The sequence below is a fragment of the Quercus lobata genome, chromosome 1, assembly GCF_001633185.2.
Source record: "Quercus lobata isolate SW786 chromosome 1, ValleyOak3.0 Primary Assembly, whole genome shotgun sequence".
NCBI lineage: Eukaryota > Viridiplantae > Streptophyta > Magnoliopsida > Fagales > Fagaceae > Quercus > Quercus lobata.
This window is the reverse complement of record NC_044904.1, coordinates 3,950,019-4,014,795: the sequence shown is the minus strand read 5'-3', so window position 1 is coordinate 4,014,795 and position 64,777 is coordinate 3,950,019. Positions and strand designations below refer to the sequence as shown.

General features: G+C 34.8%; 2 protein-coding genes and 1 pseudogene across 5 annotated transcripts; 2 read left to right on the top strand and 1 right to left on the bottom strand.

The window, feature by feature from the left end:
• The first annotated feature begins 6,475 nt into the window (after positions 1-6,475).
• On the top strand, positions 6,476-18,341 carry LOC115975024 (beta-glucosidase 12-like). Of its 3 annotated transcripts, XM_031095653.1 has the most exons (13): positions 6,476-6,631; positions 6,751-6,820; positions 10,433-10,491; positions 11,865-11,940; positions 12,103-12,180; positions 12,267-12,354; positions 14,175-14,430; positions 15,785-15,900; positions 16,061-16,278; positions 16,381-16,412; positions 17,543-17,645; positions 17,768-17,876; positions 18,028-18,341. In XM_031095653.1, the coding sequence occupies exons 1-13, from the start codon at positions 6,476-6,478 to the stop codon at positions 18,194-18,196; spliced, it is 1,530 nt and encodes a 509-aa protein (XP_030951513.1). In that variant the 3' UTR covers positions 18,197-18,341. The 3 variants fall into 3 exon arrangements, with proteins under 3 accessions (XP_030951513.1, XP_030951530.1, XP_030951520.1); XM_031095670.1 differs by lacking the exons at positions 6,476-6,631; positions 6,751-6,820 and adding an exon at positions 9,654-9,992; XM_031095660.1 differs by lacking the exons at positions 6,476-6,631; positions 6,751-6,820 and adding an exon at positions 9,654-9,992 and having other exon boundaries at positions 10,366-10,491.
• A 6,272-nt stretch (positions 18,342-24,613) lies between these two features.
• LOC115975013 lies at positions 24,614-32,661 on the bottom strand (annotated as a pseudogene).
• An 18,514-nt stretch (positions 32,662-51,175) lies between these two features.
• LOC115974997 (zinc finger CCCH domain-containing protein 22-like) lies at positions 51,176-55,506 on the top strand. 2 transcript variants are annotated; one of them, XM_031095633.1, is made up of 9 exons: positions 51,176-52,638; positions 53,061-53,240; positions 53,366-53,545; positions 53,646-53,749; positions 53,846-54,121; positions 54,234-54,378; positions 54,601-54,797; positions 54,882-54,952; positions 55,075-55,506. In XM_031095633.1, exons 1-8 carry the CDS (start codon positions 51,692-51,694, stop codon positions 54,908-54,910), a joined length of 2,058 nt encoding a protein of 685 aa, XP_030951493.1. In that variant the 5' UTR covers positions 51,176-51,691; the 3' UTR covers positions 54,911-54,952; positions 55,075-55,506. The 2 variants fall into 2 exon arrangements, with proteins under 2 accessions (XP_030951493.1, XP_030951484.1); XM_031095624.1 differs by having other exon boundaries at positions 53,837-54,121.
• Positions 55,507-64,777: the final 9,271 nt, after the last annotated feature.

The window sequence follows — 64,777 nt, the reverse complement described above, 5'->3', positions numbered from 1 at the left end:
TGGGCTAAAAGGGCTGATAAAATTTTACCAACAAAAATTTCATAGAAGTTCAAAAACTGGGCCCATATTAATGGCCCAACTCGCCTAATCGACAACTTCGACCCGCCCATCCGGTGACCCGAAGCACCGGATCCGACCCGACTATTCGGTTGAATATGGGTCTAAGATCCATCCACCCGATTCAAACGGGTTGAGTTCGGTTCAGGCCCAAACCCGAACCGACCGACCCGTGGACAAGCCTAGCCGAAGGGGTCATAACTCACAAGAGCATCCGCATTGGTGAATGTAAATATTTAGAAATTTGGCAACTCAAACACCTACTTTATTTTATTATTTCACTTTACAATACACCCAACACTTCATTTAAATATTTTTTTTTACTCTCTTTCTCTCTTCTCTCTCTTCCTCTTTGTCTCTTTTGCTTCTCTGTTCATTTCTCAACTCTGAAGTTTGAACCAAGATCATAGCATTCTCATCAAATGTGTCAAATGCCAAAAATTTGGCATTTGACACACCAAACACCCCTATTCAAGCCTCATCAGCTGTTCTAAATGTTTTAAAATTTTGAAACATGCTACAGTACCGTCTTAAATATGAGACGATATGGACAGCAATGCCAAAATTTTTTTTTATTTGTTTATTCACCAGGTTTTCTCTCTCATATATTCACTCTAACTTTCTCTCTCTCTTTTATCTCTACATCTGAGTTCTTCTCTCTTGTCGATCTCGCCGAAGTTGCCAATCCCGCTGAAGCTGTCGATCTCACTGGAGCCATAGTTGTCCTCCACAGCTCCCTCTTCACTCTCATTCTCTTCCTCTCTCATCCTCAAGCCGCCTGAAGCTGATCTCACCTAAAGCCACCTCAAGCCGCTGAAACCGATCTCACCTGAAGCAGATCTCGCCGCCTGAGCTGTGGGTTTGTTTGATTTGGGATGGGTTTTGAGGTTTGTGAATGTGGTGGGTTGTGGGATAGTTGTGGTAGTGGTACTGTGGTTGTGGCGGCAATTTGGTGGTTGTGGTGGAGATTATTGGGTAGTTGTGGTGGTTATTTTTTGGGTTGTTGTGGATTTTTTTTTTTTTTTTTTGAAGGTGCCGTTGGTGGATGTGGGTTTGTGCCGGTGGTGGCTGTTGGTGTTGTTGCAGCAGTGGTTGTTGGTGGTCATTGTTGCGGCAATGGTGGAGGAGTTGTTGTTGGAGGAGTTTAATATATTATTTTAATGTGGTGTAAATATTATTTTAATGTGGTGTAAATATTATTTTAATGTATAGAAGGGAAGAATAAAACATCTGATAAATGGAATATTGTAAAATGATGTGCTAAAATGATAAAGTAGGTTTTTGGTGTGTCAAAATGACATTTTTTATGAGAGAGCTGATGAGAATGCTCTCAACCATTCAGCCACCACCAAAACCATAGCAAATCCATAGCCACCACCAAAATCACCACCACAACCCCCACATCACAACCAAGCCATGTGCCACCAACAACTAAACAACTCAAAAAAAACCCATCACTGCCAAATACCCACTACCCACAACAAAGAAAGGCAAATACAAAGTCGAAAAAAATGGGCTGCATTTGGAGAACCACGGACAAAGAGACCCCGAACAGAGAGAGATATTTGGATAGAAATACAAACAAAATCAGCGGTGGCATGGTCTTCTTTCGGTGGAGGTGTGCTTGGGTCCTCTTTCGACGTGCTTGAGATGGATAGAGGGTGAGAGAGGGCAGAGAGGCGAGATGGTGAAGAGAGCAGAATGTGTGATGAAGGAAATATGGGTTTTGGTGGAGAGTAATAAAAATAAGAGAATTAAGCTGGTGGCACAACTGGTGAAGGGGTGGTGGTGGGTCTATGTGGGGACATCCTTCTACCAACTACAACTCGCTACATGGATGAATTATGGTACAAGTTGTGCCACAAGTTGTAACACTAGCATTGCTCAAAATAAAAAAAGTGAATGTAATAAAACTGGATTATAATATTATGGGTTTTCAAAATAATATTACTTTTTAGGGATAATTACACTTTGCCCACCTGTGGTTTGCCTCTAATTCTATGTGCCCACCTGTGATTCTCACCGTTACTTAGCCGTAACCCACCTCTCCCATTTCTGTTACTCTAACATAGAAAAGGTAAAAAACAGAACCCCACACGAATCAAAACTCACTCTCTCCCAAAACTCACTCACTCCCATCCAACCCAACGAAGATCCACAACAAAATCCACATAGATCGGAGATGCAAGCACATGGGACGTAAGTATTGACAAATCAAGATCCTCATAAGCAAGGTACCCATTGAGATATACATTGAAGTACAGCAAGTTAAGTGCACGACTAACAATATCACAAAAATGCAATCGAACCAAGTATTGAGCACCACCTGAACCCACTGGAAAATTCCAAGTGATGTTTAACCCTGAATCCAATTTTTTGTTTTCCCTATTCATTTCTTGGGCAGTCATATACACAGCATCAGGCCCAATCTCTTGAGTTGCACCTCCAGGTTTTTTGTTTTGAAATTTAAATTTCAAACCCTCTAATTTTGATGAGAAAAATCACTCCAAATGCGTCTAAAATGTGTATGAAGGTTAATAATTTGAATTTATTTTTTCTTTATTTCTCGTGGGTATTTTTTTTGGCTTAAATTAGAAGTCAATTTGAAATTCAGAATTCTGGATCTTATTTTATTTCTGGGTCAGTTTCTTACTTATTGGTTATTTTTGGCTTAAATTAAAAACCACTTCAAATGGTTTGTAAATTGTGCAGGAGGATTAATAACCTGAAGTTTCTTTTTTTATTTTTTGTGGGTATTTGCTTAAATTAGAAAATCAATTTGAAATTCAGAAATTTGGATGTTTTTTCATTTCTGGGTCTGATTCTCACTTGCTGGTTATTGGGTTTTTTTTTTTTTTTTTTCTTGGATTTAATTTGGTTTTGTTGCTTCAGATTTACTAAGTTGTTTGAAGGAGCACTTGACACGTACTAGCATTGCATTGCATTGTGTAGGATCTTCGTTGGGTTGGATGGGAGTGAGTGAGTTTTGATCCGTGTGGAGTTCTGTTTTTAACCTTTTCTGTGTTAGAGTAACGAAAATTGGAGATGTGGGTTACGGCTGGGTAACGGTGAGAATCACAGGTGGCAAAGTGTCAAAATTTAAACCACAGGTGGACACATAGAATTAGAGGCAAACTACATGTGGGCAAAGTGTAATTATCCCTACTTTTTATTAATAACTATGAGCTACAGTAATCTGTCGTAGATGATAGATGACTGTAGCTCAGTTGGTACATTTTTTACCTATAGCTACGTCAATGTAGCACCAACACTCAAGCAACTTTGTTTGGGTACACATGATGAAAAAATTCTTTGCATGTAAGTATTAAGTTTTCAGCATGCTCTTTCTAAAAAATAATAATAATAATAATTCAGCATGCAGCTTAAAAATTAAAGTCATCAAGAAAAAAAAAATTATTTAAAATTCATGCATAAAATTAATCATGTTTATGCATAACTGAATTTAAAAAATGGAATTTTGATTGTAGGCTAGAAGTTGTTCATTTTTTTAATTCAAACTTTGATTATATATATTCGTAACTTTAAGTTTTGATTTGATTATGATGTTTTTGGTAATTTAGTCTCTTTTATGATTTTTTTTTGTTTTTGTTTTTTGTTTTTGTCATTCCTTTTTATATATTGAGCTTTTGTGTATTATTTTGTATGTAACTAGGTAAAATATCATTGGGACATTAGATCCTAGGAGACTGATCTTCAAATCGGGCAGAATGAATGTCTAAAGTCTTCCATATCATAGCTTAGACTCCAAATGTAGGTTTATGGATGTAGGCTTATGTATTAATTGTATTATTTTTAGGTTCTAGCTTGGTACCAAATATATGCTACATTTGTTTTGAAATTTATGCATTATTTTGTAACAATAAAATTTTAAGGTCTTCTTAATTTCTTTGGTCTTGGATTAAATTAAGTGGGGACTCCATTTTGAATCTCTTAGGCTAGAAGGGAGTATATGGATAGTTGATCCTACATATTTAGACAAGATATTAGGGGATGGTATTTAATCTCAATTACTTTGTCTTGCTATTCACATATATAAGTGTACCATTTCAACAACATCCATGTAAGAACTGATATAACAAGTTTGTAACAATGATCTTAATTTGTGATATATTTTGAGAATTTTAAAGACATATTCTATATAACAATAAGTATTTATCAGTTAAAGGTGATATAAAAAAATAAAAAATAAAAAAAATAAAAAGCAATGTGACGTGAATAGTAGATATATAATAGCATATCGGAATTCCCATCATGAAATTTTACTAAATGAAATTTTAAGGTTTATTTCACACAACATGTACGTAGTCTTTGACACAAACTATTTCTAACTAATAGTGAGAAAAAAAATCTAGGCTTCTCTGTCTTCTTTGCATTTTTTCAAATACGTTCCATGAATTTTTATGATGAAGATATTGTTGAAGAATTTTGAAGTGACCTTGTTGGGGGAGAATCCCTGTTACTGTTAAAGCAGGTTTAGCATAAAAGGAAAAAAAAAAAAAAAAACAATTACAAACAATGGAACATCGAATGTGACAAAAATAACGTCATATATGATGTTGGTACTACCCAATGTGACCATGGTGTTGTGCTTTGTGAAGCCTAGTTGTGTTTAATTCAGATTATGACCTGATCCGATATAAAAGTACTATGGTTTTATTGGGATTTTTTCTGAGCCTTAGTCCATGGACCATGCGTAGGATAAAAAAACTGTTGTTTTCAGATTAGGGTTTGGTGTGTGTTGTTTTAAGAGAGAAAACTGTATTACCGCATCTTGTATTTTTTTCCTATAAATAGTGAAATCACTATAACTCCGTGGGCGCAGGTAAATCGCCGAACCACGTAAATATTGTGTTGTGTGATTGTTTTCTTTGACTCATATTTTTCTTTCCTCTATTTTGCATCGAATAGATCTGAGAATTTCGTGAGTATTCCCTACACATGGAACCATCAAATGCGAGGAAAATATTTGATGAACCACCGAATGTGACAAAAGTACGGTCATATATGATATTAGTACCGCCCAATGTGACCATGAAATTGTCAAATATGAGTAAACAATAAGGGAACTACCAAATATGACAAAAGTACAACCATATGTGACCTTGGTACTATTTAATGTGACAATGAAACTATCAAATGTGAGTAAATAAGAGAGTCATTGAATGTGACAAAATTATAGTCATATGTGATGTTAGTACTACTTAATTTAATTATGGAACTATCAAATGTGAGTAAATAAATAAGGCAATTATTGAATGTGAGAAAAGTTTGGTTGTATGTGATATTGGTACTACTTAATGTGATGATAGAACAATCAAATGCGAGTAAAAATAATAATACAACTATTGAATGTGACAAAAGTATAGTCAAATGTAATGTTAATATTGTCTAATGCAACAATGGAACCTTCAAATGTGAGAAACAAAATAAGGGAAACAACAAATGTGAAAAAGTTATGGTCACATGTGATATTGGTACTGCCCAATGTAATGATGAAATCGTCAAATGTGAGTAAAAAATAAGGGAAACACCAAATGTGATAACAATACTGTCATATGTGATGTTGGTACTGTCCAATGTGAAGAAGGAACCATCAAATGTGAGTAAAAAATAATGAAACCATCAAATATGACAAAAGTACGGTTATAAATGATATTGGTAATACATAATATGACAATGAAACCGTCAAATGTGAGTAAAAATAATAAAACCATAAAATGTGACAAAAGTACGATCATATATAATGTTAGTACAACTTAATGTGACAATGAAGCCGTCAAATGTGAGTAAAGAATAAAAGAACTACTAAATGTGACAAAAGTATAGTCATATATGATGTTTGTACTACCTAATAATAGAACCACACATGTGAGAAAAAAACTAAGATAACCATTGATTGTGAAAAAGTACAGTCACATATAATGGTGGTACTGCCTAATTTGACGAAAGACCCGTTAAATGTGATATTTTAATTACCTGGTACAGCACGTTACTTATTTGTGGGTACCATACTCCCAAAAATAGAAAATCTTTGCACATACTAATTAATCAATCTCCCGAATGTAACAATGTAATGATAGAATCGTCAAATGTGACTAAAAAATAAGGGTTCATACAGTAGAATTACCCAATATAAACAAAATCTTTGTAGAGAAATTATCTCAATCTTGTGGATTTTGATAGGGAAGTATCTATTGGAGGATATCTATAATTCTACGTACAATGTCAAACAATTAGTTGAAGGACAGCTATGATCACTAACATATCGCCCGACTTTTTTCATTTATTTTTTGTTCATTTCAATTTTTTTCTTTTTAAAATAAATTAGATTATGTAGCGCTCCTCTATAAATAAATAAATAAAACCTAGTGCTACACAAAAAAATCCAAAATCTATTATGGCATTTCAAGGCTATCCAGTCTTATGCCTTCTAGTTCTTCTTGGCTTATTGGCTAATGGCATAGCTGTTTCACCAAGCTATGACACTGCTTCACTCAACCGGACCAGTTTTCCCAAAGGTTTTATTTTTGGGACAGCATCATCGGCTTACCAGGTAACTATAGAAAATTTCCTTTATGTTAATTTGTATCATAGTTTTCTACAAATGTCCAGAGATGTCAAGCATATGATCAATATTATTATGTGCACATGTATGTTCTTTCAAATTTCCAGCATGAAGGTGCAGCAAATGAAGATGGTAGAGGACCAAGTATATGGGACACTTTCACTCATAGATATCCAGGTCTCTTTTTTACTCTCCCCAACAATATGAAACTTGAAAGTATGAATTACCAATGAAATACTTTGCAATATTTCGATTAAAATTAATTTTAGAAAAAATTATTTCAAGTCATCTTTATTTCATTCATTTCACGATCTTTTTTTTTTTTTTTTTTTTTTTTTTTTTTAAATTAACAATGTTCAGAATGTCATGTCTTTTAAAATTTTAAATAACATGATAGTCTGTATATTTTCAAATTTATAAAATTTATTTTAAATTATTAAATTTAAAGGAATATAAAATAAGGAGATTATGTTAGATTGGAAACCAACAACGGGGAGGTGCGTCTTTCTCTTGTATCTATAAGAATGAAGCTACGGATACAATATTATTTTCTCAACAACATTTAGGTGGACCAACTTGAGATAACTAAGGATTTCAGGGGTGTAATTTACTAATTTTGTGTGTCTGAAGTTTTATTGCATTGGAAAATAACAAAAATAAAACTACAGAAAATGACATACTCGGTAAGACCAAACTATGAACATATGCCATGTTTTGAAAAGGACGAGTCAATGTCAGGATAAATAACACACTCCAAAATTAGTATGGAAAATTATCTTCTTCTATAGACAAACTAGGAAAATAAAGGCATTGAATGTTGTACCATTGATGGGCCATTAGGTGTGGATGTTTGGCCACGTTTAGATATATAATATTTAATTCGAATCATGAAATAATTCATTTTAAATTTGGAGGATCTTAATGTTGTGTGTTTAGTCAAGACCCTTGTAGCTTAATTTGTTGATACTTGTTAGTGTTTACAAAAAAAAGGACATAAAATTCAACTTTCCTACCTCCCAACTATCAAATTATCATTAATAAAAAATAAATAAAAAATCAATTGTTTGTGGTTATCGTCCTAAACCCAATATTCCATTTTTTTTATTTATTAATAGTATTTGTTAGTGTGTAAAAAGTCAGGGTCCAACACTTATAGTCTAATTTAGTAAGCTAAGTTCATTTTTTGTTGTTAATACATTTAGAAAGCCAAGAATCGGCATTATTCATATATGTGGAATTTTAGTATAGAGTAATTAGTAAACGCATGAAATTGGACACTGTTGTGTTGTCAAAAAAAAAAAAAAAAAATCCCTCTCTCTCTCTCTCTCTCTATATATATATATATAGGGAGCATCATTGAGATTCTTTGAAATTTTTAAGGTAATTTCTAAATTTTTTAACAATAAGTTATTAGATTTTTCTACATTATTAATATATTAAATAAATATCAAAATATTCTTCTAAAAAAAATATCAAAATAACATTAATAAATGTATATTTAAATATTGTTAAAAAATGTAACAATCAATAATTTAGATTTTGCTATATTATTAATAATGTAAATAAATATCAAAATAATATTATCAATGTTTATTTAAATCTTGATGGCCTACCAATATCTACACTATTTATTTTGTTTTAACAATGTCTATGACACCACTATACACTCTTAGTGCGATAGTCACTTCACAAATATAAGTGCTTGTAGGATGTGGGGGTAAGGACCGAAGTTCAAGTCTTCAGGAGGGTGCTTCACACACATATACACTTAAATTAGGTTTTAGTAAAATTTCTATTTTATATTTAAAAAAAATGTTTATGATGGAGTTTAAGCCCTAATTGAGATTAAATAAATAAATACATAAATAAAAAAGAGGGAGAAAAAATAAGAATAACAACAACAACCACAACGTAAAGAGTAAACCTTCACATTCCTATCTTTTGGTATTTATTTTTCTTCATTCTCTTCTGACTGAACTCCACACTACAAATAAGTTGTATATGTTATGGTTGTGAGGCTTAAGTAGTAGTTCTTAAATAGTAAAAGGAAAAAAAAAAAATCATTTGGTGTTCTCTAAATGTAGTATTAACCAGTGGCGGCTCCAGGAATTTTGTCCAGGGTGTTCCTATTCCACTTTGAAAAAATTTCGGGTGTTTCGGTAAATACCGGCCGAAATTCAAGATTTGGCCAGTATGAAGTTTGTGCTTAAAAAAAAAAAAAAATGTTCTCAAAACCAAAACAAATTTGCATTCTATACACCGAAAAACCTCAAAAGGAAAAAAAAAATGAAAAGAAAAGAAATGAACAAAGGTACCTAACAATAAACTATAAGTTCATTTGAAATATTTATAAAATTATTAATTATTATTGTTTAGTTGTTTCATAAATTTGTTTGTCTTTTATAAACTATAATTTGTTGTATTGTTGTTTCATTAATTATTAAATTATTAATTTTTATTTAGCTTAATATAATTTAATTTGTTTGTCTTTTATAATGTATTGGTTAATTATACTGCTTTAATTATTGTTATTTAGCCTAACAATAAACTATATTGCTTTAATTTGTTATATTGTTTAGCCCCATGTGCACATTACACTAAAAGAGCCACTGATGTGCACATTACACATCCCATGTGCAGCACAATAATTAAAGCACTAAAGCAGTGTAATGTGTAGTCCAGCCCCATGTGCCCATCTACCCCCACCCCACTCAACACACAAGCACACCTCATGCCTGATGCCCCCTACCAATCAAAAAATTTCACAATCACACATTACACTAAAAGACAATTAATATCTCACCAACACCAACACACTACACACACCAACATTAACACCAACGGATAAGATAAACTGATAAAGCCAAATTCAAAAAGTCAAAAACAAACAAAATATTAATAAAGCTAAAGTTTGGCTAATCACAGTCTCACAGTTCAAAAGAGAGAGAGTTAGTCTTATTAAAGAATAAAGAGAGAGAGAGTTTCATTTATTTCATAATTTTCATTTTAGTTCAGAGAGAGAGAGAGAGAGAGAGAGTGAGAGACTGAGAGAGAGTTAGAGAGAAAAAGAGAGAGAAGTTAGCTTAGTAAAATGAAATACCTTTTGGGAGGGAGCACCAGAGTAGCCGAGTAGGGAGGCTTGAAGGCTGAGGCCATTGAGGCAGTGACGAGGTGATGAGCGATCTGCCGATCTCCGTCCCCCAATAAGGGCAAGCGATGAGCAAAGATGACGCGGAAGGGTGAGTGAGCGACGACGATGATCTGGACTGGGCCGATCTTCGACGACGTGACCGATCCGATATCCGTTTGTTGGCTTAAGGCTCAAGCGGCGTTGCTCTGAGGGACTGAGGTGTTGCTTTAGGCTTTTAGTGATTTCTTTTTTTTGGATAAAGCCTTTAGTGATTTTTGATTTTAGTGATTTTTTATTTAGACCTTTAGGGACTGAGGAGTTGTTTGTTTTTTTTTTTTTTTTGAGAATCCGTGGGTTTGGTACCTCTGTAATCTATTAGGCTTGCTGTGGGCTTGGCTCTGTTTTTTTTTTTTTTTTTTTTTTTTTCAGATTTTAGTTCATTTTTTTTCTTTTGCTTGAAAGTAGAACAAATAATTTATTTATTTATTTATTTTTAATTTGAGGGTGTTCCTAATTTTGTGATTAAGGGTGTTCCTAATATAGAGCAAATATAAAAAATTTTAATTATTATATATAATTTTTTTTTCTTCAGGTCAGGTTGTTCAACCCTAAGTTGTACGTGGTGCCACCACTGGTATTAACTTACAATGAAATTGCAGGTAGAATTAAGGATGGAAGCAATGGAGACGTAGCTATCGATCAATATCATCACTACAAGGTATACATGGTGTTCCGTGTTCATAATTTTTTTAATAAAAAAAGGAAAGAAAAGCACTAATAATAATTAGCTCTTAAATCTTGTAGTATAATTGCATAGTTTGTTTTTCCTTACGAAGAGAACCAGTGTCCTTGTCATCCTTTCCCCACTTCTTGTAACAACATATAGAGTCCAAATCTTCTGTACCACTCTCCCTACTCCATTTTATACTTCACAAATAAAAATTTGACATGTGTCCACTTATTTAATTAAATGCTAATTTTTTGTCTTTTTATATTCCAAATTTTCAGTTTCCTAAAAAAAAAAATTAAAACAAAAAACCAACACATGTTCACTGGTCCAACCAGCAGAGCGAGAATAGTAATAAGGAAACTAATCAATTCCTTGCATGCTTCAGCAAAGAGTGCTTGGTGTCTCTTTTTGTCAATCAAAAGCTTCAGGCTTACCTTAGTGGCTGCCATGTTTTGTATGCTGCTTAGAGCATTTACCTTAGTGGCTAACTTAGGTCCACCTTAGTGGCTACCTTAGGTCCACACCTCAGCTGCTAGGTCCACACTAACACATGGTTTTGTTGTGTTTATTCTGTTGTGTGGCACGGTGCTTCGTGGCTTTCTATTCTTGAAAGTTTTCAGTTTCTGTGTGTTGATTGATTAATTGTGGTAATCAAAGTACGGACAAAAGGTTACGCACTGACTTGTACCAATTTGGGGTTGAGTATCTGGTAAATTTTTGATGGATTGTTTGTTGGTGGTGACCGGTGAAGATGTGTTGGTGTTTTTTTTTTTGGGTAACTGGCTAGCCGGCTGAGGTGTGGACCTGGCGACAGTAGTGGATGACCGATGACAATGTTGGTGATCTCTTTTTAGTGGAGCCGGTGAAGTGGTGGTGGACTGGTGATGGTGGCTGGTGAACATGTGTTGGTTTTTTGTTATAATTTTTTAGGAAACTGAAAGTTTGGAATATAAAAAGGCAAAAAATTAGCATCTAATTAAATAAGTGGACATGTGTCAAATTTTTATTTGTGAAGCATAGAATGGAGCAGAGAAAGTAGTACAGAAGTTTTAGACTCCAATATATATGTCTATATACAACCACACACACGTGACACATGTGCATGTGTGCGTACTCCTAATTATCCATTAACTTTTGTGCTTTGACTTTTTTAACATTTTCGGGGCCAAATTATGTTTGCCACATGAACATATCAAAAAAAGAAATTATGTCTTCTAGATGTATGTTTTTTTTTTTTTTTTTTGATTATTGAGCATGTCTAACTAAATACAAGATAATCAAAAAATAAATAATAATAAAAAAAAATCTTCATTTCAGATTTTTCCAAATCTTTATATATCTTTTTTGATTATACATTACAGAAAGATGTTCAGATTATGAAAAAGATGGGCTTAGATGCATACAGATTCTCGATCTCATGGTCTCGAGTACTACCAAGTAAGATTATCCTCTCCATAGTATAGTAAAAGGTGAAATCCATCCCATTAAAAGGACATAAAATAGGTACCATCAAGTACACATCTTAGGCTAGAATGGAATGACTATTGTTTTGTGACCATATTATGTTCCTAACAAATTGATTATTGGGACTAATTTCAGAAGGAAAACTATCTGGTGGTGTGAATAGGGAAGGAATCAAATACTACAACAACCTAATCAATAAGCTCCTAGCCAAAGGTCATTACTGGTTCTTAAATTCCATCACACATCATCAACTTATCATGCGTTCTTAATCTACTTTTGTTTGCTATGATTGAATGCAGGTCTACAGCCCTTTGTGACCCTCTATCATTATGATCTTCCCCAAGCATTGGAAGATGAGTATGGTGGTTTTTTGAGTCCTCATATTGCGTGAGTGGTGAATTTACTTTATGATCAACCATTTTATTCATCCAATTATTAAAGTGTACTTTTCACAAATTTCATCACAAATATGATTTTTAAAATTTAATTTGGAGACCCATTTTGAAGATAAGGAATCAAAGGCAGGCCATTTTGATGATTTTTTTTTTTAAAAAGACCTATTTGTGAGGTTGCTAGCTCATTGTTTTACATAATTATTGAGTTTTGATATCAGTTGTTAGGAATTTATCATTGGAATTTTCTTATGTGAGATCATGATATGATATATTAACTTTACATGAACCTACAATTTCAAAAATACATTTAACTTCCACTTGTTTTTAATGTAGTCGTATAATGAGTTATTTTTGTTTCCAATATAACCCTTCTGTCCAATTTGCTCCACTTAGTCCACCAAAATGATATCTTTTGAAAAATGAAAAAAAAATATTAACGCTAATAGTAAGATTGGATAAAATTAGATAGAATGACTATATTGAAAATATACAAAGATTGAAATGAGAGACATAAAATTTAGATGATTGTGTTGGATTTAGACCCTTGTCGAAACACTATATTTAACTATTTTTAAATCCAAGTTGATTATTAGATTTATTAGGTATGCTTTAGGTTAAACACATAATTATCAACATCATCCAAGTGCGGAAATTTAAAAGAGACACGATATGATGATCTAAGAAAACAATGAAAAAAATAGTTTCACAGAAAAAACTTGAGGGGATTTGACCTAATCAATCCAAGGTGAACCATTTCACTATAAGATAGAGATTTACAGTTAGGATAACTCTATTCATTGTAAATCTAACTATAGTTACCGAATTGAGCTTTAAATCCCACAAACGTCTCTAATAGTGATCTGCTACAACATGAACCTCCAGTTCTTTACTTCAATGTCCCCTTGAAGATTTTCACCAACGTAGATCTGCATTCTATGGCTTCAAGATCACACTTGAAGGTTTAGATCCAACAATTTTGATTACTAGTATGAGGTAGCAACTTTTACAACACTAGATCTTAAGTTTCTTCAAAAAATATCACCAATAGAAGATAAGAGAGAGCTTTGGGTGCAGAAACATACATAATAGGAGGCACAATAGTCACTTCTTACTCTCTCTGTTTTTCATGACCTATAGGGTCTCTTTTATAGAGTAGAATAAGTGGCTTGAACCCTAGTAGATTGGACGATGAGCTTGGGCTTGAAATCTACAAACTGATCTGATTTGTGATTTTTGATCAGTCGAACTTTAGTTTTGATCAATTGAAATTTCCATATTCACACTCTGAATTGCAGAACTGTCGCAGCAATATTGTCTTCAAATATCAATCACTAAAACTAATTACGAGACCTGTTTTACTCATAGATTGCTAACACAAATAAAATCTAACAAATTGAATTGAAAATCTATAAAATTTAAAAAGTGTAATTTCATCCATTTGTAATTTAGTCCTTATTATATCAATCGCTTAGTATTATTACTATTATCCATTCATAGATGTATTACACTAAAAAAAAGTTTTAATATGCGTAAAAGCTATTCATTGCGAAGAGCCTTGTAGCTCTACTAGTTGACATCTCCTAGTATTTCCAATAGAAATTGAGACATCCAAGTTCAAATCCCCCTTCCTCCAATTATTGAATCAACAAAAATTAATTAAATAAATAAAATACAATTTCACTATTTGGCTAGTTAGGCCTTCTAGATCTATAACTAAATCATGCCAAAAATTAGCTCATGAAAAAATGCTAAATTTATTAGTTTAATGTCAGTTTTTAAATAGTTTGGTGACTTTTACATGTATATGTTTAGGGATGATTTTCATGATTATGCTGAGCTTTGCTTTAAGGAATTTGGTGATCGTGTCAAGCATTGGATCACACTAAATGAACCATATGGCACCAGTTATGCTGGTTATGCATTGGGGATATTTCCACCAGCTCGGTGTTCCAGTTGGCAACAGTTAAATTGCCTTGGTGGAGATTCTGGGACAGAGCCATATTTGGTGGCGCATAATCAGCTTCTTGCTCATGCATCTGCTGTCAAAGTGTACAAACAAAAGTATCAGGTTCCATGCATCAAATTGTTTTATATTTATTTTAATACATTTTTCTTTTTCTTTCTTTGCTTCAAAATTGTACTCCATTCAATAAACATGGTTACACTTGGTACAAGATAATCTGGGGCAGTTTATTTAAAAACTACTAGTGGATGTCCTACGTGTGTTCGTTATTAGTTATTTTATAATACTTATATGTGTTATAATGTTTGGAAAATTAGTTTAAATTATATATTATATGTCACTAAAATAATGAAGAAAAAAAATTGTAATACAATATATCCATATATAAGTAACCATAATTAATTATACCCTAAAAATGCCATGACGTGCCAATTGATTTTTTTTTTTTTTTTTTATCAAGTGTACATGCATATTTTGTTCTTACATTTGACGTTTTCAATATAAAAATTCTTATTATTTATATATATATTTTTTAGAAGTATTTTTTTTTTTTTTAAAGAAAACACATGAACTTTTGAAGGCTGAACATCTAAGATTTAAGGTTTATAATTTTTAACTTGCAAAACTAAATATACATGCCAAGAGATTAAAATTATAAAAACAACTGAACAGAGAAATTCAAAATAATACTATTAATTTCATATCTTAAATTTAATTTTACATACATCTGAGTATCTCAATCACGTACAAAAATTAATCACTTCCCAAAAATACAAATAACACATATAAATGCTTTATGTCTTCCCTAAACAAACCTTTTAGAAACCTCAAATGTCATTGAAGCACTGTATCAAGCTTTTTGACAATGTTGTTGAGAGGTTTAGATCATATGGATCTAAAACCAAAGCCAATTTCTTGCTCTCTCTCTCTCTCCTTCCTTTTGGACCTTCAATATTTTGTGAAATTGGAATATATAAAATAACAGGTGTTATAACGTAAAAAACTAACATTGAATGAAGAAAACCTTTCATTTTTGAAATTAAAAGTGGAAGAGTTCAAGAAGTTGGAAAAATGAGCGGAACCAAAAATCTCTTTATCTTCTATATTTATGGGTTAAACTGGTCATTAACAAGAAGATTGGGTAAAGTGAAAGGCTAAATGAAATTCTATTCATACAAAACGCTACATAACAGAACCTCATTATCTCCTGCATGAAGTCTTTGCTTATATATATATTGATTGATTGATTTGCCGCAAAGATTAACATAGATAAATTTGCAAATTAAACTTGTTTTTTCAGGATTAGTAAATGAGTAAGCATTTCTCTTTTTCGTTAGTGTGGGTTTGTATTATCTTTTTGTTGAAAATTTAAGTATTATTTTGTAAAAAGTTAATAAAAATATAGTTAACATTAACTTGAGTGTATCTTTATAATTAAGAAAGCTTTCACTATGTGCAGATAGCACAAAAGGGCATTATAGGTATAACTCTGGTGTCACACTGGTTTGTGCCGATCTCAAATGCGAGGCATGACCGTGATGCTGCCCTAAGAGCCCTTGATTTCATGTTTGGAATGTAAGTATACTAAAACTACATGACTCTTTGTTTTGGACATCTATTTTACTATTTTCTCGTTATTTACAAAGAATAAAAAATAAAAATAAAAATAAAAAACCCTTTGCTAGTTTAATGTAATATGTACAATAAAGAATTAAAATTTGATGGTTTGTGGCAGATTTATGGATCCCCTAACCAATGGTGACTATCCACATAGCGTGCGATCTCTAGTTGGCCACCGATTACCCAAATTCACGAAAGAGCAATCCAACCTAGTAAATGGGTCATTTGATTTTCTAGGGCTAAACTACTATACTGCTAATTATGCTGCCTATTCACATCATTCCAATGCTGAAAACGCAAGCTACTTGACAGATTCACTAGCTAATCTTTCTAGTACGTACTCAAACATTTGGAGCTATGATTCCGTTTTTCTTATGTAACTCACACATACTAACAAATAATAAGACCATGCTTTTTTTTTTTTTGCTATGGCAGCTGAGCGCAATGGGATCCCTATTGGTCCAAAGGTGCGTATGAAATTGAACATACATAATATTGATATAGATCTCAAGATGGTTGCAAAAGTTTGATTCAATTTTTTTCTTTTCTTTTATGCTAGTCTTAAATGGTTTAATCTTCACACAACTTAAAGAATATATATATATACATATATGATAAAATTTTATATGTTTATTTATCATCATTTTCTGAGGTAGTATGATAATGAAAGGAGAGTAATTATTTGAGATGAATGTCATTTATCAGATTTTGTGTGGTTTATATGGATTTTTAAGATCATAGATATGTGATATTTACAAAAATTAATGTCTTTTCATTAATCCTTAAAATAGACATACACAGTACGAAAAGTGCAATGAAAAATGAAAAGCCTTTTCAGTTTCCACTATTCTTAACTGGATTTCTCCTTCTTCTTTATTCTTGAAACCCATTTCCTCATACTAAATTGAAAAGCAGCAAATATTTTCTGACCAAACTCTCGAATGCCAGAAGAAAAAAAGGGGGCAGAAATAGTTAATTTCCATGGCATAATATTTCAGGCGGATGAAAAAATATTTCATTTGATGGACATAAAATACACATAAAATAGATTAATAAAAACAAGTTCTTTGAATGTAATTGGCCATAATATCAGGTGGATGAATAAGTATCAATACCCGTAGTATTTGATGAAAACTTATTGAAGAAAAATATTTCCATGGCAAAATATGTAATCCTTAATGGTTAACGAAAAGACATATTTATTTGGTTTTTTATGATCTGAAAAGACATAATAATTTGTGATAACTTTGGAGCTTCTGAGAATCACCGGCAGCTTCACCCACCGGTTGGCATTTTCGATGAGTTCTTTCATGTCTTCTGTGAAGTTGAGGTTTTAACTTTTAACCAGTTGTTTCTTGTTTTTTTTTTTTTTTTTTTAATTTTTTTTTTAATTTTTAATTTTATCAAAAACTAAAAATTATCAATATGAATTGGATTTTAAGTTGTTAATTTGTTATTGTGTGTGGTATTCCCTATTCATTAAAAAAATAATGAATAAAAAAACTGATATGGCCTCATTTTATTAGAGGGAGTAAATAGAGTGTTTTATACTGAATTTTTATTTAATTTTAAATCTTTCTTTAATATGATATTTCAGGCTGGTTCAGATTGGCTCTATATCTATCCAAGAGGAATTCGAGAACTTCTATTATACATAAAGAGAAAGTACAATAACCCACTAATTTTTATTACTGAGAATGGTAATTTTCTTTTGAACTTCTCAATTATTGTCACATAAAGTTAAGATACTAGCCAATGAAATATTTTGAAGGGAATAGTAGTTTGATTTCCATTTGAATCTAAATAATCTGCCACTATATAGGAGTTTCTGAGGTCAATAATGCTACATTGTCGCTTAAGGAAGCCCTTGCAGACAACTATAGAATTGATTATTACTATCGTCATCTTCAATATCTTCATAGTGCTATCAAGTAAGTAGAGAAGACCTCTCTTATTTAGAACAACTACTAATATTACTTTACTACTACAAATAACAATATGTCACATTCACAATTATGGATAAAAAACATATTATGAAAATCGTCATGTTTAAAGTCCAATTGATCAATTTTTTTTATGCAGGGATGGTGTTAATGTGAAGGGATATTTTGCATGGTCAATATTGGACAACTTTGAATGGAATGTAGGTTACACCGTTCGGTTTGGCATCAATTATGTAGACTACGAAAATGGGTTGAAAAGACATCCTAAATTATCTGCCCGCTGGTTTAAGAAATTCCTCAAGAAATAAGATGACAAATTAATGACTATGTTCGTGTTGAACTGTATGGTAGCATCAGACCATCTCCAAAAATAAACTTTAAGAGATTTTCTTCTCTATTTTAAGTAATGTCTGTAATATGTATCCAATAAAATAAAGTTAATGTCACTGTTTACAAACTCAAATGTTGCTTATATACATATATATATATATATATATATATATATAAAATGTTTGGTTTCTCCCTTGGGCGAAGCCATGTAGTTATCACTAAGATTAATCACACTTACCGTTGAGGCCCTGAAATAAGAGATTTAATTAAATCAAGTACATTCTAATTTGAGCCTCAAAAGCATATTAGAATCTTTATGAATCATTCATCTGGCTGCTTTCACAAAAATAGGCTACCCAGCCTTAATTGTTGTGGACTGGCCAGTACTTGGCTATAGTTTGGATAACATGGGTCATATTTTGCATATGGCACTCGATCCCAGATAGCATTAAATCCCAATTAGTGGTGAATACTTTTTTTTTTTTTTTTTGATAAGGAGGTTTAATTGAGCTTAGTTGACATTACAAAGTTTCTAGGTTGAGAGTTTAGGCCCAACCCCTGTCTCATCTTCTCATTCCAACCTTTATCTCACTTAAGTAGGAGTTATCATTCTTCTAAAAAAAAAAGAAAACTAGATGTCATTATTATTATTATTATTATTATTATCTATATCATATCATATACTATATAATAAAAGTTGGGCTTAGAAGCCGTGGTTGCGCCAAGTGACTTCACCAAATTGCAGAAATTTTTTTAGATTTTTAGATTTTAAAAATATATATAATTTTTCTTCTTCTATAATTTTTAAGTTAATAAAAATCTTAATTTGATTACAATCCAAATTCTTCATCTAATCCACCGAATCCATATTTTTTAAGTGTAGTGTATTGTAATCCAAATTCTTCATCTAATCTATTTAATCCTTATTTTTACATGTAGTGTATTATAAAAAAAGCAGTTTTAACAAAACATGCAACTTACATTCAAAAATAAGTGTTTTAACAAAACATGCAACCTACATTCAACAAAATGTAAAATTTTAAAAAGAGATTAAATTTAGTTGGTTTTCTTCTTTGAGAAGTAAATTTAGTTGGTTGGTACCATACAACTACAACCTACAATTGTGTCTATCTAAATATTATCAACAAAGCCTAAAATAATAGGATAGAAAGGAAAAAAAAAAAACCAAATCCCGGGCACATTCATCAGTCCATTCAAACCCTTTCCACTTGTTTAATAATTTAAAGAAATGTCTACACCTGTCAGCTGATCTAGAGATAAACCGATTCAAGGCAACAGTCATTCCTGTAAGCTTCTGGACCTCTTTGAGGTGGTTGTAGGTTGTTGATCGCCTTAATCTGGTCGAGATTGACTTCAATTCAGCGATGTGTGACTCTGTAGCCCAAAAACTTACCTAACCCGACACCAAAAGAACACTTGGAAGCGTTAAGTCGTAGTTTGTGCTTCCTCAAGATATCAAAAATATTCTCAAGATCATTAACATGCTCGGATTCTGCCTTAATTTTTACTACCATATCATCGATATAAATCTCAATGTTTTTCTCTAACTGTGGTTCAAACATCCTGGTCATCATCCTTTGGTAAGTAGCCCCTGCATTCTTCAAACTAAAGGGCATCACTTTGTAATGATAGTTTCCTATAGGAGTAACAAAAGCTGTCATCTCTTGGTCATCCAAGGCTAGAGGTATCTGATGATACCCTTGAAAGGCATCCAAAAAGCTCATTCAAGGGTGGCCCACAGTTGCGTCCACCAACTGATCAATCCGAGGCATAGGGAAAGAGTTCTTTGGGCAGGGTTTGTTCAAGTCTGTAAAATCTACGCATACACGCCACTTCCTTGTCTTCTTCTTAACCACTACGGTGTTAGCCATCCATTCAAGGTAAAAAACCTCTTCAATAGCCCCAGTCCGCTTAAGTTTCATCACCTCATCCTTTACAGCATCCGAATGCTCCTTGGATGAACGCCAAGGTGGTTGTTTCCTGGGGGTGACAGATGGGCAAATAAAGCTCAAATCCACTCCCGGAGCCTCATAATCATTCCAAGCAAATACATCAATGTTATTCTTAAGAAAGACTACTAACTCCTCCTTCTCCCGAGGTGGAAGCTGAGCCCCAACCTGAAAAAACTTTTCTGGATCGTCACCAATGGGGAATTTCTCCAAATCCTCACATTTGGCCTCTTCGACAGGCCCCGTCATTGGTAATTCTGGAGACATTGACTACTATAAACCTTCTTTGACTATGGCCAAGGATTCAGCTGCTGGTTGATGCAAAATTGCAGACACAAGGCACTGCCTAGCCATAGATTGGTTCCCTACTAGTTCCTTAACCAGATCTCCGGACAGATACTTAACCTTCTGATGTAGAGTTGAAGAAATGGCACCCAAGGTATGAAGCCAAGGTCTGGCGACAATGGCTGTGTAGGGGGAGTATGCATCCACCACTATGAAGTCCACTTCCACCACTTCTGAACCGGCCTACACGGGCAACCTAATTTGACCCTTTGGGGTAACAAGCTTTCCATCAAAACCCACCAGAAGCGAATCGTAAGCTGTTAGGTCTTTAGGTTTCAAGTTCAGTCATTTGTATAGGTCAAGATACATGACTTCTACACAACTGCCTTGATCCACCATTACTCTCTTCACATCATACCCCCTATTCAAAAGGTGACTACTAAAGCGTCATCATGTGGTTGGATAGTTCCAATCTTGTCTTCATCCGAGAAACTCAATGAAGGTCGGATCTCTAATCTAACTCTCTTCGGCTCAGAGTTTGGGTCCCCAGCTAGTGACCTAGCCACAAACATCACCCTGGCAGGTTGAGAGCTAGTCCTTCTAGGCGGAGCAAATATGACATTGATTGTGCCCAACGGGGGCCTTGAAGAAGCATTCCCCTGACAACTTGACCCTTACTAGTCTCCCTGTTCGTTGGGTCGGTACAGAAATTGTTGCAACTTCCCCTCCTTAATCAGTTGTTCCAGATGGTTCCACAATGTTCTACAATCCTCAGTGGTATGTCCTCGGTCTTGATGATACTGACAATGAAGGCTTTGGTTGTGGCTTGAAGGATCTCCACTCATCTTGTTCAGCCATTTAATATACGGTTCATTCTTGATCTTCTCCAAAACTTGATGCACCGGTTCTCAAAACACGGTGTTTACCACTTGTGGGGCTGCAAGTCCAGATTGTCCAGCAAAATCTCGCCGGGGTTTGTTATTATTGTAACGTTCCGACCTGAAATCCTTCATCTCCTAAGGGATAACCTTGCCCTTCCCCTTATCTTGCAACTAGTCTTCCTCAACCCTCTTATACTTGTCAATTCGATCCATGAGTTGATGTATACTGGTGACAGGTTTCCCCGTCAAAGACTTTCTTAAGCCGTGCTCTGCAGGCAAGCCGAGCTTGAAAGTACTGATGGCCATGTCCTTAAAATCACCCTATATCTCGTTGAACATCTCCCAATATCAGTCCGAGTATGTTTTCAAAGTTTCTCCCCCTTTTATGGACAAAGATAGCAAAGAAGCCAAAGGATGAGGAGCTCTGCTGCACGTAATAAAAGGGGACCTAAATGTTTGGGTGAGTTCCTTAAAGGAACTGATGGATCCTGCCCTCAAACCATCAAACCACCTCATCGCCACAAGCCCCAAAATGGATGGAAAAACCTTGCACATCAAGGCTTCATTCTTGGAATGTACAACCATCTTTTGATTAAAGTGGCTAACATGTTCAACAGGGTCCGTTCTGCCGTTATACAAGGTGAAAGTGGGTTGAGTGAACCGCCGAGGAAGTCTTCCATCCTCAATCCAGCGGGTGAAGGGTGATTTAGAAATTTGGTTGAGTGTTTTACTCATAGCGTCATTTACTAGGCCTCTCGAAGATGAATTATTATTTCTGCATCTATGGCGGTAATCTTCGTCATACGAGAAAGATTCGCTGGGGGGAGTTCTTGATCTTTGCCTATAGTCTTGATTCTCCTCATCATCAAAAAAGTAGTCAGAATTGGAGGGAGCTCGCCTTCTGCACTCGTGGTGTAAGCTTCTCTTTAGGTGATCAATTTTCTTCTGCATGTTCCTTGCATTTTCCTCATGAGAGATATGGTTTTTACCTTGAGACTGACTCTTACTGGTGTGGGTAGTGCGTATACTTCCCTTCCAATCTCTTCTTCGCTCAAGTTCACTGAAATGATCTTGATGCTGAGAGCCCATAGATTCTATTGGATTTGGACCTGATCCTACCATCATTCAGCGTCTAACTCACTATTGCACCAGTCTTTCTCACAGACAGCGCCAATTGTAAGGACCCGATTTGAGTTCCTAGCCCAACACGTGAATGGACTTAAGCCCAAGAAGCCCAAAACAATGAATTTGTAGAGGAATGGGTTGGAAAACTGAGCTTTAGTTGGTCAAACAACGAGCTAGATAGGCTTGATGACAAAAAGATAAAAATGGACAACTGTAAAATGAAGAAAAAACGTCCTCGACGAAATCCGAGGACAATGGTTCTTATATAATGTTCCTAGATAACGTTACAAATTTGATTGGGATTGCTACAGTATTTCTTTTTCTCAATTTTTCGATCCCCTATCTTGTTTCCTCCTTCTTCTTTTATACTCTCACCCTTTTTCATCTCCACCTTCCACCTGTATGCTAGATGGTCAGGGTTGATATTTGTCCCATCAACACTTCCCATAAGTCCTCATGTAGTAGCTGTAAAGCTGAAATACATTATTCAGGTATCACTTCTACATTAATGCAGCTAGGGGATTAGCTGCAGTGCATTTAATGTGGAGGTAACAGCTTTCTCCCCAGATATTTTGGGGCTTATCCTTATCTTATATCTCTGCAATGCTTGTCTGCCCCAACTGAATTTCAGGGGTTGTCATCCTTGCTGTCAAACCATCTTCCAGGACCTCGACCAAGTTCGGCCAAGGAAGTTTTCATCCTCGGCACACTCTCCGGAGCCATTATGACCAAACCCAACCTTTTATTTATCAGCGCAATCTCCTCTAACGAAGACTTCTCCTCCTCGAGTAGATCCTCGTTCTCGGCTTGGGCCACAGGCCCAATATATGGATAAATAATGAACTTCTAGGCCCAAGGGCCGTACAATTGTATTTTAGGAAAACATTATGATGTGACCATAATTTTTTTGACTAAAAGTTTTAGTGAACTGTTTAAACCTAAACATGTGCTGAAGAACCAAGTGGACAGGACCACAGTTGGTAAATGAGTTCAAAGTCTACTAAAGAATTACAAAACTTGGAAACCAAAAGCTTTACCTTCTACGAAAAAGACAAAATGTAAATAATAATAAAATAGTAATTTCTAGGGAATTTGAGAGTTTACCATAATATTGTTATGGGATAAATTATACAGGAGATCCATTATCAACGACAGGACTTCAAACATTTTTGCATATTTTTATAGTAATTTACAATATCCAATCACTAGCTAATAAGTGATCTTGTTTTTTATTATTTTTTTAAGTTAGGAATGGAGAGATAGTGATTCAGGCAACAAACATAAATCACGGTAAATTTAAGTTGTTATTATTGAACTATCACTTAAACCCTATGACATAATCTTAATTTTATACATATTAAAAAGTTAAAATATGAAAAATATAAATATAATATTATGGAAGAGCCCTGCTTATTACCTCAGTAAGGAGCCTTGGTAGCCTTGGTAATGGTAACTATCTCAGACCTTCACGGGACTTGATCTTGGGAGTTATCTTTTATTCCTAAGGCTTCTTTACTCATATTCACATCTTTGGGCCAGAACCATCTATTAAGGCATGATTTATTGGGCCTTTGGTTCTCAACCTGAGCTCAAGTTCATCCCAACAAAAATATTTTATTTGGAACAATAGAGAGCGTAAACAACCTAACAAATCATCAACTGGGGAAAAAAAAGGAACAATTAAACATGGTTTGATATTCAAAAACGTCAAAAATAACACGCAAAATAGGCACACGAGGTCTCATTGCACAATCACAGGCCGGATGACTATTTTCTATCTTTTGGGTTTCTTGGACCAATCTAAAATTTTTAAGTGACCAAATTATTTGTGTTCAAATTTTAAATTATTACATATACATACGATTTTATTAAAAATAAAATTTAGGGTTGGGCCTCTTCATCTAAATGTTATTTTCATTATTAATTAAGGGTTGAGAGGTATTAGCAATCTATACATGAGTTGGTGGTACTTCTTGAGGCGATTGATGCTTTTATACAATAGCACCACCTGAATTTAGGTATATATAAACTAATATTTTCCACTTCTATTTTTTGGAGGGGGACATAGTTGTGGTCAGCTGCTATTTATCTTCGTTTTTTAAAAAAAAAAAAAATTAAAGGTTGATTTGGGCAACTTAATTCTTAAGAGAGAGTAATATATACATATTACACAAGACAATTTAGGTATAAATACATATTACATCTAAAAAAAAGTCTTAGGGCTAGGGGAACATGGCCCCCTTAGTCTCAAGGTACATTTGTCCCCATACTTAGCTCTTCCATCAAAAACTATTATCTAGCATTAGCGAGCAATAATTCCATTTGCTAAATGAAATCATTCAGAAAATGGATTCGTTGCTTATGGGGATCATGTAGATTTTTCACCCGCGCCAATTTTTATGGTAATGATGTTGTTGAAGAATATTGCACTGACCTTGCGGGAGAAAACAAGAAGGGTTTTGGAGGAATTTCAATGGAATGAACATTACCTTCCAACATCTCCACCACCTTAGTCATGGATGGCCTATTTGTTGGAATGGTCTGGATGCACCACAAGCCCACTAAAATCATTTTCTTTTTCATTTGTTCCTCCTCTTCTATTATGACCATGTTGTTTTCAACATTCTCACACAAATTTAGATTCTGATAAATCCAATTTGGAAAATATCTCTCAATAGTATGAGAAACTTTTGCATCTAAATTCTTGTTTACCCCAACCATTTCAAGAATCAACATTCCATAGCTATAAACATCAGACTTGTGAGAGACTCCTCCAAAGCTTCGACTAAAAACTTCTGGTGCAATGTATCCTATAGTTCCTCTAGTACCCAACATGGATACAATACTCTCCTTCTTTTGGCATAGTCTTGCAAGGCCAAAATCAGATATTTTTGGACAAAAATTATCATCTAGTAGAATATTTTGTGGTTTTATGTCAAAATGCAAAATCCTTGTGCTACAGCCACGATGCAAGTACTCTAATCCTCGAGCGATGCCAACTGCAATTCCAAAAAGTGTTTTATGTTCTAACTTACAGTTTGTGCTAGAAGATTCTGGGTCGCATATGAACTTATCCAAAGATCCATTGGCATGAATTCATAGACTAGAGCTCTTTTAGTTCTGTCATAACAGTAACCCAAAAGAGTGACAATGTTAACATGGGAAGTTCGGCTAATGATAGCAACTTCGTTAATAAAATCTTCTCCATCTCCTTTCAAGTCATTGATGACTTTAACTGCTACTAGACGATTGTCCAATAGCTTTCCTTTGTATACACTTCCATATCCACCTTGACCTAGTTTGTTTTTGAATGAATGGGTCATTTTCTTAATATCTGAATAACTATATTGCTTGGGAGCGAGTGAGCCTCAATTCATTATAAAAGCCTTGGCATATTGATTGTCTTTGGTTTTCTTCTTGCTAATCACTCCCATACTTGATAATTGTTCTCTTTTGAGGTAGCAAATGATCATAACAAAGACAATTGCTATGGTCCCAACAATTCCAGCCACAACACCTGCATTTAAAGAGTGTAATTAAGAGCTTTCAATTATAATTAAAACAAAACTTAACTAAAACTTATTGGGTGCAATACATTAACTTTCTCGATTAAATTCAAATACATGGTTACATAGGTTAATTATTGAGTACTCCCGGAGTACCATAAATGCGTACTCCTTCCTCTCACATGATTATGAGTCCCGCTAATTAAATTTTTGGTAGAATCCACAATTCATGTGAGAGGGGAGAATACGCATTTATGGTACTTCCAGAGTATTCAATAATTTTCGGCCAATATAGCACAAACTGTGTTATTCTGTTCAACCAAAATTTAAATTCAATTCAACTATGTTTAAATTTAATTAGAGAATCTAATGTACCGTATCTAAGGAAATGTACCTAAATTTTCTCTTACAAAATACTTTCATAAAAGATATAAAAATATATTTGCTTCCCATTAAGGGTTCCCTCATTATCGTTGTACCTTTAAATGATTGATTCCACTAGGAAGAGCCTAAAAAACCAGAAATATCTTAGTATCAGTTATTGTTAGGTAAGAATCTCAGAACATAAACTTATTGATGATTCAAGCCACAAGACATGACCAAGAAAGCAAAGGGCAGATAAAAAATAAACAAAGTTAGATTTAAGTGTAATTTGCCTATATGGAAGGAAAATAAAGTTGAGATGTAATTCATTATGAAACTTTACAAAATAAAAACTAAGATTTTTTTTTGGTTAACATAAGTTTAGGTGAGGCAAGGCTACCTCATACTAGGCTCAGGGCAAGCCACAAGCTTCAGAGAGGACTAACATTGGACTTATAGATTGTCCACCAAGGAGGACTGCTGACAACGGGACTCGAACTTAGGCTTTTTGGGTGAAACGTTCGAGCCTTATTAACTGATTCAACCCCACTAGCAAGAAAAACTAAGATATTATACGAGTATTAATGAGCCAGCTTGCATTTATTGAAGTTGTTTACTCATTTAGGTAATATATTTAAAGGGCTAATGAAAGCAGGAAAAAAAATCCTGTTGCACTTTTGGCTCCTCTCTATTACACATTACTTTCCATTTACTTCCAAAAAAATTTCATGTCAGCACCAAAATTTTTTCTATAAGGGTGTGTTTGGTTAGAGGTGAAATAGGGAGGATGAAAAAAAAAAAAAAAAAAAAGGATAGAAAATAGGAGAGAAAATGGTTGGGAGAAGTTTTTGGTTGGGAGGGGGAGGAGGAGGGAATTTTGGTGGGGTCCAAGAGTTTTTTCCCCTAGCCCACCAAAACATAATCTCCCCAAATTGAAGAGAAAATGGGAGAGAAAATTGTGCAAAAATTTTTGGACAAAAATGCCCATGTCAAAGCCCACTGTGTATGTGCTACTACCCTTTGTTTCCTATTATTTTTTTAAAATTTTTTTTCTAACCCACTGTGTACATGTTGCTACCCTTTGTTTACTATTTTTTTTTCTTTTTTAATTTTCTAACTAGGCGTGGCTAAGGCTTTGTTTCTAACTACACCGCTGCTTTTTTTTTTTTTTTTAATCTCCAATTTGTTTTTTTTTTCTTCTAACCTGGGCATGATTTTTTTTTTTTTTTTGGTTATTTGGCTTTTTTGTTTTTTAATTGGATATGACTGGTTTTTTTGGTTGGTTGAGTTTTTTTTTTTTCAAGATTTTTGTTTAAATAAACTTGGTGTGTTTGTTTGTTTTTCTTTTTTAACTGGATAATTTTTTTAATAAGAACATATGAGTCAATTTATATAAATTAAATTTTCTATCCTCTCACTTTTTTTTTCAACCAAACAAAAAAGTTTTCAATCCCTCAACCTTTCCACCCTCCTAACCAAACACAAATGAAGGAAAATAAAATTTTTTCTATCCTCCCACTTTTCCATCCACTCCCCATTTTTTCTCCTCCCAACCAAACTGACCCTAAGGGTATCGGGTTGGATGAATCGGGTAAGCCTCAGGTGGTGGTCAGCTTCGGGTGAAGTTGAAAACCACTGAAAAAGGAGGAATAGTGAGATCTCGTCAGATCCGACGAGACCTGTCCAAGATCCAATGAGATCTCACCAGATCTAGTGGAGATCTCGTCTAATCCAAAGTGATTTCATCCAAATCTGTTAGAGAATGCGTTGGGTTTAGTGAATTTTTACTAAATCTAGTAGATCTCTGCTAGATCTAGTTGTGTTGGTCGCGAACTCCATTGTATCTAGCTAGTAAAGTTGCCGAGATGGGTGAAAATTGTCATATTTAGGATGTGTTTGTTTCAGTGTAAAATATTTTCCAGGTGTAAAATATTTTCAGGTGAAAATATTTTCGGAAAAGGAAAATATTTTCTAGGATTTGGTTGCATTTTAAAAATTATATTAGAAAACAATTTTCAATGTTTGGTAATATTCTGAAAATGCTATTTCCCTACAAATTTTTACACTTTTTCAGCCATTTTCTCAGCTTCCAACCAAATTTTATATTAGAAAATCCACCACCACACAACACAGAGACCACCAAAACGACACCACCCACACCACCACAACAATAACAAAAAAATCAGAGATCAAAGAGATCAAGCAGATCGGCAAGAGAGTGATTGGCGAGAAAGCAGATCGGCGACGATCCAGGTAAGGGTTTGTGAGTGGCGAACCATTGAGAATCGAGCTTCTCGACGGCCCTGATTTCGAAACCGATTCGGTCGAGCAAGAGCGACGAGGCGGTGTCAGGGTTGGAGATCTGGATTGTGACGATCAGAGGATCGCCGAGATGGTACACGTCCTTGTCTGGTTGGATTTTGAGAGTGGGAACTCGTTGACGGAACTCAAACTTAGCGGTGGTGGTGTTCGGTGGATTTCGGTTCAAAAGGGAGAGGGAGATCGAGAAAGAGAGAGATCGGCGGCGCAAACTCGACGGCGCAATCTTGTCGCTGCGTCTGGGGTTGGGGCGTTGTCTGTGAGTCCTTCTTTCTCTCTCTCTTTCTCTCTCAAGCTGTGTCTGTGAGTCCTTCTTTCTCTCTCTCTCTTTCTCTCTTTCCGGAAGTGATTTGAAGGTAAAATAAAAACGGAAAATATTTTATGCCTTGGGTCCCTTATTTTACGGTCAACACTAAAAATATTTTCAGTTTGACCCAATTTTCCGTAACAACCAAACACACACTTTTACGGAAAAGCATTTCCAAAATTGGTTTGAAGCCAAAACAAACGGACCCTTAATGTATTTATGGTTGGGTCAAATTGCTCGGGTTTGGGAGGAGAAGACTTGCCACTGTCTTGTTTTTAAAGGTTGGGACCCAAAGCTGACCACCTGAGCAGTTAGATCTAGTGGCGACGAGTTTGGTTAGGTTTGGTGGGTGGGTTGGATTTGCGGGTGGCTTGAAAACCCCTAGCAGTAGGACCTCGAGAATCTCCAAAATACTACACGAATATGATGTTATGCTAATTTGTAAAGCAAAAGTAGCTGAGATTAAGTCTTTGATAGGCTACTTGGAAACATGTTGTAGATGGTTTGGACGTGTGGTCAGTCTATTAGCTTGGAGTAGTCAGGTATTTTGCTCCTATTTCCTGGAATGAGTTATGTAAACCTTTGAATGATGGTGAGTTGGGCTTTAAATCTTTTGAAAGCTTGGCCATTATAGCAAAACAAGCTTGCTGGGTGCTCTCCAATAAAGAGCCAAGTACTGAGTTGGTAATAATTGGCTATATTCCGGTCCAACAAAAAATGCTTCTTGGTCCTGGAAAGGCCTGAAAACTGTTAAACCCCTTATGACAAGAGGTAGTTTTCACCCGTTATGACAAAAGGTGCAGGTAGACGAATAGGAAATGGTGATAGCATTTCGGTTTGGGATGAGCCATGGATCCCAGAAGTTACAGATTTCGTTCCTAAGTCTTGAAGAGACCATAGGGAGACTTAATGCCTAGTGGTTTCTCAAGTATTTAATCATGATAAATTAGGCTGGGATGTGGCAAAGCTGAAAGTTTATTTTGTTGAAGCCTCTGTTAAAGCCATATTGAACATTCCTAGATGGAATAGTGCCTAGGTGGATGGATGGACCTGGATAAGAAGTATTTTTGGAGAATAGACTGTCAAATCAGTCTATAAAGAATTAACAAAGCATGGTAACGTAGCCCCTAGCCACCCGGTCTTAAAGAAAATTTGGAAGTTGAAGCTCCATGGCATGTTGAAAATGCACCTCAGAGGGTGCGCTTCCCACAAGGGATAGATTGAGCAGGCTACGTCTCAACGAAGAAATTTCTTGAGTTTTATGTGACCATAATAATGAATCCCCTATTCATCTTTTCTGGAATTGTTATGTCACAAGGGCACTATGGTTTGGTATGCTCTCAAAGTTGTGAAGCTCTTATGAAGTGGATTTTAGATCCACCAATGATATTTGGTTTGAATATGGACCGTAGGGGAAGCTTTTACTTTGTCTGGAGCCATAATACTTATACTGGACTTGATTTGGAAATATAGGAACCAGGTGTTGTTTAATTGCAACGCTGGAGAAATGAGATCCTACAGAACAGTTCTGTCTTAAAAATCCACAGCAAATGGTCTCATCCTCCACAAGGACATGTGAAATTTAATTGCAACGCTGCAGTGGGCAAAGAGCTCTCACTTGTTGCGGTGGCCGCCAAAGTTTGGGGAGGGACAATGGTTTTGGATGCATCTAAAAAAGCTAATACCATTATCCTTCTCCAAGTAGGGGTCAAAGCAATACCATGGGCAGTTCAGCTAGCCAAAGCCCGGAACTTGGAGAGAAAAATTATAGAAAGCGATTCCCTTGCATAGAGGTGATTCAGGGGCTGAGTCAGAGCTGTCCATGGAGGATTACAAGCTGGAGATATATAGTTAGTAATGTAGCAGAGCCTTTCAGAGTATGTATTTTCAATTGGGTTAGTAGGGAAGCTAATAAAGCTCCTCATGTTTTGGCTAGGTGGTCTTTGAAGAATAGGCTTTTGGTTTCTTTGATTTAAGTTCAGGCCCCCAAGCTTTTGTTGATGCTATCTTACAGGAGGATTGCTTTGGTTCTAATATGGCTCTTTATTAAGTTGTATACTGTATAGTTTTCTGGTTCAACAAAAGTTTTACATATTATGAAAAAAAAAAAAAAAAAGTAATAATAAAAAATGGATGGTAGGGTAATACAAAGATAGTACAATCCACTATAGTGTACTAAACTCCTGGACCTATATTCTAATATCGAAATTAGCACAACACATCACACGAAACTCTTCATATCTACCTACTGTTGTATCAATTGACCACTTCTACTTGTTTAAATTCAAGGTAAAAAGTATAACACTATATTTTAATTTGGTTCTCAACATTTTATAACTTTTATTTTAGTCCTTATATATTTTTTAATTTGTTGTCATTTTAGTTCTTGCCATCATTTCACTTTGAGTCAATTAGCCACGTAGACAATTAAAAAATGTGAAAATTTGAAGACCAGATTACAGATATTTTTGGGGCATTGGGGATTATTGTTTTTGTTAAAATATTCAAACATGATAGGTAAAAAGGGTGACTGCTGACATAAAATTACATTCTACTAGCTTAAGATTTTAATGTTGTGTTTCAACTTTAAACATGCTATTTATCAACTACTAATCTAAAAAATTCCAGAGTATTAGTTTTCAGACCCAACCCCAAAAGTTATCCCCTAAAAAATTATCAGTGTTGCTAATCAATCTATAGAGACTAATTAAGAGGATACCAAAAATTTAATAGAATCATTGGCGCACAGATTTTGGGATGAGTAGCATAAAAGTATTGGTGTTGTGGTTTCCGTATTGTGAAGATAAATTGTGAGGATGCAAATCGATGATTCGATTATTGACACAAGTGGAATACGTACCTGGTGAGGAATGATAGCACGTTGACTGATTCCGCTTCAGGTCATAGCCACATACTCCCTTGTATACCGTGCAGTTAAGACATGCCGCTGTATCCACCTTCCATTTCACATCAAATCCTTCCCTAATGCCTTCCTCTAATTTTGACTGATCTATTTCTGTTTCTGTCGACGGACGGAACTGAACTGGAACAGGAACAACTACGCTTACTTTACATTCCCCAGGCCCATAAGCTCCCCATTTGATGTGCGCAAAACCATTTTTTTGGCAATTGAATTGTCCGAGGCCTGGGTAAGGTATCAAAGAAAAATCACAGCCATAGACTATTGTAAGATTCTGTAAACCAATGCCAAAATCCAATAGTGTAGGATCGAGGGTGGAATTCACGAACTCTGGTGAACAAACCCCAGCCGAGAAGTCCTCTCTCGTAATCTTGAGGATTTGGGCCTCCGCCTTGACACCTAACACTTGGTACGTCACGTTCATAATCTTTATGGTAGCAACACTTCCCTGGCAATTGAGCTTTAACCCAGGATAGCCACAACTATTTGGTCGGTTATCTCCCCAAAAAGGAAAACCAATGTTATTCAACTTTCCACAGTTGAACATATTGCTACAGCTCTCGTGCATATCTTCATCGCATAAAGATAGAGGAATCTTGATGAAAAATAAGACTATGAAAAGTAAAGAAACAAGAAAAGGAGACGATGAGAGAACCCACGAATTCATTTCCTGAGAGAAACTAAAAAAAAAAGGTAGGTAGGTTGTGATGATGGGTAATCTATTGTACTAAAAGGAAAATAAACGAAACATAACTGAGTGACTGTTAACAGGTGGAGAACATAAAACAAAAAACAATTGTATGGAAAGAGAGAGAAGGAAGCACATTGTACGTTTAGTTGACTTAATTACAACTACTTTAGGACTCCTATGCCCCAACCAATTATTGTTGCATGTGTGGTTATGGTTAATTAATATGAAAGTGTGAGTTAAGATGCAAGCCTTTCGCTACACAAAATAAACACATTTTCTTCTCATCCAATTAATATCATGTCCCTACCAAGCTGTAGTCCAGTGAACTCTACTATTGTTCAGACTTCAGACTACACCACACACACACATATATGGGTCATGCTAAGGGCACTTATTAATAATCCATTTTAGAAAAGTTTTGATACCACTTTTATGGAAAATGGAAAAAGCTGTCAAAATATTAATAACTTATTTTTTATTTCTCATAAAAACTTTTTTTAAATAAATTATTAGGACACTCGTTAGCATTTTCCAATATATATATAATGAAAGTGGAAGACCAACAAAAATGCGGTCATTTAATGTGAATCAAATGAAAATAGCAGACAAAGTCCTATATTAATCAGATAATGACTAAAAGCTTTGGGTATTCAATGCCCTGTGCGTAATTTGGTCCAGATTAGGTGTCGTGACTCATCAACACTTGGATGTGAACGTGTAGCTCTCATAGTATTTTTTTTTTTTTTTATGAAAAAAAAATATGTACCATGTGAAGAGTCCTATTTCATTAGATCTTTTTCCAGCCAAAAGGATTGAACAAACACGGGCACCCGTGGTCAAAAAACCTATGTTAAGAGACTGACTTACAAACCATGAACCCAAAGGCTTTTAGGCTTCCAATTTTGTTCTCCAACGAATCTGGTGGTTCAATTTGCCGACTTTATGGTCATGTACAAGCATGGTTTTAAAAACCGAACCGGTCAAAGAACCATTTTTTTAAAATTTCCAATTCAACCCCGGTTTTTGGCCGGTTTTGGAGCTTTTAACCGGACCGGATTAGCTTCCGGTTCTCGGTTGAACCGGTCGGACCGACCGGTTCAGTCTGGTTTTTAAAACAATGTGTACAAGAGATTAAACCCATCATAGGGTCTATTTTTACCCCCTCCAATAACAATGTGAAATGTCAGAATTTTGCGCTAATAAAAAAAAAGTATGATACACACAATTCTACTCTCATTAGTACTTAATGTAATATAATAAAAAATTAATATCCAAATAAGCTGAAAACCAACCCAAATACATGGATAGCCATAACATAACAAACCCAAATCGATAGTTTCACCTCACTCAACAAAAACCAACACAATCCAATCCCCACAAAACAATATCGATATTTTTACGAAAATTGTGAGCTAAAACTAAAGATCATTAACGAAACCCATGATCTTGTGTTAACATGAAAATGCAAAACTTAGGCCCGTTTGGATTGAAGAGAGAAGGAGTGAGAGTGGAGAGGAGCAGAGTAGAGTAGAGTTAACTAAAAATAGATTAATTTTGGGTCAATTTGGCTCCACTCTACTCTCCCTCCCCCTCAATCCAAAATAGACCATTAGGGTCATCATAAACACAAACCATAGAACATTTTGTTGGGTTATAGATTGACCCCGATTTATTAATTCAATTATTTAAGTTGATTAATTAGGTCAAATTATATATGATTCGTGGAGGCACCAACAAATCACCAAATAAACTAATATGCAACGAAAATTGAATGACACGGTGATTTGTTAACAAATGGGGAAACCTTATGCAAGGCAAAAACTCCACCGGATAAATTTTAGGTCACCACTCCCAAGAATTCACTAATCAAGAACAAGTGATTACAAGTATAAAGAATCTTACCACTATCCTGGACTATCCCAAAATACTAACCAATAGTTGAATCTTTACACTAATCCCCAATTGGACTTGTTGTTGTAAAAGACTTCTTCGCATGTACAGATCACAATACTTGACTAACTCCAAGCAACTGATTGATTGTCGTTGGTTGCAAAGTTCTTCACCTCAAAGCACATTGAAGATCTTGAAGTACTTGGTTATAAAACCTTAAGGCGCACAAACGCAGTAACTTCTCAGAGAGTGCATGAGTTCTCTAATTGAGGCTATGTGTCTTTGATGACTTTAAAATAAGCCTTTTATATGGTCTAGGGTTGTAGAAAGGGAAACACTAATCATCCAAGTCATCATGGGCCGAAATTCAAATCTGAGATTCTTAAATCATAAGTCTCAATAGATCGAGCTAGTGTCGAGTTTCACCATTAATTCTCGATAGATACTAGTGTTGAGAATTACTAAAACTGTTTTTCTTCACTTGTTTCTTGGATCAATTTTTCATGTTTTTAATGATACCACTTGTTATGTTTAAGCAACACACTTCTTGATACATTAAACCCAACTTAGATCTACACAATTACAAGTAAAGTGCATTTTGTCAAAGGATAAGTCAATACATAAAAAATATGACCCTAACACATTTCACTATTTCAAAATTTGGATTTCTTTGTGTTTGAGGCTACAACATACAGTATTATGCACAGAATTGCACAAAGAGTCTTAGTAACACATTTTAAGTGAAAATTTGTTATTCTTGTTGATGCTATCTAGCGGCACCTGTTAGACTTTGGCTATGTCATTGGGACCATCCCCGATGGCTTTGCATTGTAAGCTTGGGTTTAACCTTTCAGCTTAATTGGAATTTAATTTCTAATTTTTTTTTTTTTATATTAAGTATTTATAGTGTATGATTGTATTGTGTGTGTGTCATGTTCTATTTTTCTTCATGTAAAAATCTGATATGTCATAGGGTATAAAGTAGCCTTTTACACCAAGACTGCTTTGAATTTAATCTCCATTTAGAATATACGCAAACATCTACATATACATATATTGAATGCTCTGCTTTACATATACTAACACATGCTCCACTTTATACTTGAACTAGCTATTGTAATGTATGGCAACCAATTTACAAATAAGTATAACTAAATGCGTATTAAAATTTTACCAAGTTTATATATAATATTTGTATATTTGAAAATATAAATAATTAATAATAAAATGAATACAAGTTTATTTGAAGTAAATGAAAAAAAAAATCATCTAAATATGGGTGTTTTTTTTTTTTAATGCACTTTGTGGTAAATATGTTATTCAATTGTTATTATTTGGCATAATTTTATTATTGTTTGGGCTATTTTAACTGTTATTTGGGCTATTTTAAAGTTTATTTTAACTGTTATTTTAGTCTCTCTCATAGGTCAAAATAAAATAATAAAATATTAAATTGTGCAATTAAAAATAAATATTATAAAAATGTTGTAAGATTTTATTGTGTATCTCATTAGCTATTCTTTCATGCAGTTTCCTAGCTAATGACTTAGTTCTCTTTTGTAGAATTTCCTAGCTAATTACTTAGTTCTCCACATAGGATACTTGTAGTAGGGTGAAATAAATTAGATTCACACGAATATCAAAAAAGAAAGAAATAAATGAGTTACCTTAGATGACAACATTATTTTGCCACATACCTCGATCTTTATATTGTTGAGATCTTCTTGACGAGCTTTTGTCTTTTAAGATTTTTTAAGCTTAACATGATATTTAATGTTTAAGGCCTAGGTCTCTTTTGCTTCAATATTTTGAAGACATAAAAACTAGGCCATATTGTTGCCCCTTGTTCAGACATGAAATGTGCAATTCTTATTTGACAACAACCAGAGGAATTGCCTATCATGGTTTGAACTTGTATTTTCCTTCCTTTGGGCTTAATCATATTTTGATGGGAGTGCTTTGACCATGTTTATTTATGATGACTCACTTCAATAGAGCTAGCTGCATTTTGTTAGGAATGACAATATACAAATAGCCAATTGCATGTTGCACAATAATTGATGTCTTTCGACAAAGCATACTCTACATAAATCATAGAGAAGTATTATATGATGTGTAAAGAATGAAGCTATTGACTATATACTTCTTTAAAGTGTTGAGACTAAAGTAGAGACCGTCAATAATTTTGGATACTTCTATTCTTGACAGGTTTCTCTTTGTTTTTACGAATTTCTTCTTTGCTAGATTCACAGTTAGCAGGAAGTGTTATATGATGTGTAAAGAATGAAGCTATTGACTATATGCTTCTTTAAAGTGTCGAGACTGGAGTAGAGACCGTCGATTATTTTGGATACTTCTATTCTTGACAAGTTTCTCTTAGTTTTTACAAATTTCTTCTTTGCTAGACTCACATTGAGCAATCTTTATAAGGATATTTTCTGCTTAGTTGACCTTTGTCACAAGATTACTATTAAACTTGGTAGTCCATCAGTGTTTCGGGTAATTCAACCAATTGGCTAAACCCCTCCTGCACATTCTGTTTGAATCTATATGAGGGTAGATATATATATATACTCCTTTTTGACCTTGCTCAATCACATGAGTTGTTAACTTTCAAAATAACACACCATTGCAGATATTTAAAAGGTAAAAAGAGATGAATCGTTAAATAATGCAATTCATCACTTTCCTCTTTTGAGCACAACCAATAGTCATCTTAGGATTTGGCTTCTCCTTCTTAATGCCCTTATATTATTATGGTATTTAGAGTGATGATGCCAAAGATTAATTTTGTATTTAATTGGTAATTTATGCAATGCCTTAAATATAAACTACATACGTTACACTTGACAATTAAATCTTAGAAAGTTAGTAGGAGAAAGAGTAAGGTTTTAATTACCTTTCGTCCTTGGAGACTTTTTTAGAAATTGAATATCCAAGCCCACCTTTGCAACAATGTTAGAACATGCATGCTTGGCTAGGAACCGCTTTGCTCACATGACAAGTGACTTGGATGTGTGTGTGGGACTTTTGGTATCCTTTTAAGATGATTTCGTTTCAACGAGCTCTTCTTTGTTGGGTTGATATTGGCTTCAAAGTTACTAGGGCTTGATTCGCCATTTGTGATGTCAAAAGAATTTTCACAATCTTTGGCTTTATTCCCCTTTTCCACTTAAGAGTTTTTGATCTTTTTCTTGGTTGTTTCTTTTTGACAAGTTCTCATTCTAAAGCTTATAGACTTAAGAATATAGGTACAATAAATAGTCTAGTACTTTTACTGTGCAAAGTGTTAGACTTGGAGCAACATTGTCAAGTAAGAAATTCACAAATGTTATTAACCACAAATATATAAAATTTGTTGTAGCTTATGGGTGGTTGAAGCATCCATACCACAGTCTTTTGCATAGTATCCCTTAGCATGTTTGCATAACACAAATATGTACGTGCATAACATAAAGAAAATGTAATTTAATTCATACCGAGCACTAAAATAATGGCTCAATTTATGAAAGTATGATGATCAAACATATAGAGACCACTAAAGCTTTCATGAAACCATGTGGTGAGATTTGTATATAAATGGAACAATTTTCATGCTCCATTCAAAGCAACATGTATTTATATACGGGAAATTTTGAACAGTACGTATATTGTTCATTCTCTATGATGGAATGTTTCAATATATAAAATCTCATAACATTTTAAAATGATTTTTGCTTTAACAATTGTCATGTTTCTGTAATGATTGAATTTTGTAATTCTTTGGATCTTTCAACCTTAGACCCACCTTGTATTCACTTTGAAAATTATTTACAAGGCCGAATAGGTCATTCTTGTATTTTATCTCTAAAGCTTCCTTTATTTTGGATATTTTAAGCTTAACATGATAGTTTTCACAAAAAGCATGTGTAGCAAAAAATCAAAATTTTCATTATTCTTAGCTTCCAGCTACATAATTCTAATCAACAGGTTTGGCCAGGCTTATTGGACTTTCTCTTAAATCCAAATTTAGAGTTTCTAAACTTGGTAAGACAATAAAATTTGACTTTAGCCTCTTTAATGTCTTTTGGATATCTTTCTTGAAATATCTCTAGACCGTATATATTTATCACCATGAATTGATGCTTTTCTAATTAAATTATGGCATTTTCCATCAATGCTTAACATAGAACTTGGGAATTATAATATTGTCTAACATTTTGCATTCAAGGATGGAAAAGTATTAGGGGTGGCAAAATTGGACACGGCACGACACGAAACGAAACAAAATTAGTAGGTTATGGATTGAGGCTTAATGGGTTCGTGTCATATTCGGGTTGACACAACCGACCCTTTTGATAAATGGGTTGGGTTAGTGTCCATCACATGGAAACTGTTTGACCTGTTTGGCCCGTTTAATTAAATGACATTTTACCAATATACCATTCAAACCCTAAGTATATAAACTTCTTAATTGTTGTGGTTTATTTTATTTGACATATTATGATTGATTATATGTGATATTGAGATATACTTTAGTTTTGAATTATTGTTTGTAATGCAGTTACTTATTAGTTCTAATTTTTATATAAAAATATATATTTGTATGGGTTTTCATAATTCATATCAATTTGTTTAATACTAAAATTATTATTATTATTTTCGTTTTGATAAAATCTGATAAACGAGTCGACACGACTAACCCGTTTAATAAATGGGTTGTGTCAGAGTTGAAGAATCTTAACCCGTTTAATAAACATGTCGGGTTAGGGTTGACCCATATAGTCCAATACTCATGACTCGACACAACATGGACTCAACACGCGAATATGAATTGCCACCCCTAAAAAATATTATAGTAATTTATTTTATTAATTCTTATTTCCTTTGCCCACGTGTGTCTTTTGAGAATAGTGTAGCTTGTACAGTTATCGACAAACTATCCAAGCAACAATGGAGTTGGTCACTGAACCATCAGAGGCCATTTCGAAGTCCATGTAAATGCTAGCTAATCCTCAAACTATTTAGTTCTTAAAAATTAAATAAAGTAAACATGAATGTTTTTTTTTTTTTTTTTGGTATGCTTTAATACGAGATTTTAACCTTTTTATTTTGGTCATATCTTAAGTTATTAAGTTTATTTGTTTCTTGTTTCAAGATGCGAATTGAGCATGCATGAATCTGCAGATGAATCTTCAGATGAATCATATATATATGCTCCTTTATGGTTAGAGAAAGGTGTGCTGGAAGTTTAATGATATCTCATATCTGTCCTTTTTTTTTAGATAATTTGCTTACCCTGCAACTCCTCTAGCCCCTCATACAGAGGTGTCAATTCAGCTATAAGACTCTTGGCATATATGTCCTATTCTATTTCATCCTTTTTATTTAGTTTTTTTTATTATAATATGTTTTTGCAGGGGCTCTAGTCCATTGTAATCTCTTTTATCCTGCATGGATCAACAGTTACCTTTTGAAGAAAAAACTTTTAATTAGAAAGAGTAACCTTGATCTAAAAAAGGTTGATGATGAATTTGGCCAACTGAAGACACCACCAGAGTTTGATACTCGCAGTATTCTTCAGTTTAACTATTATTAGATGCGCCCGGTACTTCTTCTTCTTCCTTTCCTTTCTCTTATAACCTCTCTGCTTCCTTTCTCTTAGCACAAGTAGATGAGTGTATTCTGGAAATTAATCTGATTATTCCTGGATTTTGGACATTCTTGTGTGGCTTTGATTGACTTTGAGGCATTCATTTAATGACTGCTTTGTTTGTGTTTAATAATACATTTGTTTGATATCGATTAATTTGTAGTTCAACCTACTGTCATGTTTTTGTTTGTAGCTGCATGTATTGACTGTTATGTTGGAACAAATTTGCTTGCACTAGTCTTTCTAAGATTGCACATCCATAATATAATGATGATGAATTCTGACCCTTTTATGTTTTTTGCCCCAGGAAAAAGGCTTTACCTTCAATTGGGTTAGACAATATTATGGTATGGCCTTCAAGAATTGTGGTTTTTTTCACATTTTAAATTTTGTTTTCATAACTTCCAACTTAGATCATTATTTTTGCTATTAGTCGCTTCTTGACTTTAATGTGTGTTGGATTAATTGTAGGTGAAGATTCTAATGATCATCATCCTATTTATATGGGTGATGATGATAAGCTTGCTCTACAAATGCCTATTGTTACTGAGGATCTCGCTTGCTGTGTCCCCCTCAATGTACCCCCCAATTGTGGAATCCCCCTCGATGTCCCTCCCCATTGTGGAATGAGAGAATGAGTGGAATGAAAGCTTGCTAAGAAAATCTCATGGCTAATATTAATGTGTACATTCTGTGGATGATCTTTATTGTAGTTGATATTCTCTAGCACTAGTTGGACAATTCCTTCAAAGTTGCTGTGCAACCCTATATTATAGTCAAATGATTTTATTAAGCATTTTAAGGTTTTTATTTTATTGATTTAAATAAACAATCAATTTAGATATAAATTCTATTTTAGTCCATGAAACTTATTTTAAAAGAAACAGTCTAGTTTTACAGCCCCAGTAACAACGTGACACCAGATTTTTACACCAAGGAAAATAGAGCATGACACATACAAGTCTCCCCTCGCTGTTAGGGCGCCTTCCCTACTTCTGCAAAGAAGACCCATATCGTGCTACTTTAAATGCAAAACAATGATAGGTGGGTCATAATTAATGCAAATCGATTACTATGTTAGGAATGAAGGGATATGGAAGGAGAGTAAAGGGGAAGGTGGTGGGAAGATACTAAAATTTAGTACATTCTAATTTACTTTCCTTTCCTCTTTCTAAACATAATAAGGTTAGTTCAAATTAATTTTCTGATTAGTGCAGAAATGCCACGTTAGTTGAGTGCTTGTTCATCATTCTATGTATATATGATGTTAGTCCCAAAGCAAGGAGGGTGGAAGCACATTACGACATGGCAAACAGAAGCATTAAAAGAAAACATCAACATGAATAAAGTGAATGGGTGTAAAATGGACAAAGGAGCAAGGATACCCCAAAAGTTTCCATGTGACCGCTTGGATTTGTTTAGCAGAAACCAAATAGGCAGTAGTTCGTGTAAAATTCTTGACAAAAAATATAACACATTCTATAGTCTATGAACGCATTCTGGTAGAGATTCAAGTGCTTCTGCGCCACTAAAAAAAATGCGTTTCTGCACCAGTTGCTGCAATTACAAACTAACTGAAGTCTAGCTGCTCCCTTTAAAATGCTAGCAATAATTATGCCAGTGAATTTGTAATTCACAATGTGTCAAAAGTAGTCAAATTTGACGGTGAGTTTCCTATACCAAGTGCATTGGTTTAATTGAGGGTTTTTTTTTTTTTTCTCTTCTTACCATTGGGATGGTGGATTTGAACCTTAAACGATTCTATTGGAAATACCAAGAAATGTTAGTTAGGCTACAAGGTGTTTGGCAGTTTAGCTGAGTTTGATTCTAGTGCTAAGAAGTCTAAATTGTCTCCCACTTGAGTTTGGCACGAGTACTATATATATATATAACCAAACTACCCTTTTTCGCCCTTTCCTTAAGCATGCAACCCAGCCACTAATTGACCATATTGCAAAAGGCCATAGAAGCTCTTATACTGTATAAAAATAGAACTTGAGAGAGAGAGAGAGGATTTTATGTGGTTCAGTTTGATTGCTTAAGTTTATTGTAAAGTTGTAATTTACAACTATTTTGTATAGGCTTTAATTTCGTGCCAAATTTTATTGTAATTTTATTCAATCATTTTTCCCTGTATTTATGTGATTTTTAATTGTAAGGGTTGAGTGTGAGAGAGTGTGGACGCTCAAGTTTAAAACGAAGAACAAGTGGATTTTGCGAGAAGCTCACGAGAAGCTAACCCGCGAAGTAGCCATGTGTAGAGCATGTGACGGGAATGTGAAGAGTCATGATAGCCTGGAGTTTTCGTGAGTGTCTCGCGAGTAAGGTCTTCCCACGAAATACTCGCGAAACATTCTGTTTGGCTAATTTGTCATATTTGTTTTACCAAGTCTTTACCCACACTATATATACTCTTATTACCCACATATTGTAAGGAGTACTTTCAAAAAGAAAACCCTAAAATACACACTTGAGAGTTAGAGATTGTTATACCCACAATCATCTACACATTTCCTTGTGGTTTTCCTCTACTCTTATTTCTCCATCTCTAAATCCTTGAGAGGTTGATAGTTCAAACACTTACCACACCCAATCTGAGTGTCAAGTGAGGTTTTGGTGCTGCTGGGAAGTATTGGAAGGAGCCAATCATTGGCGGATACAATCGGACATATTGCAGGATTCGGGAAAGTTAGAGAAGACAAGGTTCCGAAAAGCCAGTTGGTAGCAGGAACTTGGAGAGCTCAAGTACATTGGGTAGACTAGACTTGGAGGATATTTTGTTATTCATGTACTCCAACTTTATTCTCTAGTGGATCGATTACCGCTTGGAGGGCGACAAAGAGGTTTTTCACCGAGTTCTTTGGTTTCCTCTTCAATAACACGTCTCAGTGTTATCTTGTGTTTGCATCTCTTTTCCCTACTCTTAAACTATACTTCATATCATTGATAATGGATGAATATGACTTAGGGTAGTGTTATTGGTTGTTTGCGCTCATTTACTCTTATTCCACACTTAGTCTAAGTTAGAGTAAAAGAAATCTAGCCGTAATTTTAATTTGGGGGTCTAAACAAGCTCTTGTATTTTCACACAAATCCGAGCTCTCATTCACAATAGAAACCCCTTGACAACTACATCTTTACTCTCGAAATACATTAGACTTAGTACGGTTACAAATCATATATAAGCTAGCCCATTATTGTAGAAAACCATAGTATACATTATTTATCAGGATATAAGTGAGCATAAATCTGACAACTTAATCTGACCCAACATGAGACTTCATGGTTGATTGTGTTAGTCGGCATTGGATTTCACAACATGAAACCCGACCCTTGTTGGATGGATAATATTAGGTAATGACATGAAACCCAACCCTTGTTGGATGGATAATATTAGGTAAGGGGACTTTAATCGATTAATCTAAAACTCTCCTCTACTGCAGGTGTTCCTTATCGTTGCACAGAGCAATCGTCCAATTGTCGTCGTGGAAGGCTATTTTGGCATTGTGAAGCCACTTGCTTTTGATTTCTACTCATTATCGTCAAATGCCATAACTAAAAACTGGATCCAACAAATCATCGAAGGACAAAACCCAATCAAATATCCAAATATCAAAGCTCTACAACATATTCTTGCTTTGGGAACTTGAAATTGCCAAGTTGGATGATGGAAAATATTGGAAATGACACCCACTCTAACCCGATTTTGAACACCCCACTAATAATCTAATATATTCTAACACCACTAATTAACCAGATTTACATAGTTTCAACGTGTCAAAATATAGTTAAAAGTTAAAACCTTAAAATTTAATTGCCACCTCTTAGTATTTCAAATGTTCAAAACTCTCATCTCCAAGTACCCAATTATTTAAAAAAAAAAATTCAAAATACTTATCTCAATGAGAAGACTCACACATCAATGAGATCTTTTATTTGCTTTAGATGTGCCACAAGCAACGGACACTGGCTGTGCTTCATACATGTGACTGTCTCATATCTCTCTCAACTCAACAATTCATGGGCCTTGGCCATGTTCTAAAAGCCTGCCCTATAGCACGGGCTGAAGCTTTTAAGCCCGTCCAAAATTTTGTCAAGCCGAAAACGTTGACCAACACTACCCACTGGCCACTGGTAATGTGAAGTTTATATTTAACGACGAACTTGGACCATTGTTGTTTGATGCTTTAACCAATGCAGTAGCCTAGTAACAACAGTACAAAAATTTAAGCTAAACTATCTTATGATCACCCAAATTTTTAGGTTGCTGTGATTTTAGTCTTTCAAATATCAAAGGTTGCAATTTAAATCTTCGACTTTAGAATTGTTATAAAAAAATTGTAAAATATTATTTTGGTCTTTAAATTTTAATAAAAGTTTGTTTTTCGATCCTAAACTTTAAAAGGTTCTTTTTTCATTCCTAAATTTTGTAAAGAGTTTTTTCAATAGTTTAGAAACAAAAATAAAAATGAAAAAAGAACTTTTTCAATAATTTAAGGATGAAAAACAAACTTTTAGTAAAGTTTAAAGACATAAATAAAACATTTTCAATAATTTAGGGATGAAATATGAACTTTTTAATAGTTTAGGGATGAAAAATAAATTTTTGGTAAAGTTTAAGACCTAAAATAATATTTTACCTTTTAAAAAATTATAAAAAAAATAACTTTGTGGTTTTGTTAAAGATCTGTCGATACAGGAAGATGCTAGTTTTATGTTATCCAAATTAGAATTATGCAATATTTGTTATTTTGAAGAATATGATAACCACCACAAACACACACACACTGACTTTGGAATTAATGTCCAGAGCTTGGTGAAAGAACATGAGCAATATGAGACATTGATACTTCGATAGAGCATAAGATACATCAAAATTTAATATAAAAACAGACAAACATATATATAAGGGAAGAGGAGAAGCATTGACCAGAATTGCAGTACTTGTCTGGAAAATTAAAATTTTAAAAAATTTATTAAAAAAAGGAAAAAAGAACAGAACAGAACAGAACATGAGAGGACTCATCAAGGTTTTGAAGTCCCCCTAGGTGAATTTTGGATGTTTCCAACATGTGATGGTGTCTGGATATGGTTGATCTCAAAATTAAATATAGGATGACTTGTGCTAAGGTGACCATCCTTTCTCATTCTCAGAGTAACAGTCAATTTTTCACCATACATTTTTTTTTTTAATTTTTTTTTTTAGAGTGATTGATAAACTTGTTTGATTAGTCACATACTCACAAATTGCATGTAACCAAAATTCACAAGTACCTCATTTGATAATAAGTAAATTGCTGCTTTTCATTAAAATATATGTACCAATGGCAAACTTTCAAATATGTGCTCCCTTTATTTTATTTTGGAATATCTTAAAATATTATATATTTTGAAGAGTCGAATAACACAAAATTTAATAACATTATTTAACTTAATTGAAAAATCAATTAACTTTTTCACTTACTTTATTTAAGCTAAATAAAAGGTATTGTGGTAAAAATTGATAACTTTTTATATTGAAAAAATATACATTAAATTGTTTTTGCTTAAAAATATTTAAAAAACAAAATTGATATTACAATTACGTATTCAACAATCGACCCAGATGACAAGTTGTTATTACTTTCTGCATTAATTTATCATTGATAATGTTTTATTATTTATCATTCACAATTTACTACTTAATTCGCAATTGTAATAATAAAAAAAAAGTATGAAATGAATAAACAAATAATTTGAGACAAGTTTGAAAGTACAAATATTAATGTCCAAAACTCCCCATGTCTCTCTCTAGCTATCATTAGACAAGAAGCTGTTGCTTTCCTATTCATAAATTTTGGCATACAATTTATTATTGCAATGGCACCTTAGCCCTACCATTCTTCATTTCCTACCCAGGAATTTATTTAACTTTGTACTCGATCGATAAATGCCCTACCATTTCTTGCTTCAAACATTTGAAGAATTGTATTTTTCAATGGAACACAATCTACGATACTTCATCAGAGACTTTTTTTTTTTTTTTTTGGCAATATAAGTATATAACTGTACTAACAGTATTGCTAAGAGTTGCATTCAAACTGAAATTTTGTCAGCATGTTTCCAAGGTATCTCTTGTGTTTATGCATTGTTTGTAAAAAAGTGATTAGTATTGTTGTGATAGAACCAAGATTATTAGTTAAGTATTTCAAAATTCTATGATTTTATTTTTATTTGTTTACAAGATGTTGGAATTTGGACAAGTTAGATTGTTATCGGTGTAAACAACAATAAATAAATAGTCACTCTTATTTGTGCATGAAGCAATATGCTAAAAAATAATAATAAATTTTCCACATGTTAGACTAGACTAAATTGTTTGTAATTCCAACGTTTGCCAATACATCAACTTCAAAGTTATCAGACATCGAGAGATAAATTTCTCAAGCAATTTTTAAAACAAAGTTTATCTAATTGTCTAAAATGTATTTGTATTTATAGGTGAAAAAAAAAAATAGGTGCCTTTTGTTCTGAAACACATGAACCAATGGGTTTTTTTTTTTTTTTTTAAGAAAAAAATAGTGCCATGTTTTGGAAAAAAAAAAACCGTTAATGTTTAGATAGTTTTTTATATTTTCTATAAAAATGGTATCAAAATTTTTTTAAAAAAAATTGTGTTAAAACTTCCTAAAATGATTTGTTAACAATCGACTTAAGTGCACTTATTAATATGACCCTTTTCCAAATAAGGCAAAAAAAAAAAAAAAAAAAAAAAGTTCAAAACCAACTAGGCTCAAGCTTTAGGGTTTTGGTTTAAATTGTATTTTCGGAAAACATTATGATGTGCCCATAATTTTTTTGACTAAAAGTTTTGGTGAGCTGTTTAAACCTAAACTTGTGTTGAAGAACCAAGTGGACAGGACCGCTGTTAGTAAATAAGTTCAAAGTCTACTAAAGAATACAAAACTTGGAAACCAAAAGCTTTACCTTCTACGAAAAAGACAAAATGTAAATAATAATAAAATAGTAATTTCTAGGGTATTTGAGAGTTTACCATAATATTATTATGGGATAAATTATACATGTAGGGGTAAAAGCCCAAAATCACATATTAGGTCTTAGGCTTTATCCGAGGGGATAAATAGGTTTGAAGAGAAGTTATTAATTATGAGAGATTCTCAGACCAAGTCCTATAAGTAAAGAGCAAATGAATAGTTGTCCGAGGTGTACTCCTTGAACTTAGTGAATATGGTTCAAAATATATAACCCAGTAATTAAAGTGACCTATCGAGAAGGTTCAATGATAGAGATGTGCTTCATGGGCATGAGAGAAGGAAGAGAACCTAAAAATATCTAAGAGAAGGCTAACACCACCGCATTAAATGCACAATAGCTACTTTACTGGCCACATTTATGTGGAGAAAAACTCTAAATAGTGCTACCTTAGTTACCGCAACTCACAGAGAGTTAGAGAAGGTGGCTGATGGGACAAGTACTCAAGTAGGGGTTCAGATAATCAACAAGTGGAGTGTGAAGATGACACCAAAGAAGATATATAAAGTAGAAGACTCTTCATGGAGAGGGGATCGGAAAATAGAGAGAGAACACTGTAGCAATCTAAACTGTCTTAGTATTCAACTGTGATCAATATACAATAATTGTGGCATCCTCGAACTAAAAGTCCATTGATATCAACATCTATTATTTGTGCTTGATTGTCATTTAGTCCAATACTAGCCGTTGTCCAATTCATTAAGACCTAATTCTTTGACCCATTCTCTACAAATTCATTATATTGGACTCATTGGACCAAAACTCCATACATTTTGAGCTTGGATCCCAAACCGTGACCCTACAATACAGAAGATCCATTATCAACAACAGGACTTCAAACATTTTTGCATATTTTTATAGTAATTTACAGTATCCAATCACTAATCAATAACTTCTTTTTTTTTTTTTTAAGTTAGGAAAGGAGAGGAGGTGACTCGAGCAACAAACATAAATCACTATAAATTATGTTATTATTACTGAATTATCATTTGAACTCTATGACATAGTCTTAATTTTATACCTATAATATTCTCAAAAAAAAAAAATTATACCTATAAAAAAATTAAAATACGAAAAATATAAATATACTATTATACCTTTTTTCCATCGTACATTCAATGTTATCAAATTCTCTTTGTAGGGATATGTTATCAAAGAATAATGATAGAGATATAAATTATTTTACAAATTTTTTTACGAACTGTTGATATGATGAGTGACTATTGGTAAATGAAAAAGTGATATTGATGGTGGGTTTAGAAGAAAACCAATAAAAAGTTGATCACATCAACATTTTATAAAAATATTGTAAAATATTTTGTGACTGTAGAATTACTCGTTATCAAATGCACTTATCAATCTTTTAGCTTTGAACTCCGAAATTTGAGGATTTCATTATAGAAACTAGGCCTATTTTGAATTCATTCTTGTGTTGGGATTTTAAATTTGTTCCCAAACATGTAAACTTTCTTGTTCATAATCTTGCCCATTGGGCTATTTTGTATTGTTGGGATTAGCCCCTTGTCATCACCATTTTTTTATCTCATCTTGGGTCTTTGTTCTTAATGATGTAGATGAGCCATGACCCTCTCTCCCCCTTTCTCCTTAATGATATAATATAATTATTTAAAAAAAAAGTATAATAAAAAATATATAAAAATCATTTAACATAACAAATTTAACCAAATTATTTTTTTGGCAACATCAAAATATTTTACTAACTTTAGGGGATGTGATTTACAAATTATTATTTTTAAAAAATAATAATAATAAACAATTATTATTAATCTCTATAATTTAGAAGGAATTTCCTAATTTTTTATTAAACGGCCAACCCAACCCTTGAAACTAATCTATCACTTATGGGTTGGGCTGCTTTCAACCCACAGGGGTTCTGATCCTCGGTTTAAGGACATGGGCCCACTTGATAAGGACAACCCTGATTGAATTATTATCCAGGGGGCTTTAAATAAAAGGATGAAATTACAAATATCTCCCTTCTAATAATGCCTTCCAGGGAAAAAGCCAAAAAGGCAAAGTACTCAGAGAGAAAAGCAATTGGAGCCAGTGACAAACATTTTAAATTTTAGTAGTATTAAACGTACGGTAAAGTCGCAATTAATTATTTTTAAGGAAAGCGATACCTTATAATATTTTCACAATAAATTCTAACTAGTAAATTCTTATTAGGTCTAATTTAAACGCATTGAGATGGAAAAATATGGTTGGAATATGAGTTTTATTGGGTTGATTTTTTTTTTTTTTTTGGTTTTCGACAATGTTTTCTCAATGCTTTCAACTAGAGATTATTCACTGTTCACGACGGGTGACCCATAGCAGAATAAATCGCTAGTCCAAGGAGCTTTTTTTTTTTTTTTTCAAAGTATTGGTACCCGAATTTGAACTAAGGAGTTTCTAGTAAAACCCAAGACAACCACTTTGAGATCAAGTGTCTAACCATTTGGCCAACCCCCACTAGGTTTATTGACTTGATTTGTTTTCATAGTAAAATAGTTTTCAATGTAAAATGATTTAGGACAAATATTTTCTATTTTGGTGTTTGGTTGCATATTTAAAAGTGATCAACCAAAACATTTTCCTATCTCACAACCCGACCCACACCATGCACAATCCACCAGATTGATGCAAACCCGATTGGATTTACACACAAACAACTAAATCAACTCAGATTTAACCGGATCTACCTAACCCAACCATGAATGACACCTTCCACTATTGACAACCACTACAAGCCGCCTCCAACTAGCCACCAATTCTTGTCTATTATACCACCATTTGTGTACGAGAAAAGAAAAATGGAGTGATGTGTATGTGAAGAGTCAAGATTAAAAATGTTTTACCAAAATTTTTTGACAATATTTAACAATTTTGACCTATATTTTTCGATTGACATCAAATATTTTCAAGATTGACCAAGATTACAATTTACAATAAATAAACATTAAAAAAAATCTTACAAAAAGGAAAATATATTTTCATATACATTAAATTCAGTATCTTGATCATGATAATATAATGTTATCATTCCCATAAATTCAAATTGTACAGCTTCAATATTCATTAGGTAATATAATAGTACTTGTGCATGAATGACAACATGTCATCCCTAAAAAACTTTTAAGTTTTTTTTTTTTTTTTTTTTGTCTAGAAAGTACATACACCAATATGGGTATGAGTATAGACATGGGTGCAACATGATGACATAAATAATTTTTAAATAATTATAATACAATATTACCCATACGACACAAATATAACACTTTAATGGAGAGTATGATCTCGTGAAGTGTTTAGTGTCTATTCTTCTTATGATTTTGTGATGGAAGTCAAAATTTAGTGGCGTATATTTGGGATTTGTATCAGACCGCATGTATATCAGTAGCACCAAAAGATGTTCTCCGGATATTAATCTAATGTAAAAAAAAAAAAAAAAAAATTACATCACTGATCAAATACAGTACGGGAGAAAGAAGTTTGTCAGAATGATGGTAAAGTGAACGTGCACAATTCCAAACTCACGTTTGCCGATAAACTCCACGCTCCATTGTAGCTCGTGCAGAACAATCACAACCAAAACAAAATATTGAAATTTTTTTTCATTTTTGTGTATGCAAATTTCATGATTATGCAAATTTGATTTGGTTTTTATTATAAAGGGTCATGACCAAATCTATGATGATAGCTACACTTTCTTATATATTTGGTCTCAATTATTGTGAGGATTGTTGGATACTATAATGAATGAGCAATTTCTTTTAATTAGATTCAGTGAATGAGCTGAGCAGCCTGAGCTTGCTCAAGTTTAGAGAGACTGGTAGTGTTTTTATTTCCATTTCAAGTTATTAGACAGATCTGAATTACTCTCCCACTTTGCCTAGTTTTGTCCAATTCTGCAAAGTGCTGAGACAAACTTCAAAATGTCACACACCCTTTTTTTAATATTAAAAAAAAAAAAAAAAAAAAAACACAAACAAAAAGAGAGAGAGAAAAAAAGAAAAAAAAAAGAAAAAAGAAAAAAGTGAGAGTGAGTTTACTCTCCCAAGGCTGCTATTACAGCAGGTATGCACTGCCACCAAAAGTTGTGGCTAGCAGCAACCTCCAAAGGGCCAAAGCACCTTTGAATTGATACTCTCTCTCTCTTACTCTTTTCTTCTCTCTTCCACCATCTTCAACCTCAAAGTTCAAACCCCTACTAGTCTACTACTTCTACAGCACTACTCTTTTCTCTCTTTCACTTCATGGCCATGGTCATGGGAGAAAGAAACTGAGAAAGAAAGAAAGAAAGAAAAGTCCCACCTCTTTTGTACATTTTGCTTTTCACTTTCATTTCATACCCTTCAAAAACACCCATCATTATAATACTAAAATAATAATCCACCCATTATTGCTCTTTTAAACAAAGTCCACACTCACTCACTCACACTCCTTGCCTCTTTCCCTCTCTCCCTCTTTTCCTCCTAAAAAGCTTTAGGCAGTATACTCAGTATAGTGTAGTGCTTACTTTTGCTAGATTGCTTTCTTGCTTGGTACCATGGATTCATATGAAGCTACTAAGGTTGTTTTCTCAAGGATCCAAACATTGGACCCAGAAAATGCTTCAAAAATCATGGGGTACCTTCTCTTACAAGACCATGGTGAGAAGGAGTTGATACGCTTGGCTTTTGGACCAGACACAAATCTTCACAATCTCATTCTCAAAGCCAAAACCAACTTAGGACTCTCTTCAAACTCAAACCCTACTACCCCTTCATCATTATCTTCCTCACCTTTCAACCCCATCTCAAGGCCTATTACTAATCCTCTGTCCTCTTCAAGAATGACAAGCAATGGCTTTGACAACATGATGATCACAAACCCATCTTCACCATCCTCAAACAGTGCTTCTTGGCCTCGCAGTACTAGTTTTTCAACTCCTTCACTCTCTTACGCTAGTGTTGTTAAGGAAACCAGTAATATTGGTTCCGGCTCATCGTCATCATCTTTATTATCTTCTGCATTGCCTTATAACACTTCTTCTTCTACTAGTGAACTCATTGATCATGATCAGTACCAACTTCAAGACCATCTTGCTTTCCTGAATGATTCAAAGATGGATGATTTGTACGATCCAAGTGCTTATTATGCTGAATCCACGTTGCATAAGCGAAGCTACTTGGCTCCAAGCATGTGTTTTGGGTCTGAAGATGCAAGCTCTGGGCTTGGATGGAAGCCTTGCTTGTATTTTGCTAGAGGGTTTTGTAAAAATGGCAGTACTTGCAGGTTTCTTCACAGTGATTCAGTGGATGCTACTACTGCTGCTGCTATTAATGTTGGCTCGCCCAGCAAACTCAATGAGTTTGAACAGTGCCAAGAGTTACTCAGATCAAAGGCTGCCCACCAACAAAAACTAGCTGCGGCGTCTCAATTCATGGCTGGAGCCTCTTTCCCTTACAATAAGTGCCTGAACTTCCTAATGCAACAACAAAATGACACCCAAAGGTATGTATGTATATATTTATGCACAATTTAAATATGTCCATGTACTATTATTGCACTTCACACCCTTCTATTTTCACATTTAGTAATGCCATTTTTAGTTCAAGTTGTCAATTTGTAAATTTTTGGATGAGTCTTGCTTAATTAAGGTGTTTTGTTCATGAAGTTCATACTCTAACATAGTACAGTGTGCGCAAGTTGCTCATTTTTTAATGGGTCTTCTTTTCTTAATGGAGCGTTAGTTTTGGATATTGGTTTATCTGCTGTCTTGGGTTGTGTGTGATTTCACGTGTTGTATTACCATAAAGTGTAAAGTCTTGATTTTGAATGAGTCTTGCTTATGGGGTTTTTTAATATTTTATTTTAAATTTATTTTGGATTGGTGATGGGTTATATTTTGTGGTGGCATTCTGATAATGCTACAGATCAGCAGCGGCATTGATGATGGGGGATGAGCTTCACAAGTTTGGGCGGTGCCCACCTGAAAGCAATGATTTTTCAACGATAGGATTGGGTGGAATTGTGAATCCAGGTTCAAGACAGATTTACTTGACATTCCCAGCTGATAGTACTTTCAGAGAAGAAGATGTTTCCAATTATTTTAGGTACTTCAATTTTTTTTTTTTTAGTTTGTTAGGATTTTTGCTCAGATGGAATTTCTAGTGGACAAGGAATTGTAATTATAAAAATGGTTTTTTTTTTTTTGGGTGTGATTGTGTGGTTTTTGAAGCATTTATGGACCAGTGCAAGATGTGAGGATTCCATACCAGCAGAAACGAATGTTTGGATTTGTTACGTTTGTTTATCCAGAGACAGTGAAGATGATTTTGGCCAAAGGGAACCCTCATTTTGTTTGTGACTCACGTGTGCTTGTTAAGCCTTACAAGGAGAAGGGAAAGATACCAGACAAGTACTACAAAACATATTTTCTATATTGGTTTCTTGTTTTATATGTTGGTTGCTTTCTACGTTGATGTTTTTGTTGTTGTTAATTAATTGTACAATTTTAGGAAGCAACAACACCAACAGCAGCAACAATTGGAGAGGGGGGAGTATTCAATGTGTTCAAGTCCATCTGGGCTTGATTCCAGAGAGCCATTTGACCTCCACCTTGGTAAGCAAATATGTATATAACAATCTAGCAAATTCCTTTGTGGCACATATTCTATTGTTCTTTCTTGAAGCTCTTATCTGTGTGAAGTGAACACAGGAGCAAGAATGTTTTATGATACCCAAGAGATATTAATGAGAAGGAAACTAGAGGAACAAGCTGATTTGCAGCAAGCTATTGAATTACAAGGGAGAAGACTAATGAATCTCCAACTTCTAGACTTCAAGAATAATCATCAGCATTATCATCCTCATCAATACCATCACAACTTATCTGCTGTTGGGTCCCCAATTCCTTCACCAACTCTAACTCACACTCCAAACAATCAAACTCTCATTCTTCCACCTGATGGCATTGATCAACAAGTCCCAACAGGTTAACTATCATCGACTATTGTCACTCAACATTGAACTGGGAATTCATTGTTTCATACTATGCAAAAATAATGAATTATTTATGGGGTTTTATTTGGATATTGTTGCTGCAGAGAAATGTGGAAACCCAGCTGAAGATGAGGATGATCAACATCAACTACTGAAAGAAATGAATTCAGCTTGTAATATTAATGGCAATTCTAATAGCAGTGGCAAGGAAGAGAAATCCAATCCTGAAGAAAGTGAACTCCCTGAAAGGTATGAACTTTAATTTTTGATGTAAAGAAGGGTTACCCACAATAGCAAAGAAACATAATATTGCTCAGATTATAGCCAGTTCCTGCTGTATGCTGCATTGGGAAATCTGCTTTTCTTTCTTGTTTTCAACTTAGCTGCCTAGTTCATATCATTAACTAGGCTCTTGTTGTTCTCTATTTCTTTTATTTTATTTAACTTTTTTTCCTTTTGTATTGTGAACAGCTTAGATCACATCCTCCCTGATAGCCTATTTGCTTGTCCAAAAAAGTCAGCTGATGACAACCACACTGCCCTCTCCACTGCTCCTGTGGAAGCCAATGAAAACACCTCAACTCCATCTTCTAACAATAACCAATTGCTGCCTTCAGCTTCCCCACTCACTATGGCTACTATGAAAAATGTGTTTGCCAAGTGTCCAGGTAAGCAAATCCGCAAAAATGAGAGATTTGTGCAAAAACGATCTCTTTTTCTTTATTGTGACCTTTTTCTATATTATTTTTCAGGTTTTCTTTTGGGCATGGAATGTAGCTAATAGAGTTGGAGAATGGCCAGCAAGGGGGTTTCAATATGCTAGGTAAAAGACTTAAAGAGATTACTATTATATATCAATCTCTGAGATTTTCAACCATGTTGCTGAATATTTGGTCAAATGGGCCTTTAACATCATATGTTTTGCTTTTACGTTTGTCTGTGCAGCAAAGATATGAGAAGCAATATACAATAGAAGAAAATCCTCCTAGCTGTACAGCCAAAAAATCATACCCACATTAAAGAAATCTGTAGACACAACATGGATCTCAGCGAGGATGACCATCACTATCATCATTATCACTATCATCATCGTCAACCACAACAACAACAAAAAATACATACTACGACTACTTACAATGAATACATAATGCATACGTAAAAAGACAGATGAACTGATTTAAAGAGAGTGGGGTCTCTCTCTCTTCCTTAATTTACTGTGTACTCTCACTCTCTAGTGTGTGCTGGACCACACAGCAATAGTAGAAGAAAGTCTAGCAGTATTTAATATTTAGTATCATATTGTTAAATTCAGTGTATGTGTCCTATCTTTCACCGCTTCTTTCCTTGTGAGGTAATACAAAATAGAATTAAAAAAAAAACCCCTCTAGAGTAAAATGATAGCCTGTAACATGCAGAAGTAATCTATATATTATATATATAAATGTTGTACAGAAGTACTAGACCCCCAAGAAAGCTTAAAGCAAACTGTAGCAGAAGCTTAACAACTATACTGATTTGGAACCTCGAAATGGAAAAATGGAGTGGCATGGCATGACTGAAGTGGGTGGTAAAGGCTGTATCTCTCTCTCTCACTTTTTTTTCAGTTTTTATCGTCCTTGTTGCAACAGCATCTGCATCTGTCACCCATTAGATTACGATACAGAAAAACTTTAAGGATATTTTTTTAAATAAAATAAAATAAAATAAATAAATTGGGGTAAAGAAAAGGTTGTTCTTTCATGTGATTAAAGGCCACTTTAAGGGACTCTTTTGTCTCATTTTTTGGTTTCTTTTAGGTGAACATGAAGGGGTAAGGGCCACATTGTCACATGGGTTCTGACACTATATACGAATGGCCACTCACTCCTTTCCCTTTCAATCTTTAACTTCATTCAAATATCAATATGCATTTAGATGTTTTTATTTATTTTTTGGTTTATGGGTTTTGGTGTGTGTCCCTTGGTATGGTAGTAAAGATTATGCTTAGCACTTTATTTTGCTGTGTTTAGTATTGGCCCCTCACAAGTGACTATGTACCATGTTCTAATAGTGGCAGAACCACCTTATGTGTTGCTAAAATGTCCCAAAATTTAAATTCCTTTTTTATAACATGTGCACTTCAACTTTTTTATTGAATTGGCCCTAAATAAAAATTTTGAGTTCCCCACAAACTTGAGCTGACTCAAAAGCTCAATGTTAATGGACCCCAAAGAATATTTAGCTCCTTGGTCTAGTGGCCCCCCTTAACAAAATTTTTGGAAGAAAGATTAATTTGTTCTCAGAGATATGTTTCTTTTATATTCATTAATGAGTAATGAATTTGATTTAAGGATGTATGTCAAATAGCATAAATTTTCTTCCTCTTTGTTTTTCAATTTGTTTGTCAACACTTGATTGAGACTCCAAATATTAAATTCATTATGGTGCTTGAAGGATTAATTAAATATGGGAGATTTGATGTTATAAAATGATAGTTTTTAGACCCCTTAAACAATTTATTAAACCAAGGTAATTAGTCAAGTTGTTACTTAGTCTAAATTTCATGTCTAGGTTATCACAATATAAAAGATCAAATCATGCAAAGCAGCGGAAAATAAATAATACAAGATATGATCACCCAGGAAACCAAACCGGTAAAAACTTGGGGAGGATTTGACCTAACTATCCTCAAGGTACACTTGAATCCACTATTTTGAAAGAATCAGAGTTTATACAATAAGACTTACAAGCTCTCACGTTCGACTTCTTATTACTACCAACCAGTAGAACTTACTGACACGATCACATGCAAGCTCCGAATCTACGGACTCTTTCTTTCTTGGATTCACCACTAGCTACAAACATACCCGCTTTTGTTTTCTTTAAGCTTCAGTGGCAGCAACTGAATTGATCATCAAGGTGTAGATAATCTTCTTCTTGAAAACCTTAAATTTGTGTAAAGGAAAGCTCCTCTAGATCTCACAAGAGATTTGCACAAACTGCAAATATGAGCAACACTAAAACGTGGTTAGGATTTGCCTTTTATACTTAGGACAAATAAGAAACCCTAAAAACGTTTTAAAACACTTAGGGCTGAGTTTGACGAATCTACAGAAAAATATTCTGCCCGAGTTTCAATCAATCGAGCCTGTTTTTCAATTGATCGAGCCAGGCCGAAAGACACAATGCTTTCCTGCTTTAACTCGATTTCAACTTTACATAGACGCACAACTTTGAGCTAGATTTAAACACTTTTAAACACATTGTTTTAATCATGGTTTGCCAACAATACAAATTAGAGTTCTAAATACATAAAATCCTAAACTTTAGAACCTAACATAAAATAATAGCGATTGAAAGGAAAATGGATTTTTTTAATTATTAAAAAAAAAAAAAAAAACCCATAAAAATTATGGTGAATTTTTTTGCTAATTTTATGAATAGATTTTTTTTTTTTTTTAAACATTAAATTTGTTAAGAACTCTACTGCGGAGATGGTAATGGATGAGTTTGGAACTCCACATAACTTCGACTAGGGATGTCAATTTCTTTTTTGGATTTAATTTTTTGGTACAAGCTTAGCAACTACACAATTTTTTGTATATTAATTAGGAGTTTAGTAAGATAATTGGTTCTCTTCAATCTTGTATGCGTTTTAAGTTTTTATGAACTAGCAAAGTGCTTCAGCAAGAGTGTTAGTGATTAGAGTACTTGATGCAAGTCAAACTCAATCTTAATATGTCCATCTTCCACCAAGTCAAGGCACACAAAAAAAAGTACACCAAGCATGTGTATTATTGAATCATTGATACAGTGATGTCACTGTTGGTGGTTGTGGAGATCAATTTTCTTAGAGCAGAAAATCCTCTCTTTTTTTTTTTTTCTTTTTTTTTTTGGGTAGAATCCAGATTATTCAAGTACAAAAGTTTTCCATACAATTGAAATTGCTTACTTAAAGGGATTCAATTCGTTGCTGATGCCTTGCTTATCGAGTAGACAAGCACCTGAACCACAATGAAAATGTATGTGGTGGATTACTAGATAATTAGATGTATTTGGGTTTTTGAGATAAAGACCAAGTATTAAACCCTAATGAAGTTAGGGTGTCAGCATCGACCCCATTTTTATGTGATATAGCTGGCCACCTCAATACAAGTAGGAGGATCTTATTGTTCCTGATTTAATATGTTTTAGCAATAAACTATACTACAAGTTTTATTATGTCAAGTGCAGTGTCCAAATCAACCTATAACATGAAGGTCAAGAATCTATTAATCTGCAAGTGATAGATACCTTTGTTTGTGATAGCGAGCAATCTTATTGTTGTCACGTAGTCATTGTCACAAATGCCTCTAGACTATAAGACCTAAACCATAAGATCTTTAGAAATGTTGTTGTTATTAATGTATTAGGGTTGGTGTCAAATATTCATTTGTGAGTGATTTTTCACGTAAAATTTGATCAAACAATGATCCTCTCAATTTTAACTAAAACGGATAAAGAGTTCATTTTACTATTGATATTGTATTTCTAGATGGATCTTAATCTCTGTTAATTATACGATTTTTATCATTCTCGTATTAAATTAAGTTCCTTCTCAAGTTATATTTTGATATTTATGCCCTAGATTATGACTTGGGGAAATATTTACATTAACATGAAATTGAAAATTTGATAGCAAATTCCTAATAAAATTGTAACCCACAAATATGTCGTTGAGTTAAAAGTGTTTGCTATTTTGAGTCATCAATTTTACCCATCCAACCTTGCCTCCATGTAAAATGAATGATGCTATAAAGCTACCTTGATGATTATTACACTAAATTATATTTGCTAAAGTGCTAAAGTATTTAGATTTGTTAGATTTGAAGTTTTTACTAATGCACCAGAAAAAAGGTAGAGGTGAGTTTCCTATGGTAAAGGATATAGTTGGAGAACAATAATGGCTAGGATTCTTAATTAAACCATAATTTCTTCTCTTTATAGTAGAGCCCTTCCAATCATCATGACAAATTCATTATTAGGACAAAATGATCATTGTGATAAAAAGGTTTAAGGGAAGAGAATAATATAAGTGAAACCCTTATATAATCATTGGAGGCACATAAAGAACCTGAACATTTTACATTGTACAAAGTATTGGTTGAGTAATTGCAAAGGTGTTGATGCAGTTTGGTAAACTTTGGTCCAATTAGCGAATTTGACCCTAATGGAGTAAGATCATCACCGTACAAATAAAGTAGGAGATAAGTCATTGTGGATGTGACCCTAATGGAGTGAGATCATCTAGAGATCTTAACATAGAGTTTTTAAAATCTTATCCATCAATTTTCAAATTAGCAAATTTGATTTTACTTAGTCATCGCTGTTTTAAAATAAATACTAAAGTTGTAATAATCAACATTTGTTTAAAATTTCAAATGTGATATGTGATCAAATGTGACATATTTGCTTCAAAATTAATGAATAAAATTTTACTATTTTAGAAATTCCATAGTGGAGTTACCAAATAATTTAAATGATATAATTTAACCATAATAACTTATGCTTTATTAAAAATATTAAAATAATAGTAAAATGATTAAATTTATTAGTATTTTATAACCATTTCAAAATTTTAAAATAAATGTTTTCAATTTTTTTTTAAATAAATGGTAATTTCTCAAAATAGATAGTATTGAGTCCGATCATATCTCTTCTTTGACCCTCTAACTCAACTGAATCTATTATTTAAAACGTTAAACAACTCTTAAAGGGACTTTTTTTTTTTTTTTTTAAATAAAACACTCAAAATGGATAAGTTATCAAGTTATGTATGTTAAAAATTCAAAACATCTTGTATATCCTCTCCTCACATAAACGTGAACCCATAAATTAAACCCGAGAGATAGGAAGGTGTAAATGTAATTAATTTTTACAGTAAATAATTTAATCATAGAAAAGGATGATGCCCATTGAGCAAAATAAGGAAGTCAAGGGGTCTCATTGGAAGGAATTGAATTTCAATTATTATTATTATTATTTTTTCTTGGTACGGGATAAGAGGGACATCTTGACCAAACATTCAAACTGACTATGATTCCCTTCTCTGATGTTGTACATCTACATCAAATCTACACCATCCGATTGACACCTTTTACACAATTCACAAGCATCGAGGGTCAAAAAGTTAGAAAACACATGAGAGTTGAAACTGGCGAAAATGGCCAACTGGCCTTAAAAACCAAACTATCTAGTTAGTAGGCTTTCTTTAGAAATATATTTCATTTATAGCATCTCGAGTCTCAGAGACTCGATTTTGGGCTTCAAAATCGACTCTTTAAGGCTCGGTTTGTATGCTTGACCACGTCTGATGTGGCAGAGGTGCCATCTAGCATTGACATGGAAATCGAGTCTCTTAGACTCGATTTCCACGTGTATTCCAACCGGAACTCGAGTCTTAGAGACTCGATTTCAATCCCAAAATTTTTAAAAACATATTCTAAGTCTCTACATGCCAAAATACACAAACGCAGATCAGATCAGAGGGAGAGAAAGAGAAACACACAGCTACTCAGATCAGATCAGAGGAAGAGAAACAGAGAACCTCACTGCCAAACCTCACCAGCGCGGCCAGGAGAAACAGAGAACCTCACCAGCGCGGCCAGGGGCTCGCGCGAGACTCAGGCCGCGCGCGACCCAGGCCGCGCGCGAGGCTCAGGCCGCGCGCGACCCAGGCCGCGCGCGAGGCTCAGGCCGCGCGCGACCCAGGCCGCGCGCGAGGCTCAGGCCTCGCGCGACCCAGGCCGCGCGCGAGGCTCAGGCCTCGCGCGACCCAGGCCGCGCGCGAGGCTCAGGCCGGCGCGAGCCCCTGGCCGCCTGGGTCGCCGATCTCGATCTTCTCTTCCTCTCTGTTTCTGGTTTTCTTTTCTTTTTTTTTCTTTTTTTCTCTGGGTTTTTCCTCCTCTGATGCTCTGGTGTTAGCGCTATATATAGGAATTAGAAATCGAGTCTAAGAGACTCGATTTCCATGTCAATGCCACATGGCAGCTCTGCCACATCAGACGTGGTCAAGCATACAAACCGAGCATTAAAGACTCAATTTTGAAGTCCAAAATCGAGTCTTTCAGACTCGAGATGCTATAAATGAAATATGTTTCTAAAGAGAGCCTACTAACTAGATAGTTTGGTTTTTAAGGCCAGTTGGCCATTTTCGCCGTTGAAACTCGTTAGCAACACCATTTGGTTTTGTATTGTCCCAAAAAATCTAAAATAGATTACATCACAGTGTACTGGGGAAGAAAACTTAATTAGTCAGAATAACAGTAAAGAGAACGTGCACTATTTTTAGGAGCTAAAAAGTTTGCGACTGCTTTTTACTATCACACGCGCTGTTTCCCAAAGTTAAAAATATATATTATTTTATATATTACTCATTCTGACACAGTATTATACGGAATCTTTCTTTTACATATATACAATTACATTATTTTATGTGTATTTCTAAGATTCCTTTTATGTTTTTTTTCTAATAAAAAAATTAATAACTTCAAGGGCTGTTTAGACTTTAGATTTTTGTTTAGTTTGATGGAAGAGGAAGGAAAATAAAAGAAATGAATGAATTTCCCTTGTTTAGTTAGAAAGGAAAACAAAAGGAAGGAAAAATGGGAGGAAAAAAGCTTTTGTGGAATCTATTATTTTTTCCCTTTAAATTACTTTTATTATACCCTTAAAAAGTCTTGTCTATTTTTATTAAATGACATTTATATCTGTGGGGCCCGGCCCAAAAATAATGGGCTAGTCCAAATTCAGGCCCGTCCGAGGAGCGTCCTGTCCGAAGAGAAACCACAGATAAAGCATTAGTCCCAATAGCGCCAAGGAAACCTGTCCGAGGAGTAACTCCTCCTCGGACGCTACGAAGCCCAAACGAGGAACTCTCCCCAACCATTTCAGTTCATCCTCCCAACATATAAAATGAATAAAATCCAAAATATCTCATAGAAAGCTGCCACCACCACATTAATTGCGCCCCAACCACCTTCTTGGCCGCATTAATGAGGAAAAGACTCCTGAACAGTACTACCTTGGCCTCTGCAACTCACAAAGGGAGTGATAAGGACGTCTGATGGGACAGGTGTTCAAGTAGATGCTTAGATGATCAATAAGTGTAAGGTTAAGATGAGAAGAGGAGAGCTATATAATGTAGTGGAGTCCCTCAAAGAAAGGGGACGGAAAAACTGTATTCGGAACTGAAGAAATAGAATCATACGTTAGAGATTCCTTCTTGTGTTTTTATTTTCTGCAACAATACTGTCCATGTATCAGACCGAATAGGCTCACTGAGGTTAAGTTTTTTGACCCATCCTCTACAAATATTTATTGTGGGTTGCGCCTTAGGCCAAGGCCTGATCAATAGAATTTGGGCCAGGAAAATCGTGCAACTACAATTGGCGCCGTCTGTGGGAAGAACTAAGGCATCAGCTAGTGCAACGGTCGAGCATGGCAGAACTAGGTCCGCACCAGGAGGATCCTCACCAAGCTAACTCCCAACGGACACAACCCGCCGAGTCCCAGAGGCAGAATAACCTAACCAACCCAGGCGGCAGGGGGAATCGTGAGGGAAGTGTGCATACTATCCAGACGAGCCAGAGTCACACTCAGATAGGAAGTCACGTGTCTCAGAGGCAAAATAGTCACCGGGCCATGCAGCGAGAGATAGATGACCTAAAAAGGAAGTTACGACGTGTGCAGCGAAGACGATCTCCTTCTGACTCAGGCGAGTCTTCTAATGCGGAGGATGCGAGTTACAGACAGAGGTCAAGGACCCCCCCAAGTGAAACCTTTTCTTACGAAAGGGAACCACGCCCTGTACGGAAGTATGAGAGCCCATCTAGCAAAGGTTCGGGGAACGACGCCATGAAGAAAACGCTGGATCAGGTCTCAAGGTCACCCTTCACGAATAGAATCGAAGGGGCTAAGCTGCCTAGACGCTTCAACCAACCGGTGTTCACCATCTATAACGGCAGAGCAGACCCGGTAGAGCACGTGAGTCAGTTTAACCAAAAAATGACGATTTACTCGCAAAATGAAGCCCTAATGTGCAAAATCTTCCCATCCAGCTTGGGATCGATGGCAATGAGGTGGTTCAACAGCCTGAAGACAAACTCCGTAGGCTCCTACAAGCAGCTCACTCAAGCTTTTTGCTCCCGTTTTATTACAAACACCAGAGTCCTTCGACCTCTCAGTTCGCTACTATCCTTATCCATGCACGAAGGAGAAACCCTGAAAGCGTACTCAGATAGGTATTGGGAGGTGTATAACGATTTAGATGACAACCATGATAATGTTGCTATCAGCACGTTCAAAAGCGGTCTCCCCACCGAGCATGGCTTAAGGAAATCCCTCACCGGAAAACCAGTTGCTGACGTCCATCAGCTGATGGATAGGATCGACAAGTACAAGAGAGTAGAGGAAGATCAGCTGCAAGGGAGGGGAAAGGAGAAGGTTATCCCCCCCCAAAGCAAATGATTTCAGGTCGGAACGGCACAACCCTGGTCAGCCGAGGAGAGATTTTCCGCGACAGGCTGGGCAGAGTAACCCGCAAACAGTGAACGCCGTATTCAGAGAGCCAGTACAACAGGTACTGGAGAAAGTAAGGGATGAGCCCTATTTCAGGTGGCCGGGAAAGATGGCTGGAGACCCTTCCAAACGTAACCAGAACCTGTACTGCCACTATCATCAGGACCATGGGTACACTACTGAGGACTGTAGGAATCTATGGAATCACCTAGATCAGTTGGTCCGAAAAGGAAAGTTACGTCACCTGCTGCACCCATCGAGCGGCCATCCTGGCCAAGCAACACAAGAGCCTCGAAAGGACGTGTCTTTAAGACCCCCCACCCGGACGATATATGTCATCCTCGCTGCACCAGGAAGAACTGGGCCACCCATCCCCAGGGTATTAGCTGTTGATCGGCTCCCCTCCGAGGACAGGCGAAGGGAACCCAAAAGGTCAAAAAAGGGAAGCTCTTTGATACTAGGATTCTCGGATGAGGATAAGAGAGGAACTATTCAACCTCACGATGATGCCTTGGTGGTCACATTGAGGATTGGGGGTTTCGACGTGAAAAGGGTGTTGGTGGACTCGGGAAGTGCAGTAGAGATAATGTACCCTGATCTATACAAGGGGCTGAACTTGAAGCCAGAAGATTTGGCAGCTTATGACTCCCCCCTTCTCAGCTTCGAAGGAAAAATTGTTACGCCAAAAGGGTAGATCCAACTACCCATACAGACGGGGTCGGAGGTGGTGGAGGTGAATTTTATCGTCGTCGACGCTTAATCACCTTACACCGCGATAGTCGCCAGGCCATGGATCCACGCCCTGGAAGCCGTAACCTCCACACTTCATCAAAAAGTGAAATACCCATCCAGAGGACAAGTAGAAGAGATCTGAGGAGATCAGGCCGTGGCCAGGAAGTGTATGGTGGCCGCCATTTTACATCGGCCTCCAATCGAGTCCTCGGCCCCAGAGAACTTATAGCAACCAACCCCCTCGGCAAAGTAAGGCGATGGGCTGGCTGAGGAGATAGGGTGTGAAAGTTTAGATAAGATCGCTGTCAACGACGACCCGGAGAAGTTCTTTCAGGTCGACTCTGAATTACCTTCTCAGGAAAAGGAGGAGCTGGTCAGA

Bases quoted from the DNA above. Each gene is read 5' to 3' on its own strand.
- LOC115975024 (XM_031095653.1), top strand. From the start codon at position 6,476: ATGGCATTTCAAGGCTATCCAGTCTTATGCCTTCTAGTTCTTCTTGGC. The intron at 12,181-12,266 runs GTCATTACTGGT...GATTGAATGCAG, and splicing joins CAATAAGCTCCTAGCCAAAG to GTCTACAGCCCTTTGTGACC. The intron at 16,279-16,380 runs GTACGTACTCAA...TTGCTATGGCAG, and splicing joins TTCACTAGCTAATCTTTCTA to CTGAGCGCAATGGGATCCCT.
- LOC115974997 (XM_031095624.1), top strand. From the start codon at position 51,692: ATGGATTCATATGAAGCTACTAAGGTTGTTTTCTCAAGGATCCAAACA. The intron at 54,379-54,600 runs GTATGAACTTTA...TATTGTGAACAG, and splicing joins GAAAGTGAACTCCCTGAAAG to CTTAGATCACATCCTCCCTG. The intron at 54,798-54,881 runs GTAAGCAAATCC...ATTATTTTTCAG, and splicing joins TGTGTTTGCCAAGTGTCCAG to GTTTTCTTTTGGGCATGGAA.